This window comes from Tachysurus vachellii, chromosome 16 (genome assembly GCF_030014155.1).
Source record: "Tachysurus vachellii isolate PV-2020 chromosome 16, HZAU_Pvac_v1, whole genome shotgun sequence".
In the NCBI taxonomy this organism is placed as follows: Eukaryota; Metazoa; Chordata; class Actinopteri; order Siluriformes; family Bagridae; genus Tachysurus; species Tachysurus vachellii.
Window position 1 is genome coordinate 5,733,752 of NC_083475.1, and position 72,089 is coordinate 5,805,840.

General features: G+C 37.3%; 1 protein-coding gene, 1 long non-coding RNA gene and 1 pseudogene across 2 annotated transcripts in view; all 3 read left to right on the forward strand.

The window, feature by feature from the left end:
• Positions 1-6,704: 6,704 nt before the first annotated feature.
• Positions 6,705-22,124, forward strand: LOC132858826 (NACHT, LRR and PYD domains-containing protein 12-like). Its single transcript, XM_060889330.1, has 13 exons — positions 6,705-6,809; positions 8,234-8,338; positions 8,728-8,844; positions 10,010-10,060; positions 10,298-12,079; positions 15,670-15,864; positions 16,478-16,651; positions 17,458-17,631; positions 18,240-18,413; positions 18,705-18,878; positions 20,070-20,243; positions 20,576-20,749; positions 21,235-22,124. The coding sequence occupies exons 2-13, from the start codon at positions 8,286-8,288 to the stop codon at positions 21,239-21,241; spliced, it is 3,249 nt and encodes a 1,082-aa protein (XP_060745313.1). The 5' UTR covers positions 6,705-6,809; positions 8,234-8,285; the 3' UTR covers positions 21,242-22,124.
• Positions 22,125-33,858: 11,734 nt separating this feature from the next.
• Positions 33,859-55,555, forward strand: LOC132858831 (NLR family CARD domain-containing protein 3-like; annotated as a pseudogene).
• Positions 55,556-64,913: 9,358 nt separating this feature from the next.
• LOC132858973 (uncharacterized) overlaps positions 64,914-72,089 on the forward strand; it is a 10,928-nt gene continuing 3,752 nt past the window's right edge. Inside the window, exon 1 of the long non-coding RNA XR_009649683.1 lies at positions 64,914-65,128. This is a non-coding gene — a long non-coding RNA (uncharacterized LOC132858973). The remainder of the gene's footprint in view (positions 65,129-72,089) is intronic.

The window sequence follows — 72,089 nt, forward strand, 5'->3', positions numbered from 1 at the left end:
TAATGAGCAACTTTAGCTACTTTAGCTTTTAAAGTCACACAACACAAACAATTGTCATTTGACTGTTTAACTTACTTGCAGTTAGATAATGTTTATAAAACTATATTTCCATCAGTGACGCAAATTACTAGAAACTACTTCTAATTTGCATCACTGATGGGAATATAGTTTCATTTTTAAAAACGTGTTAACTTAAATGTTACCATATTATCTTGTTTCAATAACATAGAAATATAAACATTCAGACTGCCACCATTAACACCTAGGCAATAACACTATTAACTGGTACTGTACAACCTGCTGTTGTTTGTGTTTTGTAGCCTGTACTGTACTTGTGTTATTGTTTATCGCCCACTGCATGTACCTTAGAGTTAAACATTTGATTTTTACCGTTTTGGAATCCATTCAGCTGATCTCCGGGTCTGGCGCTACCATTTTCAGCATAGCTTAGCATAATCCATTGACTCTGATTAGACCATTAGCATTGTGCTCAAAAATAACCAAAGAGTTTCTATATTTTTGCGATTTAAAAATGGATTCCAAAACTGTAAAAATCAAATGTTTAACTCTAGGGGAGCTGGAAAATGAGCATATTTTTGGAAAAAGTGGAGTATCCCTTTAAGATAGCTGCTCTACTAAGAAAAAATCCGCCAACTCGTTGTGTGGCAATAAAAGCACTGTGACTTTGATCAACAATGCAAGCGTACATTCACAATTTATAACATTAGCCCAAAATTATCCTATAACCACTGAGTTTGAGTTAATTATCATAAAAGGAAATCTCAAGTTTGACAAAACGTATGATGCTTTTGAAGACGTGAATAGCCCTTAACACTTTCTTTCTAACCTGCCACTGATTAACATAGCAGTTTTTAAAAAATATTTCTTAATCTAACATTAGCCTACCTGAGGAAATATTCGGCCCGGCAGTTATGATATACCATAAACAGTTAAGAATGTTTCAGTATTATGGGCATGTCTTTGAGAGTTCTCGGTTGAATTAAATCCAGGGGAAAATCAGCGGTGTAACGTTAAAGTTGACGTTAATTAAACATGTGCGCCATGCTAATTAGCAACGTTAACAAGCAGACGTTAGTCTGGCTATCACGTTAGCCAGATATCTGATACGGCTTATGATAACTAATGTTGAATCACATTGACATTGTGGCTTTACTGAATAACTATTAATTTAACTTACCTCGATGTGCTTCTTCAGGTTGGACGGGGAGTTTTTGAATGCCAAAATTTCTGTGCTTTTCGGTAGGCATAAGAGGCACTTCATCCGGTAGGAAGAATCTTTTATACCATTGTACAGAAACATTTCTTGTAAATACGGCCACGGGTGTATAACTTCTTCACCCTGTTCACCGAGTTCACCGGTGGTCATCCTGGATAACGGGAGGTCCTCCAGTAGGTGCTTCCATGGCGGTTTCAGTTGTGCTTCCTCCCCCTTTGGCAACATTACGCTGAAATAGAGTGTGCGGAGCGTAATGCAATCTAGGAGCAGTGATTCACCAAACCTCCCTTATTGCAGTTGCACACATTTCTTCTGATTTTATTTTGTAGTAACGAGTAACAAAGATGCTTAGTGGAAATATATCGGAGTAAAAGTATACATTTTATCTAGGAAATGTAGTGGAGTAAAAGTGAAAGTTGACAAATTTAAATAGCGAAGTAAAGTACAGATACGTGAAATTTCTACTTAAGTACAGTAACGAAGTATTTGTACTCTGTTACAACACTGCTTATTACTGTATTAGATACACTAATTTAGGAGTGAGTGCCACCCCTTGTACGTTTATTGTTTTGGTTATTTAGAGTAGTTTAGGTAGGGCGTTTTTACGCTGAAGACCTTTTTATTCCACATTTTTATTTATTAGTCAGGTTAGAGGGTCAAACCAAATTAGTTAGTGTTGTGTTGTTTTGTTACTTCATTTCCTTTAGCACCACTCTCGTCCCTTCCCCCCGTACCTCTCCTTTCGTTAATTGTCCTGTAAATACTGTAAATAGTCTCACATTCTTTATTATTATATATTGTCACTTACTGTAATACTTTGATTAATAGTTCGTTTGAATATCTTTATTTGAGTAAAATCGTTTGAATTTGTGTGTTGTACAGTATTCACCCTTTCACACATATACTCCTGGAAATCTTCTGTTTTTTTGAGTGTTACTTCCCTAAATACCCCTAGACTATTATTGGGTCGTAACAGCCGGTCTACCTGCCAATTATTTTTTATTATATACCCCATTATTCACACTCATGTCCTGAGCTACAGTTCTATGTACTGACCTCATTTGCCACCCTCTCATGCCATGAACTGCAGTTTACCTCACTGACCCCAGGCTCAACACTCTCTTGAAAGTGTTACACCCTCTGATCTTCTTCTTCTTTCGGCTTTTCCCTTCAGGGGTCGCCACAGCGAATCATCTCTCTCCACCTATCCCTATCTTCTGCATCCTCAACACTTGCACCCACTAGCTTCAAATCCTCATTAATTACATCCATATACCTCCTCTTTGGCCTTCCTCTTTGCCTCCTGCCTGGCAGCTCCATGTCCAACATTCTCCTACCAATATACTCACTCTCCCTCCTCTGAACATGTCCAAACCATCTTAATCTTGCCTCCCTAACTTTGTCCCCCAAACATCCAACATGGGCTGTCCCTCTGATGTACTCGTTCCTAATCCTGTCCAATCTTGTCACTCAACATCTTCAGTTCGGCTACCTCTAGCTCTGACTCCTGTCTCTTCTTCAGTGACACTGTCTCTAAACCATACAGCATGGCCGGTCATACCACTGTCCTGTACACCTTCCCCTTGATTCTTGCTGATATTTTCCTATTACACAGAACTCCTGACACCTTTCTCCACCCACTCCAACCTGCCTGCACTCGCTTCTTTACTTCTTTCCCACTCTCTCCATTACTCTGGACTGTTGACCCCAAGTACTTAAACTCCTGTACCTTCTTCACCTCTTCACCCTGTAACCTTACTGTTCCACTTCCCTCCCTTTCATTCACACACATGTACTCAGTCTTACTACGACTGACTTTCATTCCTCTTCTCTCCAGCGCAAACCTCCACCTCTCCAGGTTTTCCTCCACCTGCTCCCTGCTCTCACTACAGATCACAATGTCATCTGCAAACATCATCGTCCAAGGAGACTCCTGTCTGACCTCCTCTGACAACTGGTCCATCACTATAGCAAACAGGAAGGGGCTCAGAGCCGATCCCTGATGCAGTCCCACCTCCACTGTGAATTCCTCTGTCTGACCTACAGCACACCTCACCACTGTCCTGCTCCTCTCATACATGTCCTGCACCACTCTGACATACTTCTCTGCTACTCCTGACTTCCTCATACAGTACCACAGCTCTTCTCTTGGCACCCTGTCATACGCTTTCTCTAAGTCTACAAACACACAATGCAACTCCCTCTGACCATCCCTATACTTCTCCATCAACATTCTCAGAGCAAAAATTGCATCAGTTGTGCTCTTTCTGGGCATGAAGCCATACTGCTGCTCACAAATTTCCACCACCTTCCTTAACGTAGCTTCCACTACTCTTTCCCACAACTTCATTGTATGGCTCATCAACTTTATCCCCCTATAGTTGCTGCAACTCTGCACGTCACCCTTATTCTTAAAGGTCGGCACTAACACACTCCTTCTCCATTCCTCAGACATCCTCTCACTTTCTAAAACCCTGTTGAACAAACTAGTTAAAAATTCCACTGCTGCCTCTCCTAGACACTTCCAGACCTCTACCGGGATGTCGTCAGGACCAACTGCCTTTCCACTTTTCATCCTCTTCAAAACCTTTCTGACTTCATCCTTTCTAATCTTATCTACTTCCTGTTCCACAGAGTTCACCCCTTCTACTCTTTTTTCCCTCTCATTTTCCTCATTCATCAGCTCCTCAAAGTATTCCTTCCATCTCCTCTGTACACTCTCCTCACTTGTGAGCACCCTTCCATCTCTATCCTTAATAATTCTAACTTGCTGCACATCCTTCCCATCTCGATCCCTCTGCCTAGCTAACCTGTACAAGTCCTTCTCTCCTTCTCTAGTGTCTAACCTAGTGTACAATTCGTCATATGCCTTCTGCTTGGCCTTAGACACCTCCCTCTTCACTCTGCACTGTAACTCCTTGTATTCCTGTCTATTATCTTCAGTCCTGTCCAAATCCCACTTCTTCTTGGCTAATCTCTTCCTCTGGATACTATCCTGAACTTCCTCATTCCACCACCAAGTCTCCTTATCTTCTTTCCTCCTTCCAGATGACACACCCAGCACCTTTCTCCCTGTCTCCCTGATCACTTCTGCTGTAGTTTCCCAGTCATCTGGCAGCACTACCTGACCACCCAGAGCCTGCCTCAACTTCTGTCTAAATTCCTCACAACATTCCTCCTTTTTCAGCTTCCACCACTTAGTTTTCTTCTCTATCTTTGACCTCTTCCTCTTACAGACCATCAGAGTCATCCTACACACCACCATCCTATGCTGTCTGGCTACACTCTCTCCCACTACTACTTTACAGTCACTAATATCTTTCAAATTGGCTCTTCTACAAAGGATGTAGTCTACCTGTGTTCTCCTACCTCCACTCTTGTAAGTCACTTTATGTTCCTCCCTCTTCTGAAAATAAGTGTTAACCACAGCCATGTCCATCCTCTTAGCAAAGTCTACTACCATCTGTCCTTCAAGGTTCCTTTCCTTAACTCCAAACTTGCCCATCATCTTCTCATCACCTGTGTTCCCCTCACCAACATGTCCATTAAAATCCGCTCCTATCACCACTCTCTCACCCTTGGGAATACTCTCCATCACCTCATCGAATTCACACCAGAATCTCTCTTTCTCCTCTAACTCACAACCTACCTGCGGGGCATAACCACTAACAACATTCAACATCACCCCTTCAATATCTAACTTATATCTAGACTCATCACCCTGTCTGACACTCTCTTCACCTCCAGAACATTCCTCACAAACTCCTCCTTCAGAACCACACCTACCCCATTTCTCTTACTATCCACACCATAATAAAACAGCTTGAATCCTGCTCCTATACTACGAGCCTTGCTACCCTTCCACTTGGTCTCCTGTACACACAGTATATCCACCTTCCTTCTCTGCATCATATCAGCCAGCTCTCTACCTTTCCCTGTCATAGTACCAACATTCAGAGTTCCTATTCTCAGTCCTACACTCTTACCTTTCCTCTTCTCTCTCTGTCTGTGCACTCTCCTCCCTCCTCTACTTCTTCGACCAACAGTAGCCCAATTTCCACCGGCGCCCTGTAGGTCAACTGCGCCGATGGCGGTCGTTGTTAACCCGGGCCTCGACCGATCCGGTATAAAAAACGTACTGACAATTCGCATGGTTAGATTTGGCAATGTTTTATGCCGGATGCCCTTCCTGACGCAACCCTCTCTATTTATCCGGGCTTGGGACCGGCACAGAAGTCACTGGACTGTGACCCCCATGGCAAGATTTGTTACACCCTCTGATAAAGGGAGAAAATAGACATTAATAAATGGGAACACGGGCTCGTGCTGTTGTCTCTGTGTCAGTCTGTATTAGCTGTGTGATTTCTCTTTCATCAACAGATATTACTGAATTAACAGAACTGTGAATAAATGAATACTCACAACATATCTTAATATGTATATTATACATACATAATATTATACATAATGTATATATTATGCATATCTTAAAATAATATATCTTAATGTACGTAACAGTACATTAAATCACATCAATGTGTCTGAAGCCAATAATACAAATACATCACTTCTTCTATAACATTCATAACGTAACACCCTTCGGTCTGTGTCATCTTGCGACTGCAAAATGAGTTATTTCCTCGTGATGATAATACAGTTATTTTGTGTTCAACATCAATTTGTTCTTCAGTAACCTTTTTCCACTTTTCATGAAAGAGAAAACAATTTACAGTCCCAACTCGATGAAACACTATTTCAACAGTCTATTATAAAAGCATTGAACTCGTTATGAAATACACAAAAAAATACATGAACCTCATTACACATAACATTCACTTTCAATTGACATTGTACAACTATACTCTTCTGTTCCACTGACACCACTGTGATACATTTAGTTTTCTCCACCCTAATGTTTAGCATGTTAAGCATACTGTACAGTAGGTAGCATTACAGTCTTTGTTTTTTGCATCAAACACCATGCTTTCGCATTTATTCACAGAAAAATCCAGTCTCATGACGACTATATAACTTTAACATTGCCCTGAGACTTAAAATCATGAGTGGTGTTATTTGGTAACTACCTGGTGTTATAGGTGTTTTCATGTATATATGCAAAATTGTTAGAAGATTGTTTAATTATGTTATAGTAACTTATTTAATAGTAACTGGTAACTATAATTAAGTATTATCTGCTAAATATAACCCCAGTGCTATAGGTGTTTGTTTATGACTGAAATTCTAAAGCGTTCAATTAATCTATGCAAAATCATTTCATTTTGTAATCTGAGTGCTTCTTTAATTTCATAAAATGAAAAAAAAAAAGATTAAAAAAGTAAGCCCTGTTACAAATATTATTTGTAATGGCTCAGCTCCACCTGTAAATAAACTGGTGTGCCCTCAGCACCTGAATTCATAGTTCTCTGGTGCCACCCCCATCTGTAAAGAATCAAAAGTGAAAGTATTTCTCCCTCAGCATTGACTCTATTTTGTGAAGCGGTGTGAAAAATTAAGCATATTTAAGGCAGAAACTGTGATATTAATATCACACAACAAGGACTGTTGACTAAAGGTGAGATATTTTGTTATTATAAATGACTTTATATAAGAGAAATCTGGATATATTGTATATAAAACTGTAAAATTAGCTGTAAGAAATCTTAGTCTTGTGAGGTACAGGTACAGCCTTACCTGTAAAACAGGTTCACTGTAAATGTCTATAGACTGTAAACAAGTGTTTTATGGAGTGAAATCAGTCAGCAGAACTGGAATGCTGTAATTCTTGGGGAAGGCAAGAGAAAACTTTATGACAATGACTTTATGGATGAGAAAATGTTATAACAGAACTCAATCTTGGCCAATAACAACAAACTTGTGAACTCATGAATGTGGGATTTTGTTCATTAGATATATTTTATGGTGAAGTATTGTGTCAGACACAGGAGCAGCCCCTTGATGCTTTTACAGTTTTAAGTTGTTTTTGCTGCTTTTGATTGCTATAAAATCATATAGACTTTCAGTGTTTAGTTTAGTTTAATGATTTGTTACCAGAGCAGCAGTAGCTTAAGTGTTTAATGCTCTGGCTTGTTGATTGGAAGATTGTGGTCTTTATTTATTAACAATCCCAAATCTTTGTGTTAGTCATTATTATAAATGAGTTCATAGAAGAGAAATGTGGATATATTCTACATAAATTCGTGTAAAATTGGCTGTAAGAAATCTGCATAAATGTAGGGGACAGGTGTACAAACAAACCTACCTGTACAGGTACAGCTTTACCTGTAATACAGGTTTTATCGGGTATTTACTACAAGTGCCTTAAATTAAACATTTAGGATGTTTGATGTATATAGTTTTCTTAGTGTGGAACAAATAATATGTTTTTAAAATATATTTTATGCTCAGAAGGAGAACTCTAGGTGTGTCTATAATACTATGGTGCATTGTGGGAAGTGGAGTCTGGTATGGTTGTGTTTGTAGGCAGGATTAGAACATTGTGAAGAAAAAATACACAGATTAAGGATAGATTAATGAATGCATTATAGTTTAATGAACCCTCAGAATGAATCGATGAAGGACAGATAACAAGATATCCAATCTGCTCTTAATGTTTAAAACGTTTCCCAATTCAAAGAATCGACTCATTCCTGAACAACACATCACCTGTAATGCTTTGACTCCATTTTGTGGCTCTGAGGAAAACATCTTTAAGACATACAGTAAACGGTGATATTAATGTCACACAAAAAAGCAGTGTTGACTAAATGTGATGTGTCGTGTGAGGTACAAGTACAACCTTACCTGTTAAACACTTGACACATTCCTCTTCTCATATTCTCAGATATATAGTTTTATCAGTATGCAACAAATTCAATGTGTATTTAAAACATCTTTTGTCACATTTCTCTCAGATGTCTCATATTTTTCTTACTGTCTATGTGTGCATGTCTGTGTGTGTGCATGTGTGTGCACGTGTGAAACGTGCACACTCTACAGGACTCTACAGGACTCAGCTGTGTGTTTGTGCATACTTTACTAACATTCAAAGATGGAGAATCCGGATCAGGACACCGATAATGAGTCCCCACCCGCAAAAATACGGTAGCCTACCATGCCTAATCAATGATTATTCACACCTTGATTATTTACTGAGTACAGAAATAAAGAAGTAATTTACCCAAAGTGTTTACTATTCATTTCAATTCTGTTAATTGTATGTAAAATCTAATCTTTATCACAATTATGAAGTTATAAACAAATGTATATAAAAGAGGGAAGTGGTAACTCAGTGGTTAAGGTGTTGGATTACTGATCAGAAGGTTGTGATTTCCAATCCCCGGGCCACCCCAGGGCCCCTGAGCATGGCCCTTAACCCTCAATTGCTCAGCTGTATAAATGAGATAAATGTAAGTCTCTGGATAAGGGTAATGTAAGTGTAAATCATTAAGGACCTTATAATCTCAATATTTTTGTTTATTAATGTTTTGCAGTAAACTCCAGGGCAAGAGATCAGAATCACCAGCACCTAGCTTTATGTCCATGAAGAGTCATGAGTCTATAAAGCATCCCTTGGATTTTAAAGATGGAGTGTCATCAACTAAACACATGTAATATCTCTTCACTTTTAATATCCGATGGCAAATTAAATACTAAATCTATGAAGCCAATATTAAATGTCTATATATTTTAGTTTAAGTATTTTTCTTTTTTAAAGTATATTTTGTGGGAAATGGTAAAAGTTGCTTGTGGAATCATTAAAATAAACGCCCCTTGGTTTAGCATGTTGTTTTATAATATATATATTTTCATATATGTTTCATGTACACCAAACAATAAAATGCTTCACAAAATTTACACCAGTGTTTAATTAGTACCCCGCTGTGTGATGACTGTTAGACAAGAGCATAGATGTTAAAAACGTTCATTTTAAATTTTAATGTCCCTTTAAAAGCAAAAATGTAGGGATAATACACAGTAAAATTGTTGGTACCCTAAATGTTCACTGAAATAACTTAAAACCTACAAAAGTAATAATAAAAAAACCTTTGCTGAAAATTGACTAATGAAAATTTTTTGAATAATGGCTCAAAAAAAAACATTAAAAAAACTAATGCAACTTGCCTGGACAAAAATGATGGTACCCTTAACTTAATATTTTGTTGCACAACCATTTGAAACAATCAGTACAATCAAGTGATTTCTGTAACTCCTCATGAGCAAACTGTTCCAGCTGACTCAGGTTTGAAGGGTACTGTACCTTCTTTAGTTATTTCCATGGATGTTCAGTAAGATTTAGATCAGGGCTCATAATAGGCCACTTCAGAATAGTCCACTGTTTTGTTCTTAGCCATTCTTGGGTGTTTTGTGGATTGTCACTTCTTTCTTTGATGGAATTGTACCAACAATTTTGTCCATGTCTGTAGAATACTTTAACTTCATACAGAATTATATGTAGTGTTAAAATACAGCACTGATTAAAAAATGACAAATTGTCCTATACTATACTGACTATAGTTGGGAATTTATAGTTGTTAACTTTTCTTACAATATTTCTTAAAAGATTATATCTGTATTTGTATCAGTTTATAACACATTATCTGTTCATTTAAAGTCATGTATTGAATAACATCCCAAATGACCATACAGGGAAAATTAAATAACTAGAATCTAGAATTAAAATCATTTTTGCTCCAGTTTCATAATGTTCTGTCACAATGTATTTAGTACTGTGCAAAATTAAGATTAATGTATAATTACAAATTTTATTCACAGTGTTCTACAGGAGGAAGGAGACATAAAAGAAAAGAGAATCACAGATACAGAGTAAGAACAAAACTAACATGATTGTAACACTGACATGCAGAAATTATATTATGTTGTTATTACAAAACCTGCTGGTATAAAATAGAGAGTGATTTGATTGTAGAAAACATACACTAGAATAAGACAAACACATTGTGAGAACAATATAAAAAAACTTTGTAACCAATCAGAAAAATCTTCAATGTAATAAGAGGACCACGTGTCTTACCACTTTTTTCTACTCTCACCATATCACAGGCATGGCCCAGAATCTGTGGCTGTAGATAAATTCCAGAAAAACTTAAAATTAAATCTGATGAAGAAGTTTCAGTGTTTGCATGGAGTGATGTTAAGCCCTGGGAACCAAACACTCCTGAGTGAGATCTACACAGAGCTCTACATCACAGAGGGAGACAGTGGAGAAGTTAATAATGAACATGAGGTGAGACAGATTGAGGCAGCATCGAGGAGAACAACAACAGAGGAAACACCAATCAAATGCAATGACATCTTTAAGCCTTTATCTGAACAAGATGAATCCATCAGAACTGTGCTGACAAAGGGAGTCTCTGGCATCGGAAAAACAGTCTCTGTGCAGAAGTTCATTCTGGACTGGGCTGAAGGGGAAGCAAATCAGGACATTCCCTTCATATTTCCACTTCCTTTCAGAGAGCTGAACTTGATGAAGGACCAGAAACTGAGTCTGATGGAGCTCCTTCATGTCATTTTTAAGGAAACAAAAGGAACAGAAAGGTTCAGTGTGGAAAAGGTTCTGTTCATTTTTGACGGATTGGACGAGTGTCGTTTTCCTCTAGATTTCCAGAACACAGTGAGAGTGTGTGATGTAACTGAATCAGCATCAGTGCAGGTGCTGCTGATAAACCTGATCAGAGGGAATCTGCTTCCCTCTGCTCTCATCTGGATCACCTCCCGACCAGCAGCAGCTGATCAAATCCCCTCTGAGTGTGTGGATCGTGTCACAGAGGTACAAGGGTTTAATGACCCACAGAAGGAGGAGTACTTCAGGAAGAGGATCAGTGATCAGAGCCTGGCCAATAACATTATCACACACCTGAAGTCATTAAGAAGCCTCTACATCATGTGCCACATCCCTGTCTTCTGCTGGATTTCAGCCACTGTTCTAAAGAGAATGTTGGGTGAAGCAGACAGTGGAGAGATCCCCAAAACTCTGACTCAAATGTACACACACTTCCTCATTATTCAGACAAACATAAGTGAAAAATACTCAAATAATCAGGAGAGTGATGAAGAAATGCTTCTTAGACTGGGACAACTGGCTTTTCAGCAGCTGATGAAAGGGAACCTGATCTTCTATGAGGAAGACCTGAGAGAGTGTGGCATTGATGTGAGAGAAGCAGCAGTGTACTCAGGTGTGTGTACACAGATCTTCAGAGAAGAGTTTGGGCTTCACCAGAGTAAAGTGTACTGCTTTGTACATCTGAGCGTTCAGGAGCACCTCGCAGCTCTGTATGTGCACCTGACATTCATGATGAAAAAGAGGAATGTTCTTATACAAAATCAGGTCTCTGAACAAGAGATAAAAGAAAATACAATCTCAAATTTACACAAGAGTGCTGTAGATCAGGCTTTAGAAAGTCAGACTGGACAACTTGACCTTTTCCTTCGCTTTCTTCTGGGTCTCTCATTGGAGTCCAATCAGAAACTTGTACAAACCTTGATAACACAGAGAGGCTGTAGATCCCAGAGCATAAAACGTACAGTTCAGTATATCAAGAAGAAGATAAGTGAAGATCTTCCTACAGAGAAATCCATCAATCTGTTCCACTGTCTAAATGAACTGGGTGATAATTCTCTAGTGGAGGAAATCCAACGCTACCTGAAATCTGGAAAACAAAGTGAACTCTCTTCTTCACAGTGGTCTGCTCTGGTGTTTGTGTTACTGACATCAGCACAGGAGCTGGAAGAGTTTGACCTGAGTAAATATACAAGTACAGATAAGATAACAGAAGCTGTTCTTCTGAAATTGATGTCTGTGATTGCAGCATCCAGAAAAGCAACGTAAGTAAAGCTGAATATAACTATTTCGCTCTTACAGTTTTAGAAAGGAAGAAGGTAAAACTCTCTGACAAGTTTGTTCTTTGGTATGTTTTGACCTAAATGTGATACAGGGTCGATACATACAGTATCTCACAGAAGTGAGTACACGTCTCACATTTTTTGTAAATATTTTATTATATAATTTTATGTGACAACACTGAAGAAATGACACTTTGCCACAATGTAAAGTAGTGAGTGTACAGCTTGTATAACAGTGTAAATTTGCTGTCCCCTCAAAATAACTCAACACACAGCCATTAATGTCTAAACCGCTGGCCACAAAAGTGAGTACACCCCTAAGTGAAAATGTCTAAATTGGCCCCAAAGTGTCAATATTTTGTGTGGCCACCATTATTTTCCAACACTGCCTTAACCCTCTTGGGAATGGAGTTCACCAGAGCATCACAGGTTGTCATCCTCCACCTTCTGTTTGAGGATGCCCCACAGATCCTCAATAGGGTTTAGGTCTGGAGACATGCTTTGCCAGTCCATCACTTTTACCCTCAGCTTCTTAAGCAAGGCAGTCATCTTCTTGGAGGTGTGTTTGTGGTTGTTATCATGTTGGAATTCTGCCCTGTGGCCCAGTCTCCAAAGATAGAGGATCATGCTCTGCATCAGTATGTCTCAGTACATTTTAGCATTCATGGTAAACTGTATGTCAATAAACTGTAGCTCCCCAGTGCTGGCAACACTCATGCAGTTCCAAACCATGACACTTCCTTTGTAACTTGTCTTTGTACTCCTCACCTGGTTGCTGCCACACACGCTTGACACCATCTGAACTAAATAAATTTAACTTGGTCTCATCAGACCACAGGACATGATTCCAGTATTCCATGTCCTTAGTTTGCTTCTCTTCAGCAAACTGTTTGCGGGCTTTCTTGTGCATCATCTTTAGAAGAGGCTTCCTTTTAGGACGACAGTCATGCAGACCAATTTGATGCAGTGTGCGGTGTATGGTCTGAGCACTGACATGCCGACCCCCCACCCCTTCAACCTGCAGTAATACTGGCAGCATTCATATGTCTATTTCCCAAACACAACCTCTGGATATGACGCTGACCACATGCACTCAACTTCTTTGTTCAACCATGACAAGGCCTGTTCTGAGCGGAACCTGTCTTGTTAAACCGCTGTATGGTCTTGGCCACTGTGCTGCAGCTCAGTTTCAGGGTCTTGGTAATTTTCTTATATCCTACGCCATCTTTGTTCTAATTCTTTTTTTTTCAGATCCTGAGAGTTTCCTTTGCCATGAGGTGCCAGGTTGAACTTCCAGTGACCAGTATGAGAGAGTGAGAGCGATAACACCAAATTTAACACACCTGAGACCTTGTAACACTAATGAGTCACATAACACAGAGAAAATTGGGCCCAATTTGGACATTTTCACTTAGGGGTGTACTCACTTTTGTGGCCAGCGGTTTAGACATTAATTGCTGTGTATTGAATTATTTTGAGGTTACAACAAATTTACCAAAGTGTCATTTCTTCAGTGTTGTCACATGAAAAAATAAAATAAAACATTTACAAAAATGTGAGGGGTGTACTCACTTCTGTGAGATACTGTATATTAAATTAGGAATATAAAATGCATGAGCAAATGAATAAGACTGAAGGGTAGGAATTAAACATGTGGAAGTGTGTTATTCGTTTGAAGAGAAAAACTTTGAAGTTTTGAAGTATGAGCTAGTATCTTGAAATACTTAGTTTCTTAAATTTATAATTTGATACTTGATAGATAATAATACTGGCTTTATGTTGGATATTTGGTGCATATTCTCACCTATGATAGCATTTAGAACCACATTTATTGCAGTAACCTCATCTCCAAAAGGTTTTCTTTATTATACTTTTATAACAATTTTCTTGTTCTTATAACTTAATAGTTAATTAATTAATAGATAATAGTTTTTATTTGTCTTTCAAAGAAAACTGACTTTGAAAAGCTTTATAGTATTTTATATTAGTATTTTATTTTATTAGTATTATATATATATATATATATATATATATGCTAATATAAAATGCTTTATAGTATTTTATATATATATGCTAATAAAACAGTGACAATATCTAGCTTGATATATATTTTTTACTAAATATTTTGCTGTACTGTTGTATTCATTGTCGGTGACAGCACTGTATCTAGTTTCACACATGAACCTCAACAGCCTTGTGTGTTTCACAAGAAATTTGTGTTAGAAGAAAGTTTTTGAGAGCTGCATTGCTGAGTCTTTGTAACCATGACAACAATGACTGACATGCAAGCTCACACGTTTTAATTTTCAATACTAGAAAATCCCATATTTCACAGGACTGGCAACAACCGTACAGTTAGCTGTAATTAAAAATTTACTATATCCATTTTAATTACTTCAACAAGTGCAAGCAAAAAAATGTGGAAGTTTTGAGAAAATGGCACACTGGTAGGCATTGGCAAGAATAAATAGGTTTACAATTTATTTGTTGCTGCTGTGCAACAGGACCCAAGGCCTTGTGATGCATGAGAAAGGAAGGGCCCCGGTCATTTGTTACACTGAGTTTTTATACACATGACTCAAACACAGAGACTTAAGAAAGGAAAACATTGTCAGTCATCGGCTAGATTATCATGCCTGATCATCTGATCAGGATGACCTTACCAAGCTACGCTGTTTCTCCAGCTCGTCTCCAGCTTGTTCTGAGCCTCTATTATTTCACACAATCAATCTCTAGTAACAACAACTCTCACTCACAGAAGGTTCAAACTTCACAAACAACTTCTTAGTAAAATTTTCCATCACAATTGAAAGTACACAAATTGGATTAAAACTAATTCATGAACGTAACATTTGTTAATAGTGTTAGGTCTGTTTTGCGTCTTCTGCTTCTTTTTTGCATTTTTACACTCCAACTTCATTGTCATTTTGTGATCTTCCACATTAGTTACACTCATTACTTAACCTAGTTTCATAAATTGCAGTTTCTATTACTACAGGAGTCCTGTGGCTTTACATAAATCTTTAACCAAATGATAAAATAGTGTGTTTTTATTTTTTATTTTATCTATTTACACACATTTACATTTACATTTACAGCATTTGGCAGACGCCCTTATCCAGAGCGACGTACATAAGTGCTTAAATCTCTAACATTGAATACATTAATGCTGGCTCACTAAGTTACATACTTAAGATACCATGAGTTTAAAACATTTGTTCAAAGTTACAATGAAAAAGTGTCAAAGGTGTTTTTTTTTTTTGTTTTTTTTTTTTTTTTTAAAAATGCGAAAGATAAGGAAAGAAGTGCTAGTTGAAGTAGTGTCCCTTATGAGCCCGACGTGACCTCTTATACCAGAAATGTCCCTGGGGATGTTTATAACATAAGTATTGATGGTTACATTTGAGATGTTTGCAGAAATATCACTTTAAGCATATTGTTTTTATTAGTGCTTGTACTTTTCGCACTTGTGAAAATGAGACAGATTTTCTCATGAGACACCATAGACAGTTTGAAGACTTGTTTGATAACCTGCATTAGGATTAATCCATTATGTATTTTATTTTCTTTAGTATCAGGTGTGATACACTTGGAGTGAAAAGTTGGTCAGCTCTGACTTCAGCGCTCAACTCAGAAACCTCCAATCTGAGAGAACTGCATCTGACTGTGAAAACACTGGATCTGACTGGGAATAACCTAGGAGAATCAGGAGTGAAATGTCTCTCTGCTGGACTGGAGAATCCTCACTGTAAACTGGAGACACTGAGGTAAGAACATCTCTCTTCGTGTCACAATAACTCACTAAAGCAGCAGTTGTGTACATTGTTGTTTTGATATTCTGATATTTCCTGTAACAGTACAACATGCAAAACATATAGATTAGTCATAAAGTGATAATGATTTCTCTCAAAAGACCTGTAAATGTTATGCACACTATGTTTAGTGTCAATGCACAAGAATGTTAGATTTCAGAATGTTGGCATAAAGCCTATATTTTTGTCATGAATTTATTAATTGGGGAAAGCTGCTTGAAATGTGATTTTATTTTATTTAAACTAAATTCTATTTGGAATAATATCATAAGCACCAGTAAAACACAGCAGTACAGATGTCTAACTTTATTTTCTGTTGTGTGTGTGTGTATATGCACTACATAAATGGGCAATGGGCAAACCTCTTTTAACTACCAGGTCAATTTTTTTCTGTCATTTGACTGCTGACTTTTGAGTTTTCTTTTAAAACTTGTGTCCACCCTGTTTTACCCAGACTCACTCACTAATAAAAGTTTGACTAAAAGTAATGTTTTGTTAATTATACCTCGTGATTAGTCAAGAGGTGGAACGAAAAAAATATATCCTATGTCATTGTGTCTCCCTACAGGTTGTTTATGTGTGGTGTATCAGGTGAACACTGTGCTGCTCTGAATTCAGCTCTGACATCAAACCCCTCACACCTGAGAGACCTGGATTTGTCCCGGAATAAACTAGGGGACTCAGGAGTGAAGTGTCTCTCTGCTGTACTGGAGAATCCACAGTGTAAACTGGAGAAACTGTGGTAAGATCATCTCTCTGACAGTCAGTAAGACACTATCTCTATCAGTGAGATTGGCACGGTAGCTTTAGGTTTATCATTATGTCCTGAGTGGGAAGATTGTTTCTTTTCACGACACACTGATGATTTGTCTTTGGGTCAGATGTACAAACTACATGTTAGTTTGTACATCTGGTCTAATTAATACATCAAATTACATGTTTAAATGAAAGCTAAACTGGAATCAAAGCGGTTGAACAATTTTTAAAATTCTTCTTAAATCTTTAAGAACTGCTGTCAGTGAATGTTCAGTACATATTTGTGTAGCTGCTATTTACAGAGTTGCCAGATTTGTGTTACAGAAGCAGCTCAGTGAACAAATACATAACCATGCAGTATTCACAGAGATCTTTTCACTGATTACAGGATCAATAGGTGTGTGTATGAGAGCAGATCACAGTGCATGGTCACTATGTAGGTGAAAAAATATCTGAATTCTTCCACATTCAAAGAAATCTTTTTTTTTTTTTTTTTTTTTAATCCTTCCTCAAATACACTAAAAGCTCAGCTCATCTGCTTCTCTGTGTTCATATCATTTTTCTGTTGAAGTTTTATTTACAGTGTATCCTGAAGCCATAGAACCTGTTGAACCCAATTTGTCAGCTTTCAGGTTCTTCTTTTCAAACCTGTGACCACCTTGTTTTACCCAGGCAAACCTACTGTTTAAAATCTGGCAGTAATGTTTTGGTCAGTGTTAATAATACCTTGTGATGGGTCAAGAAATAGAAAAGATCTGTTGATAAAGAATGTGTCATTGTGTCTCTTTACAGGTTACGTGAGTGTGATATATCAGATGAAGGCTGTGCTGCTTTGACTTCAGCTCTGAGTTCAAATCCCTCACACCTGAGAGAACTGTATCTGCCTGAGAATAAACTCGGAGACTCCGGAGTGAAGTTTCTGTCTGCTGTTCTGAAGAATCCTCACTTTAAACTGAAGAAACTGGGGTAAGATCATCTGTCTGAGAGTCATGTGACCTGCACCTCAATAAGACACATTCTCTAATAGTGAGACCAAAGCATGTTTTAGGCTCAGGATTAATTTTCTGGAGGAAGACTTTTTCTGTTCAATGCATATTGATGAATTTCAAAGATTCTGATGTGACTGTAGTGGGGGTAGATCATAATGACTGTAACTTGGGTAGATTATTTGGCATTCTTTCCACCATTTTACTGAATCCACCTCACTACCCAGCTTATGTGTTTGTAGGTAGGTTGCTAGATGGACATGATCATACATGATATATGATCATGTGCAGTTTGTATACCTGTTGATATGTGCATATTTATTTTTGTCCTTGATTCTATTTTTTTATATTTGTTTGTTGAATTCATTGGACAATGTTTTAGTCACTTTCTCTTTCTCTGATTATAATTAATGGTCAGTCTGTTGTTGTCTGTTCAGCTTTAGCTGCTAAAAGTTTAATATCATTCACAACAGATATTACACTCAGTATGTTCAATTTTGTATTCATTTACAAACACATTATTTCATAAGTAACCCAAGATTTTAAAAATTAAAATGGTGATGAGCATATCATTGTGTCTCTCTTCAGGTTATGTGATTGTGGTATATCAGATGAAGGATGTTCTGCTCTAAAATCAGCAATTAGCTCAAACCCTTCACACCTGCAAGAACTGAATATATCCTTTAATAAAATCGGAGACTCAGGAGTGAAGTGTTTGTCTGCTGTTCTGGAGAATCCTCACTGTAAACTGCAGGCACTGTGGTAAGATCTTCTAATTGTAAGATCCTCATATAATGTCTTAATATAATATAATGTCGTATAATATAAAAACATAGAGATCTACCACTTTCTAAAGAGCCCTTTATAATGGCTATAATATATTATTTTGGAAATTGTGCACATGCATTATTAAAGGTCATGTGATCAGGGCTCTCTCTCTCTCTCTCTCTCTCTCTCTCTCTCTCTCTCTCTCTCTCTCTCTCTGATGCCCCTTGTAAAGAGGAAACAAGTAAACCAAGATTTTTTTGAGTGTGACATTGTGTCTTTTTATAGGATACGTAAGTGTGGTGTCTCAGTTGAAGGCTGTGCTGCTCTGACCTCAGCTCTGAAATCAAACCCTTCACACATAAGAGACCTGAAAATGTCTTTGAATAAACTAGGAGACTCAGGAGTGAAGTGTCTCTCTGCTATACTGGAGAATCCTCACTGTAAACTGCAGAAACTGTGGTAAGATCCACCTCAGTTTTGTCAAAGTATCTTTGAGTCAGATGTACATAATGTGAGAAGCTGTAGTGCAAAATGTAACTTGAGGTGACTGGAATGTCTCTGAAATTAATTAATGTAAAAAAAAAAAGTCCAAACTCCAGTCCATATTTAAACAAATCAATCAACGCTGACAAGTCAAAAGTTGATTAAAACTTCATTATACCGCTCCCAATAACACATTAATTTACACCTGGTTTTGAGAAAAAAAAAAGTGTAAAATGTATATACTGTGTGTGTATATATATATATATATATATATATATATATATATATATATATATATTATATATATATATATATATATATATATATATATATATATAATTTAAACCAAAAAGTTTTATTTTGTTCTCCTTCATCCACAAATCCAATAATCCTCTGGCTTGTCCACATGATCTTTAGCAAACTTCATGGGTAGTAATGTTCTTTCTGGAGAGTAGTGGCTTTCTGCTTGCAACTCTGTCTTGCACACCAAGGTTTTTTAGTGTTTACCTGATGGCAGACTCATGAATATTAACATAAGCCATAAGTAAACATAAGTAAAAGAGGTTTTTATTTACTTAGAAGTTACGCTGTAGTCCTTTCTGACCAAACTGGCACGTCTTGCTTTTTTTTTAGTGATCGTTGTAGGTTGACCACTACTAGGAAGGGTACCAGTGGCCTTAAATTTCCTCCATTTATACAGAATCTGGCTGACTATAGATTTGTGGAGTCCAAACTCTTTCAAGATGATTTGGTAACCTTTTTCATTCTAATGCGCAAAATGAATCTTTTTCTGATGTCCTCGGAAATCTCCTTTGTTTTTGCCATGACCCACTTCCTAAACCATGCACATCAGACTTTGATATATCTCTGTTCTTTAAATAAAAACAGACACTCCTTTAGTTTCACATACTTTTGCCTCTCACAGATACATAATATTGGAACACTTTGGTTCACTTTGTCTGCTTTTGGGACTTATGTGAAAGTTTGATGATGTTTTGGCTCATATATTTACAGTATGTAGAAATATAACAGTTTCAAAAGGGTTTACAAACTTTTAAGCATGTGTGTATGAATGTACATATACGGTGATGTTTTTCTAAAGTGATTTGAAGTCTTAAACCAAGATAAAAAGTAGTTGACAGAGTTCATCATTGTGTTTTTCTACAGGTTGTGGGATTGTGGTATATCAGATGAAGGCTGTGCTGCTCTGACTTCAGCTCTAAAATCAAACCCTTCACACCTAAGAAAACTTGATCTGTCCTATAATAATCTCGGAGACTCAGGAATGAAATGTCTTTCTTCTGTACTGGAGAATCCTCGGTGTAGTCTGGAGATACTGGGGTATTACTGTATTTTAAAACGTGTAAAACTTAAAAACACAGTCACAGATCTTGTAAATACCAAATTAAACCATTTACACGTTGAGATTAAAAAAGATACAGCAACCACTGAGCTAACAACCTTTCCAAAAACTAGAGACTGAACCTGTTTTAGGACTGAGTAGTCACAGTATGATCTTCTTAAATGATTGGTTCGCTTATAAAAGAGATTTTTTTATACATCCATAAAGCAGGGAAAAGATAGTAAAATATTTCTAAAGACATATTGTATGTTACTCAAGAAGACAAACTGTCTACAACCAGTGAAGAGTGTGTCCTTGTGTCTTTCTGCAGGTTGTGTAAGTGTGGTGTGTCAGATGAAGGCTGTGCTGCTCTGACTTCAGCTCTAAGATCAAACCCCTCACACTTGAAAGAATTGGATCTGTCTGATAATAAAATAAGATATTCAGTAAAGAAGCAGCTCTCTGCTCTTAAGGAAGACAAACATTACAAACTACAGACTCTGAAGTAAGTTTTTTTTTTTAATATAAAAAGACTAATAATTTAACTTTATCATCATTAGTTTATATATTTCATTTAGTTCTAATAAATGTCAAATTGCCAGGTTAGAAAATACAACAACTTTTAGAAATGTTATTTAATTTATTCGATTTAATCTAATTTTTTTTCTGAACGTTACCTTTTAATGCTGTTTTGTGTTCAGAGTGTTGATTTAAAATTCATGTCTGAAGTCAGGTAGTGAGACAAAGTCTACAGAATATGCCTGCATGATAATGATTATAAATGAACAACATGTCTTCTGTTACGCCTGTAAAATTTAACTCAGCTGTCCTGTTTCAACTCATGGATGTTTTCATTTTGTAACACAGACGTTGCTAAGACTGGAAAAAAATGTTGACTGGTTAACTATTAGACGGAAGATGACAATGTTTCTCTAGGAGCATCATGGTCATTTTTGTGCTTATTAATTCACATTTATCTTTTATATTCAGGTTGTAGTGAACATGTTTGTGTAATATGAACCGGAACTGTTTGAAGTCGAGTCGCCCGAGTCGTGTATCTGGTGAAGCCCAGAGGAAACAAGTCACATTTAACACTTCATCTTTTGGTTAATTAATCTTTTGGTGACTAGAAGTAACTGTTAAAAAGTTTTGTTGGTCTGAGTATATGATTAAACACAAATACAGTGCTGTATTATTTATGTTGTATAAAGTTAATATTGTTAAATATATTTCTCAGGAACTGTTGCAATATTATGTCCAAACACAATATATTTTTACAATAGATGTTTTTGAAGGGAAGATTGCTTTTGTTATTTAAATCACCCAAGATTGTTGGGTCAGCATCATCACCTATCCTTGGTGAGATCACACAACCCAGACTGGGTCAGTTCACACTGCACTCAGTACTGGAACACAGAAGTGATTCAAACTGTTATGTTTAACTCAGCAATTTTAGATGCACCTTTTTTGTTGAGAATTAACTGGGAATGAAGGAATATTAGCACAAAAATCTTTTTTTCTGTAATAATGATGTCATAAAAAATCCTTCTATTGGTCATTCACGTGGACAATTATTATTTAGGTTTAGTTCACTATTTATGATGGTGACATGGCTTTTGTGTAGTAGTATTACATAGGGGTTAGTCTTCATGTTAAAACCTGTTATGCCTGTCTTTTTACATGCTTTCTCCTTTAGGCATGTTGGCAGTGGAATCTTTTTTGTGTAAAATGCCTTGTATGCCCTAACCATGTATATAGTCATTTTTAATAGTAAGATTTTTTTATTTTCTCTCTCAAGGGCTCATTAGTTCAACTAAATAATGACTGTATTTGAACAAGAACCCCTGTTATGTATGTAATAAAAGTAGTCTTCAACATGATTGTTGTATTCAAATACAAACTCAAATACTTTCTCAAATAAACTTTGTCTAGGATATTCTTGTCTAGAGTCCCACAGCAACATTTAGCACAATAAAATAAAGGAATGTTTAAGAAAAGTAAGCCAAACTTGGTGTTTTATGGTAACGAAAAACAACACAAACAAACCAGTGCCCCAGGGTAATTTGTCATGCAGGTAAAAAAAAAAAAAAATTCCTTTCAACCCCATCACTTTCTGTTTCAAATGGCTACCTAAAGGAAATGTCAGAGTATATGCAAGTAATCCCGTTTACCATAGGAGGTATAAAGCCAATAAATACAAATTAGTTTGCGACTAAACCCTGACAGCATTATTCTTTCTTTATGGCTCCAACATATGTCCACTGTCATCTCTCCAAAAAGTGTTCATAATATCTTTAGGAAATATATTAAGTTCACTCTCTCTCTGTCTTCGAACTGCTTTTGTGGCAGTCAGCTTTGTGCTCTGGCCTTCATCAGTGAACATTCCTTTGGCAGAAATGAATTAGCATTAAGCTCTCGGTTGCACAATTCCACATGACTACAAACAGATGTAGAACAAGTTGTAGGATATTATTTACATTTATATTATTTAATTTCCAGTGTTATCCAAATGCTAAGACTACCTTCTACATGGAAAAGCATGAAGCTTATGCACAAAATCCACATCATCGTCTCTTCATTACTCAACCCCTCGCTTCTCCTACTTTGTCTTTCCTGACTCTGAGGACATTACTTTCATGTTACACAGCCAGGACTCCCTAACTCCTGCACAGTCACATTTATTAACCCTATCAACAGGATATTGAATGCACTGATTACAATCAGCTGTCAATCTTTCACAGAACAACCTCCAAGATTCCAACAAGTCTGGCTTCAAACCTGCACATTCCATAGAAACTGCTTTTTGGCTGTCATTCAAACTACATACTGCTAGATCAGATAAGCTGCCATCTGTCCTCATTCTCTTTGACCTTTTTGGTAGCGTTTGAGAGTCAACCGCAAGACTCTTTTTTTCACCCTAAGAGTCTTGGAATCACTGGAGCACAAGGTGTGCATCCTACTCGGTAAAATAGAGGGGATTAAAATTTGCTCCATGCAGACTCTCCACTGGTGTCCCACAGGGATTAGTGCTTGGTCCTTTTCTTTTCTCCCTCTATACTCAATTTATTAGTCAATTCATTTTATTTTGGGTATGTGACACAAAAATTTGAATTTGAACGATCTGTGTACTTTTTAGACAATCTGCTGATCTCTCCCTTCAGCCAGTGCTCAGAGCCTTGGGGCAACCTTGGATAATCATTTGTCCTTTTCTTTGCACACTGCAAATCTGCCATGCTTATGACAGTTTATCATTTACAACATGACAAATGTTTCCACACAGGTAACTCAGGTGCTTGATCAGGTGCTCTCTTTTGTCATTTTGAGATCGCCACTCTCTGCTTGTAGTTCTAACTCTGTGTGTAATTTGGCCTCTGGAAATGATCCAAAATCAAGCTGCATGTGTTTTCACTGGCTGAGTCACTGGCTGTTTTCAAACAAACACCTTCACCTTCCTGAAATACTTAAAATAATGCTTATTTTCTGTGTTTGTTTACCAAAAAGGTTTGTGATTTATTTTCTCCCAACAGAGATTTAGAATCATGGTAACTGGTTTAGATGCATTTAGATGCATTGATTTAAAAAGTTTCAAAGACTTTTTTATATCAGTCTAGGTGCTTCTACCAAATACTCTATATGTGTTTGTAATACAGTGTAAATGTATACAAGTCTGGAAAAATAGCTTGTTTCAAAATATTAATTTTCATAAAATGGGTCAAAAACTAGAATTATTGTTGTCTTTATTAGTCAGAGACAATACACAATTGACCTGAATTACTATCAGTATTACCTTTTCTTAGGCAAATCTTCTTTATTCAGAATCCACCCATTTCAACAAATCACCCATTTGTTTGACAAGCTTTGCAATCTGTTTTACATTTAAAATTATCCAGAAAATTCCCGGTAAAAATTGTAATGACTAGCTGTAATCCTACAACTAAATAGAATCATATAGGGCCTTTTTACACCTGGTCACTTCATGTGTTTTCTCTGATCTGATAGCTGTCTGATTTGTTAAAACTGTGCTATTTACATTAGGCCACATAAATGCGTCTTGGCGAATCGGATATCAACCCGATCTTTTTAGTCCCGTCCAAAATGCAAATATATTTTACCTCATTTCCGGGGTAATTGAAATGGAACACATTTTGGTGTATGCGGTTGCTACAAAAACAGCATTTATGGTTTGCTGCATTTTCGCTGGCGGCAGCAGTGCATTTTAAGACCAAATGAGACACCTGGGTGAAAGATCGGAGCCAGAACTGATGGGAAAACATATTTGTTTCTTTCGCGATGCATGACTCACGAGTCACCTGCGAGTGACGTACTGTTTGGGAAGAGTATAGCGCTGACGTATGTGGCTTGAACAACCACATGCATTTACACCTGTCCAGTTTCATCTGAAATGCGTCCCAGCCTACCTCCTGAAGTGGTTTGAACGATCAGATTTATATCCGTCTCAAAACTGCTTCGGAGGGCATTTACACCTGGTCTTTTTACGATCGGATAGTTATCCGATCACAGAAAACGCATGAGGTGACCAGGTGTAAAAACCCCCTCAGATGCCTTTTATAAATATTTGTGCTTTAACTCTACATTTGTGTAGCACTCCTATCCCACCCTTTATGATAAGAGCACTCTGGGTTCGTTAACTAGATCCAAAAACAACTTAGGCAAGTCACAAATCACAGTATATATTTAGGAATTTAAACAAAGAAAATTAGCAGTGTAACTAAGAGGGTAACATAATACTTAAATAGTCATTTAGTAAAGTGCATGACAGAAGACGAATAAAACAATAATTATTACTATATTATTTAACAAACAAGTTAACTAACCTTACTAATATCTTTCACTGAAACATGTTATGGTCATAACCAACTTAGTAAAACAAAGAGAAAAAAATGCTGCAGTCCTGGATGATGCTTGTGAGTGTTGTGGCGATAAGCTACTTTGCCCCTTCTTCTTTTTAATCGGCAAAAACCACAAAGAAAAAACTTAGACTCACAGTTCGCAGTCTCGAATCCAGGGTCAGAGAAAGTATAATCCACGTAGTTTACTCGGACATAGCCTTGGTGATCCACGAACACGAGCACGTTTTCCCTCACCGGGAACACCACCTATAATCCGTAGCGAACTTTCGATATTTGCTCCAAGAAACAAAGAAAAATAACTCCACGAAAATCACTATTTGTTTTAAAGTGTCTACGGAACACTGTATCCTGTCACCTTGACGGGAGTATAAAGCGAACAGAAACTATTTATAATGAGCGACACCTCTGCGTGTCTCTCCAGCACAAAAAAAAACAAAAACGGTCTGACTCTCTCTTTTTGTCGTCAATCCCCTCACGACAAAGACCCGCCCCCATCCAATTACACACATCAAAATTAACAGACCCGGCCCTGAACCAATGGGCTTAAGACATTCATTAACTATATTTGAGGATAGGGTGCAACTTACAGGACTATAACAATACATTCATCCATCAAAAACATATATATATATCACATACAAACAATGTTGTTTTCTAAAACATAATATCCAAGCAGGCTACATTTGAATATATTGTCTTCTGGTAAAGTAGGTTCCTGACTTTTGTGTACTATCTGCTTAAGTCACTTTGTTCTAGAGTAGTGTGATTTTGAATTTTGTTATTCTATACCATTGTTGAGTTTATAGTGTTGGTCTTTGTTGTTCTCTCAGCTGATTAATCAGGAGTAGTTTCAGTCTCCCTTAAGGTGTGAATTGTGGGCAGGGTTTACCCATTTAAATTGAATGTTCTCTTAGCGATTTGTAAGTATCTCTCTCTCACGTTGTAACATAAGTGTCTAATACTGTTTTGATATATTCTACCATACTTTAATTCTAACTCTTGGTTGACTGCAAATATGTAAACCCATCTCTGTACTTAATTTCTACTGTCGCAGACGGTCTCGTCCACAGAGCAGAGGTCACAATCCCAGTAACCTCATCTACCCTCCTCTGTTGTGTAAGTCTCAAACAGTGATGGTAGGTGGGCTCTGGAATTGCCAGTTTGCTGTAAAGAAAGCTGATTTTATCTCTGCTTTAACTTCCCATTACTCCTTTGATTTTCTTGCGCTAACAGAAACCTGGATATCCCCACAGAACACTGCTACACCAGCTGCTTTATCCTCTGCCTATGCTTTCTCTCACTCACCACGAGAAACAGGCAGGGGTGGTGGTACAGGTTTATTGTTGTCAAAGAAATGGCGCTTTACACCTCTCCTCTTGTCTCATTTAACCAAATCTCCTCTTTTGAATTCCATGCCATTTCAGTTACCTCTCCAATCAACCTTGTTATCATTGTTGTTTACCGCCCTCCTGGTCCCCTAGGAGACTTCCTGGAAGAAATGGACACACTGCTTAGTGCCTTCCCTTCCGAAAGCTCCCCTCTGACAGTGCTTGGTGACTTCAACCTCCCCTCTGACAAGCTTCAATCTTCTTCCCTCCTGACTCTTCTCGACTCATTCGCCCTGACACTCAACAGCTACATCCCCACACACAAAGGAGGCAATTTCCTGGACCTGGTTTTCACCCGTCCTTCTCCAGCTACCAACGTGACTGCTTCCCCACTACACATCTCTGATCATCACCTGGTATCCTTCACCATCAATTCAATTCAATTCAATTCAAGTTTATTTGTATAGTGCTTTTTACAATGGTCATTGTCACAAAGCAGCTTTACAGAACATAAACATAAAACAAAAGATAAACATAAGGAGAAGTATAAAGAATTAATATAATAAAAATTCAAGATATATACAGTTCACAGTGTGTATGTATGTATGTATGTGTGTATGTGTATTTGTCCCCAATGAGCAAGTCTGAGGGCTCAGGCAACAGTGGCAAGGAAAAACTCCCTTAGATTGGTAAAGGAAGAAACCTTGAGAGGAACCAGACTCAAGGGGAACCCATCCTCATATGGGTGACACTAGATGGTGTGGTTACAAATATACAAGTATCACAGAGTCCAACTGGAGCCGGTAGATCTGTAGATGTCTCAGGGTTCTCACAGAGTCAGCCTTGTCTCAGTGGAGGTCCAGAAATTTCAACGCACGGAAGACGATCTTAGCATGGGTGTCTCAGCATGGGTAGAAAAAGAGAAGAGAAGAGCAGTGCATAGGGATTAACATATCTGCTGTTCATAAGAATGTGCAAGTCTAGTGTGATAGTGCACAATATTTATGGGATGTATTATGTGTACGCCTGACTAAAGAGATGAGTTTTCAATCTACATTTAAACTGTGAAAGTGTGTCTGAACCCCGAACACTATCAGGAAGACTATTCCAAAGTTTGGGAGCTAAATAAGAGAACGCTCTTCCGCCTTTAGTAGACTTAGATATTCTGGGGACTTCCAGGAGTCCTGAGTTTTGTGATCTCAGAGAGCGTGAAGGATTGTAACGTGTTAGAAGACTAGTTAGATACATGGGAGCTAAACCATTAAGAGCCTTGTACGTAAGTAGCAGCAGTTTGTAATCAATTCTAAACTTAACAGGTAGCCAGTGTAGAGATGAAAAAATTGGGGTTATATGGTCATACTTTCTTGTCCTAGTGAGAACTCTGGCCGCTGCATTTTGGACTAACTGTAGCCTATTTATTAAAGATGCAGGACAACCACCTAGTAATGCATTACAATAGTCCAGTCTAGAGGTCATGAAAGCGTGAACTAGCTTCTCAGCATCAGATACAGACAGGATGTTTCTCAGCTTGGCAATATTTCTGAGGTGGAAGAAGGCTGTTTTTGTGGTTTGGGCGACGTGATTTTCAAAAGACAAGTTACTGTCTAATAAACACCAGGTCTTTCACTGTCGAGCTACTAGTAACAGTACATCCCTCTAATTGGAAATTAAGTTGTGAGAGTTTCTGTGTACTAGTTTTTGGGCCTATAAGTAGTGTTTCTGTCTTATCAGAGTTTAACAACAGAAAGTTACAGCTCATCCAGTCTTTTATCTCTCTAAGGCATTGAGTTAATTTCGACAATTTAGTTATTTCATCTGGTTTTGAGGAGATGTATAACTGTGTGTCGTCGGCATAGCAATGGAAGCTAATCCCATGTCTTCTAATAATGTTCCCTAATGGAAGCATGTATATCGAGAAGAGCAGAGGTCCTAGAACTGATCCTTGAGGGACCCCATAATTAACTGGTAATAAGCTGGAGGATTCACCATTTAATTCTACAAAATGGTATCGATCAGACAGGTAGGAGATAAACCAACTTAAAGCCTGTCCATGAATGCCTGTGTAATTTTGTAAGCGATCTAGGAAAATGTTGTGATCTATAGTGTCGAATGTAGCACTAAGGTCAAGTAGAACTAATATGGACATGCAGTCCCGGTCCGAAGCTAAGAACAAGTCGTTTGTAATTTTTACAAGTGCAGTTTCTTTGCTATGATGGGGCCTGAAACCTGTCTAAAACTCTTCAAATATATTGTTCTCCTGTAAGAAGGAGCTCAGTTGAACAGACAACCTTTTCTAGTATTTTAAACATAAACGGAAGGTGTGAAATCGGTCTGTAATTTGAAAGTCCATTAGGATCTAGATTAGGTTTCTTAATGAGTGGCCTAATAACTGCCAACTTGAAGGATTTAGGGACGTGACCTAAAGATAACGAGGAGTTAATAATATTAAGAAGAGGCTCACCGGCTTTATGTAACACTTCTTTCAGTAGTTTAGTTGGAATGGGGTCTAGTGAACAAGTTGTTGATTTAGCTGTAGTAATAAGTTTAACTAACTCTTCCTGACCTGTACTTGTAAAGCAATGTAGTTGTGTGTTTAGAACCTTAGGTGAGTCCGGGATGCTAGTTGCTCTTATGTGTTGAGCGTCACCTATTTTATTCCTGATACTTTCGATTTTATCAGTGATGAATCTCATAAAATCGTCACTACTGAACTGTGATGGAATTGTGTGTTCAGATTTTTGTTTTTTTGTTAGTCTAGCCACTGTGCTAAATAAAAACCTGGGATTTAGTAAAGTGCATGACAGAAGACGAATAAAACAATAATTATTACTAACAACAACTTACTAACTTGTTTTTACTAACAAACAAGTTAAATAACCTTACTAATATCTTTCACTGAAACATGTTATGGTCATGACCAACTTAGTAAAACAAAGAGAAAAAAATGCTGCAGGCCTGGATGATGCTTGTGAGCGTTGTGGCGATAAGCTACTTTGCCACTTCTTCTTTTTAATCGGCAAAAACCACAAAGAAAAAAACTTAGACTCACAGTTCACAGTCTCGAATCCAGGGTCAGAGAAAGTATAATCCACGTAGTTTACTCGGACATAGCCTTGGTGATCCACGAACACATGAGCACGTTTTCCTTCACCGGGAACACCACCTATAATCCTTAGCGAACTTTCGATATTTGCTCCAAGAATCAAAGAAAAATAACTCCACGAAAGTCACTATTTGTTTTAAATTGTCTACGGAACACTGTATCCTGTCACCTTGACGGGAGTATAAAGCGAACAGAAACTATTTACTGTATAATGAGCGACACCTCTGCGTGTCTCTCCAGCACAAAAAAAAACAAAAACGGTCTGACTCTCTCTTTTTGTCGTCAATCCCCTCACGACAAAGACCCGCCCCCATCCAATCACACATATCAAAATTAACAGACCCGGCCCTGAACCAATGGGCTTAAGACATTCATTAACTATATTTGAGGATAGGGTGCAACTTACAGGACTACAACAATACATTCATCCATCAAAAACATATATATATATCACATACAATGTTGTTTTCTAAAACATAATATCCAAGCAGGCTACATTTGAATATATTGTCTTCTAGTAAAGTAGGTTCCTGACTTTTGTGTACTATCTGCTTAAGTCACTTTATTCTAGAGTAGTGTGATTTTGAATTTTGTTATTCTATACCATTGTTGATTTTATAGTGTTGGTCTTTGTTGTTCTCTCAGCTGATTAATCAGGAGTAGTTTCAGTCTCCCTTAAGGTGTGAATTGTGGGCAGGGTTTACCCATTTAAACTGAAGGTTCTCGTAGCGATTTGTAAGTATCTCTCTCTCACATTGTAACATAAGTGTCTAATACTGTTTTGATATATTCTACCATACTTTAATTCTAACTCTTGGTTGACTGCAAATATGTAAACCCATCTCTGTACTTAATTTCTACTGTCGCAGACGGTCTCGTCCACAGAGCAGAGGTCACAATCCCAGTAACCTCATCTACCCTCCTCTGTTGTGTAAGTCTCAAACAGTGGTGGTAGGTGGGCTCTGGAATTGCCAGTCTGCTGTAAAGAAAGCTGATTTTATCTCTGCTTTAACTTCCCATTACTCCTTTGATTTTCTTGCACTAACAGAAACCTGGATATCCCCACAGAACACTGCTACACCAGCTGCTTTATCCTCTGCCTATGCTTTCTCTCACTCACCACGAGAAACAGGCGGGGGGGGGGTGGTGGTACAGGTTTATTGTTGTCAAAGAAATGGCGCTTTACACCTCTCCTCTTGTCTCATTTAACCAAATCTCCTCTTTTGAATTCCATGCCATTTCAGTTACCTCTCCAATCAACCTTGTTATCATTGTTGTTTACCGCCCTCCTGGTCCCCTAGGAGACTTCCTGGAAGAAATGGACACACTGCTTAGTGCCTTCCCTTCCGACAGCTCCCCTCTGACGGTGCTTGGTGACTTCAACCTCCCCTCTGACAAGCTTCAATCTTCTTCCCTCCTGACTCTTCTCGACTCATTCGCCCTGACACTCAACAGCTACATCCCCACACACAAAGGAGGCAATTTCCTGGACCTGGTTTTCACCCGTCCTTCTCCAGCTACAGATGTGACTGCTTCCCCACTACACGTCTCTGATCATCACCTGGTATCCTTCACCATCACTCTCCCTACCCTACCTAAAACTACCTCTCACCCCCTCACTCTTACCCGCTGCAACCTTCACTCTGTCTCCCCTTCTTCTGTAACTTCTGGCACCCTTTCGTCTCTTCCTGATCCTGAGTCTTTTTCCTCACTACCTTTGGACTCGGCCACAGATACTTTTCTCTCATCTCTTTCCTCTACTATGGACTTCCTCTGCCCTATGTTCACTAAGCCCAAGAAAACTTCCTGTTCTGCTCCTTGTCTTTCAGATGTGCTGTGTAACAATCGAAAAGACCTAAGATAATCAGAGAGAAAGTGGAAGAAATCACAACTTGATGCAGATCTTGATTTTTACCGAACACTCCTGGCCAAGTTCTCCTCAGATGTGACTTCTGCCAAGACTTCCTTCTACAAGGAAAAGCTTGAAGCTTCCTCACATGACCCTCCAAATTCCACAACATCATCTCTTCTCTGATCAACCCCCAGGCACCTCCTTCTTCATCCTTCCTGACTGCAGAAGACTTTACTTCTTTCTACCAGGAGAAGATTGAGGAAATCTGCCGGACCTTCACTTCAGCCCGGACTGCACTTACATCCCAGGGTATGGATTCCCCTACACATTCGTTGTCTCATTTCTCAACTTTAGCAGCTAAAGAAGCTAAGAAGGGATTTTACAACTCATCCAGTCTTGAAATCCTACCACCTGCCCATTGGATCCACTCCCTTCCACTATGCTCCAAACCATCTCGCAAGACCTGAGAAACTACATGCTGCTAGATCAGCCAAACTGTCATCCGTCCTTATCCTCCTTGACCTTTCAGCAGCGTTTGATACGGTCAACCAAAAAGACTCTGTTGTCCACCCTCAGGAGTCTTGGGATTTGCAGATTAGCTTGGGAATGGTTCGCTTCCTACCTGGAAGGACGCTCATATAAGGTAACATGGAGAGGAGTGACATCTGTTCCATGCAGACTCTCCACTGGTGTCCCACAGGGCTCAGTACATGGTCTTCTTCTTTTCTCCCTGTATACTCACTCTCTTTGTGAAGTTATTTCCTCACATGGGTTTTCTTACCACTGCTATGCTGATGATAAACTTATCTTCTCTTTCTCACCCTCAGATACCACAGCTTCTGATCGGATCTCAGCGTGTCTGGCAGAAATTTCATCATGGATGACTGCTCATCAGTTAAAGCTCAATCCCCTTCAGCCACAGCTCACAACCTTGGGGTAACCATGGACAATCAACTGTCCTTTTCCTCTCATGTTGCTAATGTGACTCGCTCATGTCGGTTTCTTCTTTACAACATTAGAAGGATTCAGCCATTTTTGTCCACACGGGCTGCTCAGGTACTTGTTCAGTCTCTTGTCATTTCTAGACTGGACTACTGCAATGTACTGCTGGCAGGTCTACCTATGAACACAATCCGTCCTCTGCAAATGATCCAAAATGCAGCTGCCCGGCTTGTTTTCAACCTGCCAAAGTTCTCGCATACCACCTTGCTGCTGCGATCCCTCCACTGGCTTCCGGTAGCTGCACGCATCAGATTCAAAACACTGATGCTGGCCTACAAAGCCAAAAATGGACCAGCACCCTCTTACCTCAAAGCCCTCATCACTCCTCGCACTGCACCCCGCACCCTCCGATCTACCAGCACAAACTTACCAGCAAGTTTACTATAAGACTCTTCTCTGTTCTGGCACCAAGGTGGTGGAAAGAACTTCCCCTAGAGGTCCGGACAGCTGAGTGACTGGCTATTTTCAAGCTTATTCAGGAAACACTTCAACTAGCACTTCACAACCTTTGACACTTTTTTGTTGTAACTTTGAACAAATGTTTTAAACTCATGGTATCTTAAGTATGTAACCTAGTGAGCCAGCATTAATGTAGTCAATGTTAGAGATTTAAGCACTTACGTATGTCGCTCTGGATAAGGGCATCTGCCAAATGCTGTAAATGTAAATAGTGATGTATGAGAATGGACAGAGAAGATGAAAACCCAACATTATGTCTTAAATCCTGGCTATGGTATGGTAACATATTGCAATAATAATTATCACAATCACCCTTACTGGTTTCTTGATTCTGTGCTTGCTACTATGTACATGTTTTTATATTCAATTCCAGTTGTATAAGCTGGCAGTGTATGTAGGGAAATATACGGTGAGAATATAAACATATCTCAGCCTGAGGTACAGAACGGTTCAAATGCTGAATGTTTGAACTTATACTCGAATAAATACTCAAAGAGTGAAGGCACTGGATGCTGAATGCATCATTGGAAAATTTGCCATCAACCACAACAACCATGGCATTGCCCTGAGACTTCAAATCATAAGTGGTGTTATTTGGTAACTACCTGGTGTTATAGGTGTTTTCATGTATATATGCAAAATTGTTAGAAGATTGTTTAATTATGTTATAGTAAATTCAATTTAATAGTAATTGGTAACTATTATTAAGTAGTATCTGGTAAATATAACCCCAGTGCTATACTGTAGGTGCTTTGTTATGACTGAAATTCTAAAGCGTTCAATTAATCTATGCAAAATCATTTCATTTTGTAATCTGAGTGCTTCTTTAATTTCATAAAATGAAAAAAAAAAAAAAGATTAAAAAAGTAAGCCCTGTTACAAATATTATTTGTAATGGCTCAGCTCCACCTGTAAATAAACTGGTGTGCCCTCAGCACCTGAATTCATAATTCTCTGGTGCCACCTCCATCTGTAAAGAATCAAAAGTGAAAGTATTTCTCCCTCAGCACTGACTGTATTTTGTGAAGCGGTATGAAAAGTTAAGCATCTTTAAGGCAGAAACTGTGATATTAATATCACACAACAAGGACTGTTGACTAAAGGTGAGATATTTTGTTATTATAAATGACTTTATATAAGAAGAATCCAGATATATTGTATATAAAACTGTAAAATTAGCTGTAAGAAATCTTAGTCTTGTGAGGTTCAGGTACAGCCTTACCTGTAAAACAGGTTCACTGTAAATGTCTATAGACTGTAAACAAGAGTTTTATGGAGTGAAATCAGTCAGCAGAACTGGAATGCTGTAATTCTTGGGGAAGGCAAGTGAAAACTTTATGACAATGACTTTATGGATGAGAAAATGTTATAACAGAACTCAATCTTGGCCAATAACAACAAACTTGTGAACACATGAATGTGGGATTTTGTTCATTAGTTATATTTTATGGTGAAGTATTGTGTCAGACACAGGAGCAGCCCCTTGATGCTTTTACAGTTTTAAGTTGCTTTTGCTGCTTTTGATTGCTATAAAATCAAATAAAAAGTTACCAGAGCAGCAGTAGCTTAAGTGTTTAATGCTCTGTCTTGTTGATTGGAAGATTGTGGTACAAGCTCCAGCACTGCCAAGTGTGGCATGTGGGCACTTGGCACAAGGCCCTTAACCCTTGTATTATTGTATGAGGTACTCAGGATACTTATGCAGCACTCAGGCAAACTTTATTTATTAACAATCCCAAAACTTTGTGTTAGCCATCCAGAACTGAAAACTGACTATTTAAAATACTACACTTCTTTTGATTACAATACTTTTAATTTTTTGTTGAAGTTTACCTTCTTGTACTGCTATAATTAAGTATATTAGTATAAGTATATAATTCTAACTTAATAAGAATGAGCATTGGTAAGAACTTCACAGTTGCACAGAATGCAATACTGTGTTATCTAGTTTAAGTTATCTTTCAAGCACTTCTGTTTTATGTATATATATTTATTTGTTTATTTTCCATGTAACTGAAAGAGAAATTTGTAGACTCTATGCAATATATTTAAGATATGCATATGTGGATTGCTTGAATACAATTCAGTAAAAGTTTGTTGACTGTACAGTATGTAGCATTTATATTTCAATGAGATTGGATTTGTTCACTTCTGTATGTTTTTGGTAAGCGTGTCTGACAAATGCTGTAAGTGAAAAATGTAAATACAAGCTCTGATGCATTTTTAATACATTTTGTAGCATCTAGAATGCACAAATTGTTGCAGATTTCTCTAACCTATTAAATGATCTGATCCCTTTTCCTAGCTTGGAGGAACAGTTTGCTCTGCTGTGTAATAATTGCATACTCACATTTTCTACATGGCTACTCTAAACTCGCTTAGACACTCTTATTCAGGGAATAGTCAATACCAATTCACTACTTAAACAGTTATACCTCTGTCATCTCTCAGATTAAAATGCAACTAATGATATGAGCAAGCATTTTTAGCCTAATCATGAAAGCCAAAACTGACAGAAAATGTAAACTAACAGTGTAAACATACAACATTATTATTATAAATTTACTTCCTCATGTACCCTATTTTTACCAAACCATTTACCAGATGATGAAGTTATTCTAAAGTCTTTGTCTTATGGCAGAACTGGTACATTATAACTTCTTCAGTTTCGACAATGCTATCACTGCAGAGTAAATAAATAACATCATAAAGTTGCATTTTGTCATATAAACTAATTAAATACTGTAGATGAAAGATGATGGTGATGAGAATTTAAAAGGTCAGTCATAATGTACAGGCTGGTACTCAATAGTGTAAAGACAGGATTTTTTACTAAAGCGGCAACATTTTGTTTTAGGAAAAAAATAGGAAAGTTTAACTGAAACTTGTTTTTGTGTTTTTTAGAAGTGTAATCCATTCCAGCAGGAGACGTGACTGTGAGTTTGTGCATAATTTACTAATACTTAATGATGGAGACTCCTGATCTTGACACAGACATGTCCCTGCTTTCAAAAAACTGGTAATCTTCCATGTCTTAGTATTTTAGTCATGAAATATTCATTTCTAAATGATTTATTGAATATGTATGAAAAAAATAACCTGTACATAACACATTAAAAACTTTATTTATTTAATGTTAGATTCTGATCATTGTAAAGTAAAATTAGTCCTTATCACATTAACAAGTATATTTAAAACTGTAAAATCAGTTTATGTAAATCAGTATTGGTCTCTCTATAACGTTGTGCAGTAATCGCCAGGAAAAAAGATCAGAATCACCAGCACCCAGCTGTATCTCCATGAAGAGTGATAGGTCTATGAATGCTCCGCTTTTATTCAAAGATGGAGAGCCTTCCCCACTGCACAGGTAACATCTCATTGTTAGTCACACTTTCTAAATTCTAGCATAAACTTAGAATTTAATATATTATTTATCATGGTATGTAGTATTCTGGTGCACAGATCTTTTTTATTTTATTATTTTATCATTACTACTAATTTTATGTCAGTTTCCTGTTTTCCCCTGAACTTTAGACTATTCCAAGGATGCATCACATTATTATATTACTTTGCCATTAATCTCTACTGTGATTGAGCAATCCAAACCCCTGAGTGAGTGACACTAATGAAAAAAGAAAAAATAATGGAAAACAGCACTATAACAGCACTATGTGGTGTGATATCATGGTGAAAAAAAAACATAAAGTGGGACTTTAGTGAATTTTAAATGCAGAAACAGAACTTAAATGTCGTATGTATTATCAAACCAGACCCATTTCTAAGCCAACAGAAGATGGCTGTGTTTGCAGAATATTTGGTGGGATAATTCCTGTCTGAGTTACAAAATGTGTAAGATATGGATACAGGCAATGACTGTTTATCAAAAATCATGGAATTGCCATTATATTGTACGTAATACTTTAATCATTAGCAATAGTACAGATCCTCATTTCCTAGACAGCAATGTTTATTAAATACTGTAATTGATATTTTGATCAAATATATGTTGCCACCTCAAAGCAGGGTCCCCTGTAGCTGTCTATGCAGTTTCATATATTCTCCCCTTGTCCATGTAGGTTTCCTTTTGAATCTCAGTTTTTCCCACTTCCCAAAAACATGCCAACAGGTGAATTAGCTAACATAAACAGTAATAATATCCTGCTGATGGGGATTTTTTTTTTTTTTTTTTTTTTTGCCATTTGGCAACATTTCTTTAAAATGTTTTAGTGATGAAAGTTAACATCTTTATTAACTACAACTTTTATTCACAGTGTTGAACAGAAGGCAAGCGTTATAATAGAAAACAACATCACTGATACAGGGTAAGATAAAATCCAACAGCATGACTGTGACACTGACAGGCTGGAATTATAAATCTCTCTACTAGTATTAACAACAGAGTGATTAGGTTATAGAAAACACACAGTAGAATAAGGCAAACACAGTGAGAACATCATAAAGAACTATCTGTGGTAACCAGTTAATAATAATAGAGACCCCTTGTCTTACCACTTCTTTCTACTCTCACCATATCATAGGCATGGCCCAGAATCTGTGGCTGTAAATGAATTCCAGAAAAAGTTCAAATTATATCTAATGAAGAAGTTTCAGTGGTTGATTGGAGTCATAATAGACCCAAACACTCCTGAGTGAGATCTACACAGAGCTCTACATCACAGAGGGAGACAGTGGAGAAGTTAATAATGAACATGAGGTGAGACAGATTGAGGCAGCATCCAGGAGAACAACAACAGAGGAAACAACAATCAAATGCAATGACATCTTTAAGCCTTTATCTGAACAGGATGAATCCATCAGAACTGTGCTGACAAAGGGAGTCTCTGGCATCGGAAAAACAGTCTCTGTGCAGAAGTTCATTCTGGACTGGGCTGAAGGGGAAGCAAATCAGGACATTCCCTTCATATTTCCACTTCCTTTCAGAGAGCTGAACTTGATGAAGGGCCAGAAACTGAGTCTGATGAAACTCCTTCATGACTTTTTTAAGGAAACAAAAGGAACAGAAAGGTTCAGTGTGGAAAAGGTTCTGTTCATTTTTGATGGGTTGGACGAGTGCTGTTTTCCTCTAGATTTCCAGAACACAGTTAAAGTGTGTGATGTAACTGAATCAGCATCAGTGCAGGTGCTGCTGATAAACCTGATCAGAGGGAATCTGCTTCCCTCTGCCCTCATCTGGATCACCTCCCGACCAGCAGCAGCTGATCAAATCCCCTCTGACTATGTGCATCGTGTCACAGAGGTGCGAGGGTTCAGTGACCCACAGAAGGAAGAGTACATCGGAAAGAGTATCAGTGATCAGAGCCTGGCCAATAACATTATCACACACCTGAAGTCATTAAGAAGCCTCTACATCATGTGCCACATCCCAGTCTTCTGCTGGATTTCAGCCACTGTTCTAGAGAGAATGTTGGGTGAAGCAGACAGTGGAGAGATCCCCAAAACTCTGACTCAAATGTACACACACTTCCTCATTATTCAGACAAACATCATAAGAGAAAAATATTCAAAGAAGAAGGACAGTAGTAATAAAATGCTTCTTAAACTGGGACAACTGGCTTTTCAGCAGCTGATGAAAGGGAACCTGATCTTCTATGAGGAAGAAATGAGAGAGTGTGGCATTGATGTGAGAGAAGCAGCAGTGTACTCAGGTGTGTGTACACAGATCTTCAGAGAAGAGTTTGGGCTTCACCAGAGTAAAGTTTACTGCTTTGTTCATCTGAGCATTCAGGAGCACCTCGCAGCTCTGTATGTGCACCTGACATTCATGATGGAAAAGAGGAATGTTCTTAAACAAAATCAGGTCTCTGAACAAGAGATAAAAGAAAATACAATCTCACATTTACACAAGAGTGCTGTAGATCAAGCTTTAGAAAGTCAGACTGGACAACTTGATCTTTTCCTTCGCTTTCTTCTGGGTCTCTCACTGGAGTCCAATCAGAAACTCATACATGTTTTAGTGACACAGCAAGGATGTAGCTCCACAAGCACAGAGGAAACAGTTCAGTACATTAAAAAGAAGATCAGTGAAGATCTTCCTACAGAGAAATCCATCAATCTGTTCCACTGTCTAAATGAACTGGGTAATAATTCTTTAGTGGAGGAAATCCAACGCTACCTGAAATCTGGAAAACAAATTGAACTCTCTTCTTCACAGTGGTCTGCTCTGGTGTTTGTGTTACTGACATCAGCACAGGAGCTGGAAGAGTTTGACCTGAGTAAATATACCTGTACAGATAAGATAACAGATGCTGTTCTTCTGAAGGTGATGCCTGTGATTGCAGCATCCAGAAAAGCAATGTAAGTACAAAGGATTTTGCACACACACACACACACACACACACACACACACACACACACACACACACACACACACACACACACACACACACACACACACACAGATTACAAGGGGATGCATATGCCCAGGATGAAATCACAGGCACAGGGAAGAAATAAAATGATCACACACTTCACAACAATTTTTTGCTCTCTGAAAAGTTTTTGCTGATGACAGGTGACAAGTACCTGTTGGGTATGCACAAATATAGTTTTGGTTTTGCTGAATCATGTAGAGAAATAGACAGTAAATGTCACGTTTATGTCTCTGATATGCTATAGTTCAACATAATTAAAAGTGTTCTGCTCCTGATTTTCATTTGTATTAAGTGTCCGATGCATCACATTGCAGTGTCCAACAGTAGTCAGCAAGCACTGACCGATTCCTGTTGCCCTGATTTCATTTTCAATTGTAGCAATGTCCTGGTGAAACTCTGTTTGTCACTGACAACACTGAGATTTGCAAGGAAGAAAATCTTAGCTATTAGTGTATTCAATTGACTTCTTGTTTTTGCCAGAGAAACCAGACTCTCACCATACTTTGCCGTTCGAGTGCCTTTGATCCGAGCTCTCAGACAGACAGCACATGTCACCCAACAAATGCAAGACACCCATTCCTTGTCTTGATCACCAAGTTGAAGTACAGATGATATGCTTTCTTCACAAGAGCAGTCATTGAGCATCTCTGATGAATAGGTGTATACTCGCCACAAATATAGCACCTGTTACAACATTGACAAGACATATTGACTGACACTAATCGTTCTGTAAAACGTCTATAACATCTAACTTACTTGTAACAGGTCTACTGAGGCAATACTATATTCTAAAACAATACAGTATGTACACATTATAAGTTCTATATTAATCCAATAAGCATCTGTGTATGCGAGTCACTTTTATAGCCTGCTGAGACAGTGTCAAGCTGGCTCCGGCCTGCCCAGGCATTCCCGGGCATCATACCTTCACAGAACAGCTTCCAACCCGGCCTCATTTCATGCCTGGACATGCCCAGACTGCATGCCCAGACTACAAAACATTGTACATAGTTCTCTTACAGAAACAAACAATTTTGGGCACAAATACAAGAAAAAACTTGACAAAACTGAAGATTTCAATGATATGGTATGTTATGGGCAAAATTTGGATGTGATTTTTGTGATCAGAAGGCAAAAGTCTATAAGGAACACCCAACAGTGTTCAAGAAGCAAAAACATTGTTGTGCAAACTGAAAGTGGTTAAGCCACTGGACCACTGATAGGAAGGCTGTCCACTAAGTTGCCACTGTTGGGCCCTTGGGCAAGCCCATTACCCCATGACTACTTAGTTGTATAAATGAGATAAATGCAAATTGTTCTGGATAAGGATGTCAAATGCTGTATTAAGATTACTTGAAAATGATACTTGATTACTACTGCAATATCCAGCCATAATATATTTATATTCTCTAATATTATTTCTAATGGAAATTGTTGTATTAAATTATAAAAGAAAATTAAAATAGGAGCATTTTCACTAGTAAGGGACCCCACTGTATATTGTAATAAAATACCTAACCTAAGGGCCTTATTGTTTTATGGATTTTTCAGTTAATGATTAACTGGAATTAAGGAAAACCATTCAGTCATCACTCAGTCAACTACAGTATATAAAATAAATCATATCTAAAAAATATCTAAATAGTAAGGAAATCTAAATAGTATCTAAAAATAACAATAACATGGCAACAATGCCATATCCACCCCAGGGAAAATCTAAGGTAAATGAAACTATATTATTTTGCTCTGAAAATTCATTAGTCACTTGGATATGATTATAACCTGCAAGATATGTACTGTTGTATTCATTGTCAGGGACAGGATTGCATCCAGTTTCACACCAAGTATATTGCTAACTGATGCTTACACTTTTAGCATTTATTAAAATAAGAATGTACAGTGAAGTGTCTTTTTATAATATACACTAGTGTTAGTTCATTATGTATTATTTTTAGGGTTGCAAAGGGGCCGAAAGTTTCCAGTAAATTTCCGGTAAATTTCCGGAAACTTTCCACGGGAACTTAATCCGGGAATTTACAGGAATTTATGGGAATTTATGGGAATTATTTGGAAATATAGGGAAATTTCTATAAACTATATCATATACAAAAATAAATAAACATTTTGTTTGGTCATAAGCAGACATGCATGCAAGGTAATACAAATTTTATAAATGACGTCTTGACTGATTTAATTGTCAGTAGAACTTTAATTGATTCTTTCACTGAGTAACACAAAAACATAATAAACATTATTATGCTTGTAATAAACATAATAAACTTAATAATTGTAATAAACCTATTTACCTATGATTGATGTAATCTATTCTAATTAGTAAGGTAGTTATTAAGTTTAGGTATTGGTACAATTAAGAATGTAGAATAAGATTTTGCAGAATAAGGCATTATGTGCTTAATAAGTACTAATAAATAGCCAATATTCTATTAATTTTCATGCTAATAAGCAACTAGTTAAATGACCCTAAAAGTGTTACTGTGCATGTCATGGAAGAATGCAAGTACATGCAGGGGGTTTGTACGGTGGCCGGGAAGTGCAAAACACATTAACAAATCCGAAAACACATTAACAAATCCGAAAACAAATTAACAAATCCCAAAACACATTAACAAATTAGAAAACAAATTAACAAATCCGAAAACACATTAACAAATCGAAAACAAATTACCAAATCCCAAAACACATTAACAAATCCCAAAACAAATTAACAAATCAAAAAACACATTAACACATTGTTTTCGGATTTGTTAATGTGTTTTGGGATTTGTTAATTTGTTTTCGGATTTGTTAATGTGTTTTGGGATTTGTTAATTTGTTTTCGGATTTGTTAATTTGTTTTGGGATTTGTTAATGTGTTTTGGGATTTGTTCATTTGTTTTGGGATTTGTTAATTTGTTTTCGGACTTGTTAATGTGTTTTGGGATTTGTTAATTTGTTTTCAGGTTTGTTAATGTGTTTTGCACTTCCCGGCCACCGTAGGTTTGGCCTCAATGGCCCTCCAGTAAGCAGTGTGCTGTGTGCAAGTGACCGAGGAACGCAGGGTACAAATTCAACTTAAATTGCATTAAATCTTATTGTTTTAAACAAACTTATGCTGCAATTTAAGCACATTTAAGTTCCTTGTTATTTGCAACTCTGCATTTTTTTAAATTCCCAGTTTATTTCCATATATTCCCGTTAATACCCATATATTCCGGTTAATTCCCATATATTCCCGTTAATTCCCATATATTCCAGTTAATTCCCATATAGTCTTTCAGTTTATATATAGTTTCCAGTCTTGAAAATTCCCAGAATTTTGCAACTCTAATTATTTTATTGCTTTTAGTATCACGTGTGATTCACTTGGAGTGAAAGGTTGGTCAGCTCTGGTCTCAGCGCTCGAATCCTCAAGTCTGACAGAAATGCATCTGACTGTGAAAACACTAGATCTGAATGGGATTGATCTAAGAGACTCAGGAGTAAATTGCCTCTCTGCTATACTGGAGAATCTTCACTATAACTTGGAGAAAGTGAGGTAAGATCATCTCTCAGAGTCATATTAACTCACAGCAGTTGGATACAGTGTTGCTTTTCAAATAAATTTTCTGTTTCAGTTCAACAGGCCATCATTCATCAATAAATGATGATGATTTCTCTCCAGAATTATTTATTAATTCAATAAATAAATATTTTTGATACATTTCTATTAAAAATAAAGATAAAAAGATACATTAAATACTTTTAAAGCTAGCTATACTTTTACACCACAAAAACTTTTGTATACTAAATATCATTAATTCTAAATAAGAACAGCAGTGGTGAATTGGGCCCACCCATTTGGATATCTGGTAAACCCAAAACACTGGTTTATTCACAAACATCAGTTCTCACTCTAGGAGCTGCTGCTTTAAGAAGCTGCATTGAGTAATATTTGTAGGGCCCTGTGGGAAGTGGAACATGGAAGAACAGCACAGAGACAGGGTTACTAATTAAAGGAAACACAGTTTAAATTGATTGATTGTGCAACCTGAAATAAAGGAGGTTCAGTAGACTTTGGAAGCTCTAGAAGTAAGAGACAGGCCTCAATTGGAAAAGCTTCCAGATCGGTGTGGGTCTGAGAGTCCAGCCAGCAGTGATGAAGAGAGAAAGGGGCTTTTACCTGGAGCATGGCACAGGCTCAGTAGGCAGCAGAAGAGTCATTAATCTGTATGAATCTGGAAAAAAACAGCAGAGGGAGACAGCATGTTTAATTCCATTGTTCAAACGTTCCTACCTTTACCTGCCTCTAGCTGCTGAGCCTGATTCTCCGCTGTGCTGGTGATCACACTTTCTGTAGGAGTTGCTCAGGATCTCAGTTGATATGTCATTTTTCCTCAACCTTCTTAAGAAGTAAAGTCACTGCTGGGATCTTCTCAGGAGCTGATGAGTATTGTGATACCAGGTGAAGTCCTCACTGATGTAGGTTCCGAGGAATTTGAGGGTTTTCACCCTTTCTACCTCAGTTTCATCGATGTAGAATGGGGTGTGCTGCTCTTTCCTCCTTCTTCTAGGATCAATAATCATCTCATTAGTTTTATCTGCATTTAAGGAGAGATTATTTTTCTGACATCAGACCTGCTGGGTAATGAGTCCTATGACTGTGGTATCATACTGTACGCAAACTTTATTATCTTGGTGTTGGTTTGGGAGGCCATGCAGTCATAGGTGAAGGGGGTGTACAGCAGTGGCCTCAGGACACATCCGTGGTGGGTCCCTGTGCTCACAGTTCTGTTGCCTGATGTCCGGTTTCCTACTCTGACTAACTGGGGTCTGTCTGTCAGTCCAAGGGTGAGGAGCTTTTTAGAGAGCCTGTGTGGAATTACAGTGTTGAATGCCAAGCTGTAGTCAATGAATAGCATTCTCACACCTTACCCTCCACGTGTGTGAGGACTGTGTTGGTGGCAGCAGTGACAGCATTTTCAGTGGACCGGTTTTGCAAACTGAAGTGGATCCAAGGTGGTTGTAATGTTCAATTTTATGTGGGACATGACTATCCATTCACAACACTTCATCACGATTGGGGTAAGTCTTCTTCGGGAAAGGTATGATGGTGGTGGGCGAGGGACACATTATAGATGTGAACATATTACAGATATGTGACATATTATAGATGTGAAGTCAGCATGTTCCATCGAATCCTGAATGCCCACCATGGGATGTTATCTTGGCTGGCTGCCTTCTGTGGGTTCTTTTTCCTCAGAGACATGCACACCTCTGCTGATAACCCGGTGAGTGGTGTGTTCAGTATGCCCTCTGACACAAGAGTCTTATGCTGCTGGCTGGTGTTCAGGGCCTTGCAGTGAGAAATGTGTTCTCTGATAACAAAGAGAACAACAACATGTCATACAAATCTGATGAACATAATCTGAAGTATGAAGTATAAGCACATTCCCATAACCTTTTGCACAGGTTTCTCTGCAGGACACATGGTGATGCACCAGTTGTCTGCAAAGGAAGCCTAGGCTTACTCAAAGGAATTGTTAGTGTTCCCATGTTTTTCCCAACAGCATTGATTCCACTAGGCTGGAGAAGTAAACCTCGAGAAGCTCCTTGTGGGTGGAGGGTGGTTGGGTGAGTGATTTGTGTGCTGATTAACGAGATTATCCAGTCTGATGACCATGGTGATATACTGTGACAATGTTTGGCTCTTCTTCTTACCAGCCACCTCTGCCTGTAACCTGGGATTAAGTTCACAAAAAAATCACTTGTAGTGCTATATTATTATAACTGCTCTGTGCTGCTAGTGTCCAGAATTTTACAGCATGGTCTGCAGCCAAGTCACTCACTCATGAGCTGAGAAAAGTGGGTGAAGGAGATGCTCACCTGTGGATTATTGTCCCCGACTGCTGTTGCCCAGACCAATGCCTGTCTATACTGTATATATACACTGCTCAAAAAAATAAAGGGAACACTTAAACAACACAGTGTAATTCCAAGTCATTTACACAACTGCCCACTTAGGAAGCAACACTGATTGACAATCAATTTCACATGTTGTTGTGCAAATGGAATAGACAACAGGTAGAAATTATAGGCAATTAGAAAGACACCCCCATTAATGGAGTGGTTCTGCAGGTGGTGACCACAGACTACTTCTCAGTTCCTATGCTTTCTGGATGAAGTTTTGGTCACTTTTGAATGCTGGTGGTGCTTTCACTCTAGTGGTAGCATGAGACGGAATCTACAACCCACACAAGTGGCTCAGGTAGTGCAGCTCATCCAGGATGGCACATCAATGTGAGCTGTGGCAAGAAGATTTGCTGTGTCTGTCAGCGTAGTGTCCAGATCATGGAGGCACTACCAGGAGACAGGCCAGTACATCAGGAGACGTGGAGGTGGCCGTAGGAGGTCAACAACCCAGCAGCAGCAACCCAGCAACCTCTGCCTTTGTGCAAGGAGGAACAGTAGGAGCACTGCCAGAAATGTAGGCCACAAATGTGCATGTGTCTGCTCAAACTGTCAGAAACAGACTCCATGAGGGTGGTATGAGGGCCCGACGTCCACAGGTTGGGGTTGTGCTTACAGCCCAACACCGGGCAGGACGTTTGGCATTTGACAGAGAACACCAAGATTGGCAAATTCGCCACTGGCACCCTGTGCTCTTCACAGATGAAAGCAGGTTCACACTGAGCACATGTGACAGACGTGACAGAGTCTGGAGACGCCGTGGAGAATGTTCTGCTGCCTGCAACATCCTCCAGCATGACCGGTTTGGCAGTGGGTCAGTAATGGTGTGGGGTGGCAGTTCTTTGGAGGGCTGCAGAGAGGTAGCCTGACTGCCATTAGGTACTGAGATGCGGTTGGCCCTGGGTTCCACCTAATGCAGGACAATGCTAGGCCTCATGTGGCTGGAGTCTGTCAGCACTTCCTGCAAGACGAAGGCATTGATGCTATGGACTGGCCCGCCCGTTCCCCAGACCTGAATCCAATTGAGCACATCTGGGACATCATGTCTCGCTACATCCACCAATGCCACGTTGCACCACAGACTGTCCAGGAGTTGGCGGATGCTTTAGTCCAGGTCTGGGAGGAGATCCCTCAGGAGACCATCTGCCACCTCATCAGGAGCATGCCCACGCGTTGTAGGGAGGTCATACAGGCACGTGGAGGCCACACAGACTACTGAGCCTCATTTTGATTTGTTTTAAGGACATTACATCAAAGTTGGATCAGCCTGTAGTGTGTTTTTCCACTTCAATTTTGAGACTGACTCCAAATCCAGACCTCCATGGGTTAATAAATTTGATTTTCATTGATAATTTTTGTGTGATTTTGTTGTCAGCACATTCAACTATGTAAAGAACAAAGTATTTAATAAGACTATTTCATTCATCATTCATTCAGATCTAGCATGTGTTGCTTAAGTGTTACCTTTATTTTTTTGAGCAGTGTATCTTATGACTGGACAAAAGAAGAAAAAATGTCTGTTGTTTCTTTGTCTCTCTCCACAGGTTGTATGATTATGGTGTATCAGATAAAGTCTGTGCTGCTCTGACCCCATCTCTGAGATCAAACCCTTCACACTTGAGAGAACTGAAAGTTGCCTATATCTATTTACAAGACTCAGGAGTAAAGAGTCTCTCTGCTATACTGGAGAATCCTGACTGTAAACTGGAGAAACTGAGGTAAGATCTTTCCTCTTTAAAAGTCACGACCTACTCATCAATAAGACACTTTCTCTAATAGTGAGACTAAAGCAGAGGTTTTGATATGTCTGAATTTAATGTGTGTGCTGCAGGATTTTAAAGCAGCAGTGAAATGACATGATCTCAGAAAATAAGAATTTAATGCCTCTGAACTTAAAAGGCCAGCAATTAAAGAAATGTGTGTAGGTGTGCAGCTTTAAACTACAGCATGAATAATTTTGTGGGTTTTTTTTCTGAAATAGTGTTTGTTCTGCCAGTGAATGTTTAATCCATCTCCATCTAGCTACTATGAACAGATATTTGTTACAAAAGCAGTTCATTATTAAAAAGCATAGCTTTATTACTGAAGAAAAAGCATTTAAATAGGGCGCCCTGTTTGAAAGGGCGCCCTATTTAAATGCTTTTTTCAGTCTGTCTGCTTGGCTGTTTCCTCTGCATTGCTGCAACCCACCTCCACTAGCTCCTCCTTGAAACTTTGTGTTTAACTTAATCAGTGTCATTCTGTTGTCACTGATGCAGGCTCTGTTCTAAATGGGGGATTTTGTCTTGCTGCTTTCCCAGTTAAATGGGAGATTATCCCCCCACGAAGCTGCTGCTGTTCCCTGATTAGCTTTCATGGAACTCATGAAAAGGATGGGGAATTCAGAACAGAGCCATACCGCCAAATGTAAATTTGATAAGCTTGCAAATAAAAAATTTAAATATGTCAAAGAATTGTCTTTATTTTGACTCAAGTGGTCCTGACTGAAATCCCTCTAACTCAACATAAATACAACTCAGTTAACCTGTCACAAAGTAAAGAAAAGAAAATACATGTCTTTCTACATGTCCCTATCTAACCAAACACGATAACAAACAGAATAAACAAAACTAGTACACAAAAATTGTGTATTTACAAGGTGTACACGAAAGCATATTCATATTTTTGTTGGTATATAGGGAGAAAAGCAGAGGAGAAAGAACACAGCCTTGGGGCGATATATATTATAGATGACAATATAAATGAAAGCATTTCATGCTTTTCTGAAATGAAAAAGACATTTTTTTGTTTATTGTACTAAAGAGTATATTTGATTGTTTTGATTAAACATTCTCACAAAAAATCTTTGGTTTTAAGTACAAATTAGAGCCTATTGAATTTTTGCTGGGTCAAGCTAAAATGGCAATTCATGATGCAATTATCATTTTCTACCGCTTATCCAAACTACCTCGGGTCACGGGGAGCCTGTGCCTATCTCGGGCATCATCGGGCATCAAGGCAGGATACACCCTGTACGGAGTGCCAACCCATCGCAGGGTACACACACACTCTCATTCACTCACACACACACACTACGGACAATTTTCCAGAGATGCCAATCAACCAACCATGCATGTCTTTGGACCGGGGGAGGAAACCGGAGTACCCGGAGGAAACCCCCGAGGCACGGGGAGAACATGCAAACTCCACACACACAAGGCGGAGTCGGGAATCGAACACCCAACCCTGGAGGTGTGAGGCGAACGTGCTAACCACTAAGCCACCGTGATGCAATTATTTTAATTTTTATTATCAAACAGCTATGAATGATTTCGTTTCTTTCTTCTGTTTTGTGTTACAAAAGGCTTTGTGTGATGTTTTTGATGAAAATGTACAGATTTACAGTTACTACTCCTCTTAGTATTTTTCAGATTGAAAATACAGAAATCAAAAGGCATAATCAATAAAGGCATAGTCAAACAATCACCAAAGTGCAAAACTGAACATGCAATTTATATATACAATCTGTTGATGAATGTGTCATTGTGTCTCTCTGCAGTTTGCGTGATTGTGGTGTCTCAGATGAAGGTTGTGCTGCTTTGACTTCAGCTCTGAGTTCAAACCCTTCAGATCTGAGAAATCTGAATCTGTCCTGTAATAATGTAGGAGACTCAGGAGTGAAATGTCTGTCTTCTGTACTGGAAAATCCTCACTGTAAAATAGTGGCACTGAGGTAAGATCAGCTCTTGGAGAGTCATATAGTTTACCGAAGAGCAGACTATATGACTCTCCGTAATATAAACCTAAGCATTTTAAGTTCATGTTAAGTTCATGTATCGACAAATAGCTTATTCATTTAAACACATACAGTTGGCTCATGAAATTCACTAGCCAGAAATGAGTGGTGTAATGAGGTCATGTGATATCCTCATTTGATTGAAGGTAACTGTCATTTAAAAACAAGTAAATATTTTGTTAAAATACTTTAAATACTGTATGCTAGTAAAAATTATTTAAAAGAATCTGCATTTTATTTTGTAAATTTTATTAAGGTACCAGTCATACACCAGGTCATAGGGCAGTGGTGTCCAATCTTATACGGAAAGGGCCGGTGTGGGTGCAGGTTTTCATTCCATCCAAGCAGAAGCCACCAAACCTGCACCCACACTGGCCTTTTGTGGAAAAGATTGGACACTGCTGTCATAGGGCATTGGGGGTTGGAAGTAGAGTGGGTGAGCTTGAAATGGTCAATGTACGATCTGTGTTTTGATAAATATCAGTTTGGTGTTCAATCTGAACACTCAGTGTACAGTAGTGTTAGTTTTTGATAGGGGTGAAAGGAAACATTGCAAAGACATTGACATTGCCTCTATCAAACAGAGACTTAAGTTGTTTACTGCACCATATGCTTGAACTTGCTGACGGACTGGCAGATAGCTACTGTAGCTTAACAAGCTGTAACTAAGTTTAGCCAAGGTGAACTTTATGAAGCATCATTTCATCTGTCTTCTCCCTTGAATCTTCTCTTGGAATGTTTACGATGTGCAACCAGCTTTTTGTTGTAATGTTGTGTGTAACTTAAAGTATATATAAAATGTGCTGCCTATGATAGAAAGTAATTTTGACTAACAGATCAAAACAATACAAACACAAAAAAAACACAAAACATTGTTGTTTGCCCATTAAAGTCCAACCCACCCTTCCAAATGATGCCCCTTGACAAGAGAGGGCAGACAACATGACATACAATATGAGTGTGAAATTGTGTCTGTCTACAGGTTGTGTAATTGTGGTGTATCAGATGAAGGCTGTGCTGCTCTGACCTCAGCTCTGAGATTGAATCCTTCACACCTGAGAGAACTGAATCTGTCCTGTAATAAAATAGGAGACTCAGGAGCGAAGTGTCTGTCTGCTGTTCTGGAGAATCCTCACTGTAAACTGGAGATGCTGTGGTAAGATCATCTCTGAGATTCACATGACCTGCTCCTCAGACACATTCGATTAACTAGTGAAACTGGAGCAGAGCAGACGATTTAGGTTCATCATCATGTCCTGAGTGAGAATATTTTCACATCTCACTGTTGATTTGTCACTGTTTGAGTCTTTTGGGTCAGATGTACATATATAAAAAGGTACAGTGCAAAATGTGACTGTAGTGTCAGAAATTGTACACAAACAACTAATCACAAATCACAACTGCACCTGGGACACAGACTTTTTTTTTTAATTATACTATAATAGTGTTTATTCTGTCAATGAAGGTTTCTTTTTCAAACACATCAGCTTTAAAGTAAGACTTCAACCAAAGATCTAAAAAAAATTTTGATAAAGAGTGTGTCATTGTGTCGCAGGTTGTGGGATTGTGGTGTATCAGCTGAAGGTTGTGCTGCTCTGACTTCAGCTCTGAGATCAAACCCCTCACACCTGAGAAACCTGAATCTATCCTTCAATAACATTGGAGACTCAGGAATGAAGTTTCTCTCTGCCGTACTGGAGAATCCTAACTGTAAAATGGAGATATTGAGGTAAGATCATGTTTATATGGCAAATTATTATATAATAATTATTAATCAACATCATAAAATAATTAATGCTCAAAACTCTGAAGTCATAATAATAGACAGTTATTTTTGTCATGATTAAATAAACCATTGACACATCATCTGTGTTTAAAAAAAAAAATACTTAGGGAACCAACAGTATAATTTCTAATTAGACTACTTAGAATCTAATTAGAGTCCAACCATGTCTTAGGTCTGATTATGGACTGTCTGATCTTCTCTAGGTAGATCTGTTCACTGTTTTTGAGCTGTCATTGTTTAGCTGTGTGAAGTATGTAAAAGCTACTAAAACTTTCAAAAGATCCAGTATGTGTTAGACTGTTGACATCGTTTAGATGAAAGTCAGTTCTCCTCGGACTTTCCTTTGACCAAGAGAACGAAGAGTGTTATTGTCTCTCTGCAGGTTGTGTGAATGTGGTGTCTCAGATGAAGGTTGTGCTGCTCTGACTTCAGCTCTGAGACCAAACTCCTCACACCTGGATCTGTCTAACAATAAAATAGGAATCTCAGGAAAGAAGGAACTCTCCGCTCTAATGGATGGTACAAATTACAACCTCTGAGGGGTGAGTAATGTACATAAATGTTGAAAAAATAAAAGACTAATCATTTAACTTTTGCATTCTGCTTTTCCCTGTTTCTGTTAAGAAGCAACCTTGAACACTCAAAAAGCCATTTGGACCCGTTTCCCATAGAAAAAAAAAACACAGGGAGCCACAAAACCCATTTTACATCTAAAATGAAGATCACACTGCATATATCGTTTTTTTTACCTTTATGGAAAGTATAGAAAAAACTGTACTGTGTTGCATTTATGAAATCAATGAACTGCTACCGAGTAAACAAAATTTTATTTCTGCAAGCAAACAAAAATATTTTGAAAGTTTGAACTAACCTTAACAAAAAAGATGCTGGGTTGAAGGTTACTTTCAAATAAAATGTTTAATGTCTAATTGAGTCCTCTTCGTATTCATGACATCAAAATTTTAACTTGCCGGCTGCAGCAAACCAAAACTGCGTCTGCTTCTTGCACAGCAAAAAGTCCAGTGTTAAATTAACTGGTGTTAAAAGTCCAGTGTTAAATCACAGTGTTGATTTCAACACTTTTTCAGAGTTTATGTAGCTCCACACTCTCTGGAGTTAAATTAACACTTTCTAAATAGTTAAATATTTAACACTATGCCAGAGATCCTAATTTGACTACAAAAAAGTGTTAAAATAACACTAAAAGGGATACAGAAAAACACTAAGCTGGAGTTACTAATCTGATTCCAAAAAAAGTGTTAAAATAACACTAAAAGGGATATCGAAAAACTGTTGTGAGATGCATGTTTTTGGTGGTTAAAATTAGTTTCCTTCTTAAAAGATCTACAAAATAATGTTAAATAAACTACAGCACAAAATAATTCCATTAACTTTTACAGCATTATTTCATTTTTAAAGTTCAATTAAAACATTACAAAAGAAGGTATGATATACAAACTTTCATCCACAAAACTATGAACTTTGAATATCAAATCGCTTATAAAATTCAATCTCTGACATTTTTATAATACACCTTTCATCACTTCGTAGTGCATGAAGATGCTCATCAAAATTCTCTGTGAATAGTTTGTTTGCCAACAGATAAATGTGATTGTCAACCAAAAGTACATCACTTATTTGACAGAAGACTGGCATTTCATCTTCTATTGCACTGCACACCACAAGTCCAGCTCTGTATTCTACACCATCAACTTTAACCCAACTGGTTGAGAAAACATCTTTCGATAGGAACATTTCAAGCAGTTGAGCATTCTCATCTTCTATGGAAAATGATTTAATTGGCCCAAACTCATTATGTTTGAGGGTAAAGGTTTCCCCAATGGTAAGCAATGGCCATCTGATGCTTTTTAGCTAAGGACTTCTAACTAAGCTAAGGACTAAGCTAAGCTTTAGCTAAGGACTTAAGGTTATGTTTTTGAAATTTTTAAAGAAATCTTTGAACATTTTATTTTTCGATTCAAATCTCCTTGACCACATATATAATAAGGGGCCAATTTTCCTTATAGAAGAGGGGTAATGAATCATGTAGTGATGCTTGGGAAGCAATTTTTTTTGTGGATACAAGTTCTTAAATAGTTTGTGGTGGTCAGCAATCAAGTGCTTCAAATACACTGTCAAGCCTGAAGTGAGACAAGGTGAAAACACTAGGTTAATTATTTGAAGTAACATAAGCAACAAACTCCAGTTCTTGTGTCCTGGAGGAACAATGTCTCCTAACAAAAGTGGCAGATTTTTCACAAGACATAATGTCTGGATGGAATTTAAACCAATGCTATTACCAGCACTCTCCAAAATAACCTTTGTGGGGCAATTTTTACGTTCTAAAAATCCATAATCAAAAGAATAAATCCTTGAAAGTTATATAAATCAGATATAAAGTTTTGTGTGAGATGACCAAAAAGCAATTTCATTTCGTATATAGAGCCACGCCTTCAAGGAGGTCATGCATTATATCGATTATATATATATATATATATATATATATATATATATATATATATATATATATATATATATATATATATATATATTCAAACCATACAGTGACCTCAATTGTGGGTTTTCCTGGAGAGACTTGCAATTAGGGATGAGCGAGTACAGCATTATCTGTATCTGTATCTGTTAACCATATGAATTATCTGTATCTGTATCTGTACTCGGAGTGGATGGGGCCTAACCCGGAAGTAGGCGGGGCTTGTCTTGAAATGAGCGGGGCTTTAACCGGTATGTTATTTTAAGCATGCAATTGATATGGGTTGATCAGAAATTGTTATATTTATTGCGGATTAGAAAAATATTTACAGGACAGCATCAGGATTGAGCTTCAGATCAATGGTTTTGATCACGATAGCAAACGAACTATATTACAGAACTATTAAGTTTTGCAACAATGAAAACAAAACAATGCAGTGCAATTATGAAGTAAAATGTAATGAACAACATAACGTTCTTTTTTAACTTTTAATTTTTTTTTTTTTTTTTTTTTTTATGTTCAGTGTGAGGGGGGCACGGTGGCTTAGTGGTTAGCACGTTCGCCTCACACCTCCAGGGTTGGGGGTTCGTTTCCTGCCTCCGCCTTGTGTGTGTGGAGTTTGCATGTTCTCCCCGTGCCTCGGGGGTTTCCTCCGGGTACTCCGGTTTCCTTCCCCGGTCCAAAGACATGCATGGTAGGTTGATTGGCATCTCTGGAAAATTGTCCGTAGTGTGTGATTGTGTGAGTGAATGAGAGTGTGTGTGTGTGCCCTGCGATGGGTTGGCACACCGTCCAGGGTGTATCCTGTCTTGATGCCCGATGACGCCCGATGACACAGGCTCCCCGTGACCCGAGGTAGTTCGGATAAGCGGTAGAAGATGAATGAATGAATGAATGAATGAATGTTCAGTGTGATTCTTTTTTATTTTTTTATTTCCACACCAGGTGTGTGTGTGTGTGTGTGTAGCTTATTAATTAATTTGTAATATTTATAACACTAGCTTACTACCTTTATGATTTTATGAAATACAGCAAAAACGTGTCAGACACTCAGTGTCTGTTTACTGGTTAGAGACAGCTGAAGGTTTAAAAAAGAAAAAAATCTTCGACAGGCAGAGACGCAATGACCAAAGACGCAAAGAGACGCATTCTACCAAGCAAGCACCACGTCTGAACGAACCCACGTTTACCAGAACTCTACTGGTTAGTAAGTACGTATTATTAACGTTACAACCCGAAGTAAAAAGCTGAAGAAACCCTAAACGTTAACGTAAAAGACCCGCGAACCCGAGTGACTGAGGGAGAGACAGAGAGCTGTTCTGTGTGTGACTGTGAGTGAGCAGAGCGAGACACAGCAACACAATACATCTGTATGTGTGTAGGGGAGGGGTGCTGTGACTAGCCTATCACAGAACACTGACACAATCAGCTACCCAATGATGATTTTCATTCAATCCGAGCACAGATATTGACTCGTATTACTCGTATAATACTCGTACTCAGCAGAAGTGCTTTATCTGTACCGGATACTCGTTTCAGCCGAGTATCCGGCTCATCTCTACTTGCAATGCATTTCAAAGATTTCTTTTACATGAAGGACTACCTTAGGATCATCTTCACTGTTTGATAATCATTCTTTTCAATTAAACAAAGGCGACAGAAATGATGGCTACTAAATGACTCATTAAAACCAAGAATCGAGTGCATCCCTAGATTATCACCAATGATTTGTGTGATGGTGCCATATATCTGCTCATCTGAGAATATATATTTTTTTTGTTATTGTGTCTTTTTACAGGTTGTAGGATTGTGGTGTATCAGATGAAGGCTGTGCTGCTCTGACTTCAGCTCTAAGATCAAACCCCTCACACCTGAGAGAACTGGATCTGTCTGATAATAAAATAAGAGACTCAGTAAAGAAGTGGCTCTCTGCTCTTAAGGCAGACAAACATAACAAACTACAGACTCTAAAGTAAATTTTGAAAAAAAGACTTTAACTTTATTATCATAAGTTTATATATTTAATTTAGTTCCAATAAATGTCAAATTGCCAGGTTAGGAAATACAACAACTAAAATGAACCGGGAACTGTTTGAAGACATTGGATGTATTATATCCCGACTGGATAGGCACCCGAGTCATTTATCTGGTGAAGCCCAGAGGAAACAAGTCACATTTAACACTTCGTCCTTTGGTTAATTAATCCTTTGGTGACTTCTTGTCCAATTAATGAACTAGAACTAACTGCTATATAGTTTTGATGGTTCGAGTATATGATTAAACATAAATACAGTGCTGTATTATTTATGTTGTGTAAAGTTCATTCATCTTCTACCGCTTATCCGAACTACCTCGGGTCACGGGGAGCCTGTGCCTATCTCAGGCGTCATCGGGCATCAAGGCAGGATACACCCTGGACAGAGTGCCAACCCATCGCAGGGCACACACACACTCTCATTCACTCACGCACTCACACACTAGGGACAATTTTCCAGAGATGCCAATCAACCTACCATGCATGTCTTTGGACCGAGGGGAGAACATGCAAACTCCACACACACAAGGTGGAGGCGGGAATCGAACCCCGACCCTGGAGGTGTGAGGCGAACTTGCTAACCACTAAGCCACCGTGCCCCCTTGTATAAAGTTAATATTGTTAAATATGTATTTCTGAGGAACTGTTACAATTATTAATGTATAAACACAATATATTTTTACTATAGATGCTTTTGAAGGGAAGATTGCATTTGTTATTTAAATCACCCAAGATTGTCAGCATCATCACCTATCCTTCATGAGTTCACACAACCCAGACTGGGTCAGTTCACACTGCACTCAGTACTAGAATACAGAAGTGATTCAAACTGTGTTATGTTTAACTCAGCAATTTTAGATGCACCTTTTTTGTTGAGACTTAACCGGGAATGAAGGAATATTAGCACAAACATTTTTTCTGTAATAATGATGTCATAAAGAAATCCTTCTATTGGTCATTCACATGGACAATTATTATTTAGGTTTAGTTCACTATTTATGATGTTTGACATGGCTTTTGCCTAGTAGTATTACATGTTAAAACCTGTTATGCCTGTCTTTTTACATGCTTTCTCTTTTAGGTGTGTTGGCAGTGGAATCTTTTGTGTGTGTAAAATGCCTTGTGCACCATAACCATATATATAATCATTTTTTATAGTAAGATTTTTTATTTTCTCTCACAAGGGCTTATTAGTTCAACTAAATAATGACTGTATTTGAACAAGAACACCTGTTATGTATGTAATAAAAATAGTCTTTAACATGATTTGTATTCCTTTCTCAAATAAACTTTGTCTAGGATATTCTTGTCTAGAGTCCCACAGCAAATTTTTACACAATATATTTAAGGAATGTTTAAGTAAACTTGGTAAAGCCAAACTTGGTATTTTATGCTAACAAAAAAACAACACAAAGAAACCAGTGCCCCAGGGTAATTTTGTCATGCAGGTAAAAAAAAAAAAAAAAAATCCCCCTTCAACCACATCACTTCTTGTTTAAAATGGCTACCCAAAGGAAATGCCAGAGCAGATGCAATTAATCCCATTTACCACAGGAGGTATAAAGCCAATACATACAAACAATGTTGTGACCAAACCAGTAAACACTGACAGCATTATTCTTTCTTTATGGCTCCTACAGATTGTCTACTCAATACTGCTCTCTCTCTCTCTCTCTCTCTCTCTCTCTCTCTCTCTCTCTCTCTCTCTCTCTCTCTTTGTCTTCAAACTGCTTTTGCAGCAGTCAGCTTTGTGCTCTGGCCTTCATCAGTGAACATTTCTTTGGCAGAATTGAATTAGTGTTAAGTTTATAATGAACTCAGAAATTACACTGACTTAGTTGCTCGGAGCTCTCGGTTGCACAATTTTACTTGACTACAAACAGTTGTAGAACATTACAAGTTTTAAGGATATTATTTACATTTATATTATATACTTTCCATACTTTGTCACCCAAATGCTAATACTACCTTCTACATAGAAAAGCATGAAGCTTATGCACAAAATCTACATCATCGACTCTTCATTACTCCCCCTCGCTTCTCCTGCTTTGTCTTTCTTGACTGCTGAGGACTTTCCCTCCTTCTTCAATAAGAAGTTCTGCCAGACCTTAACTTAACTTTCCTGTTACACAGCCAGGATTCCCTAACTCCTGCACAGTCACATTTATCAACCCTAGCAACTGGATATTGAATGCACTGTTTACAATCAACTGTCTATCTTTCACAGAACAACCTCCAAGATTCCAACAAGTCTGGCTTCAAACCTACACATTCCATCAAAACTGCTTTTTGGCTGTCATTGAAACTACATACTGCTAGATCAGATAAGCTGCCATCTGTCCTCATACTCTTTGACCTTTTTGGTAGCGTTTGACAGTCAACCGCAAGACTCTCTCTTTCACCCTAAGAGTCTTGGAATCAGTGGAGCACAAGGTGTGCATCCTACTGGGTAAAATAGAGGGGATTAACATTTGCTCCATGCAGACTCTACACATGGGATCCCATAGGGATTAGTGCTTGGTCCTTTTCTTTTCTCCCTCTATACTCAATTCATTAGTCAATTCATTTTCTTTTGGGTATGTGACACAAAAATTTTAATTTGAATGATCTGTGTTCTTTTTAGACAATCTGCTGATCTCTTCCTTCGGCCAGTGCTCAGAGCCTTGGGGGAACCCTGGATAATCATTTGTCCTTTTCTTTGCACATTGCAAATTTGACATGCTCATGATGATTTATCATTTACAACATAACAAATATTTCCACACAGGTAAGTCAGGTGCTTGATCAGGTGCTCTCTCTTGTCATTTTGAGATCGACTACTGCCACTCTCTGCTTGCAGCTCTACCTCTGTGTGTAATTTGGCCTCTGGAAATGATCCAAAATACAGCTGCAAAACTTGTTTTCACTGGCTGAGTCACTGGCTGTTTTCAAACTTCACCTTCCAGAAATACATAAACTAATGCTTATTTTCTGTGTTTGTTTACCAAAAAAGGTTTGTTATTTAATTTCTCCAAACAGTTTTAGAATCATGGTAACTGGTTTAGACATATTCATTGATTTCAAAAGTTTCAAAGACTTTTTTTATATCAGTCTAGGTGCTTCTACCAAATACTCTATATGTGTTTGTAATACAGCGTAAAAGTCTGGAAAAATAGCTTGTTTCAAAATATAAATTTTCATAAAATGGGACAAAAACTAGAATTATTGTTGTCTTTATTAGTCAGAGACAATACACAATTTACCTGAATTACTATCAGTATTACCTTTTCTTAGCCAAATCTTCTTTATTCAGAATCCACCCATTTCAACAAATCACCCATTTGTTTTACCAGTTGCTTTGCATTTAAAAATATCCAGAAAATTCCCTGTAAAAATTGTTATGTCTAGTTAAAATCCTACAACTAAATAGAATCATATAGATGCCTCTTATAAATAGTTATGTATGAGAAAGGAAAGAGAAGATGAAAACCCAACAGTATGTCTTGAATCCTGACTATGGTATGGTACCATATTGCAATAATAATCACAATCACCCTTACTGGTTTCTTGATTCTGTGCTTGCTACTATGTACATGTTCTTATATTCAATTCCAGTTGTATGTAGGGAAATATACGGTGAGAATATAAACATATCTCAGCCCGATGTTGAATGTTCAAACTTAGCACTTTTGGAAATAAATACTCAAAGAGTAATGGCTCAGCTCCACCTGTAAATAAACTGGTGTGCCCTCAGCACCTGCGTTCATAATTCTCTGGGGCCACCCCCCTCCCCCCACCCCCTCTCTGTAAAGAATCAAAAGTGAAAGTATTTTTGTGCCTTTACTCTATTTTTGAAGCGGTGTGGAAAGTTAAACATCTTTAAGGCAGTGTCGGAACTTAGAGCCCGTCTCCAAGTCGGCACATATCAGGGTGAATTATACTGATATACTTTATAATACTTTTATACTATATAATTGTTACTTAAACTTACTTTACTGATAGCACTAACATTAATACGAATTAAAACAATGGGAAAGCTCCTCAGACCTGGATGAGAACGAGCAAACTTCTTTATTGTGGTCAATCAGCTAACAATTCTCTAAGAGAAATTGCCAATTTGAAAGTAACAAAAGAAATCCCAAAAACCCAAAAAGAAAAGAAAAAGCATCTTCATGAAGAGCATCGGCATGCAAAAACAAAAACCCTCAGGACGGTCCTGCAAAGTAACGGGATTTTTTACGCATACACCTTTGGTCCCAAACATTCTCCTCTATATATACGCTTCCAAGCGCCTCCTTATCGGTTCCCCTCCTCACAGACCCATTTCCATATCACCTTATCATTATGTCACCTTATTTACCAGAATCATCTCATATGTTTTTGTAACGTCCTGTTCCTTACAATCCCCTTGTTTTTCCTTCACCTTTTGCCCATATGCCCATTTATGGATTTTCCTCCCCTTAGTTCCCCGGGGCCCAGGTCCGGAAGCCCAGGCCTGTGACCCTGGGTCTTCTTCGTTCGACATAACAATTATATCTAAACAACAATTTTGTTATTAAAAGTGTGCTCAAAAAAGAGCCTCACTCCCTGGTCGAAGTTACATTTGCCTCTAAGTTTTTTTTTCCATTTTTTCCATTTTTCCATTTTCATATCACCCATGAGCTCATTACGTGTCTGGAACAGTTCTATTCTATGGCCCTGAGTCCCCTGTTTACACTCTTTCTTCTCCTGTCTGCTGAGTTACTATAATAAAGAGTGCCTCTTTTATTCACCCTCTGACTTCTGGTTAATAATATATAATATAATAATAATATAATATAATAGTATAAATATATTCTCTTAAGGCTCCAGGATTTTTCACAACAGCAGAAACTGTGATATTAATATCACACAACAAGGATTGTTGACTAAAGGTGAGATATTCTGTTATTATAAATGACCATATAAGAGAAATCTGGATATAATGTATATAAAACTGTAAAATTAGCTGTAAGAAATTGTCATGGTTGAAGCACCTCATCCTCGTCCTCCGACCGCCACCAGAGGGAACCTTTCCCTGAGTATTAGTAGCTTCCGGACTACACTTCCCATAACCCTCTTACCGGGACTGATTACACCGCCACCTGCTTTCAATCACCCATTTCCTACATAAGCGAACTTGAACGAGACTTCGCACAGAAGTCAAGTTCAAGTTCGCTTATGTAGGAAATTGGAAACAGGTGGCGGTGTAATCAGTCCCGGCTATCACGCCACGGCTCTCAGTCTGAGCGGTTTCCTGTCTAGTGTTTTCCCCGGTTTGTTACTCTGTTTTGTATTTCTGCCTGACGATTGTTTGCCGCCTGTCTTGACCCTCTGCCTGTTATTTTGACCACGATTTCTGCCTTCTCTACCTTGTTGTGTTTGCCGACGTCGACCCTTGCCTCTTGTATTACGAGTACTCTAATAAAGCTTGCAAATGGATCCTCAGCCTTATGACGCTTCATTACAGAAATCTTAGTCTCGTGAAGTATAGGTACCTGTAAAACAGGTTTTTCTGTTATGGACTATATAGACCTTTTCAAATAGAATTTGTTTTTTTTTTTTTTTTTAAAGTTTGTATTTTATTTCTCAGCCAGGTCTGGGAGCATAAATGTCTATAGACTGTAAACAAGTGTTTAATGGAGTTAAATCAGTCAGAACTGGAATGCTGTAATTCTTGGGGAAGGCAGGAGAAAACTTTGATTTTATGCATGAGAAAATGTTATAACTGAACTCAATCCTGGACAATAACAACACACTTGTGAACTTATGAATGTGGGATTTTGTTTGTTTAGTTATATTTTATGGTGAAGTATTGTCAGACACAGGAGCAGCCCCTTGATGCTTTTACAGTTTTAAGTTGTTTTTGCTGCTTTTGATTGCTATAAAATTTCAGTGTTTAGTTTAATGATTTGCTACCAGAGCAGCAGTAGCTTAAGTGTTTGGTGCTCTGGCTTGTTGATTGGAAGATTGTGGTCCAAGCTCCAGCACTGCCTAGCTGTGGCATGTGGGCACTTGGCACAAGGCCCTTCACCCTTGTATTATTGTATGAGGTACTCAGGATACTTATGAAGTGCTCAAGACAAACTTTATGTATTAACAGTCCCAAAACTTTGTGTTAGCCATCCAGAACAGGAAACTGACCACATAAAATACTACACTTCTTTTGATTACAATACTTTTAATTTTTTTTTATCAGTTTACCTTCTTGTGCTGCTATACTGTAATTAAGTATATTAGTATAAGTATATAATTCTAACTTAAGTGAGCATTGTTAAGAACTTCACAGTTGCACAGAATGCAATACCTTGTTATCTAGTTTCTTTCAAGCACTTCTTTTATATATATTTTTTTTTATTGGATTATTTTCCATGTAACTGAAAGTGGAATTTGCAGACTCTATGCAATATATTTAAGATATGCATATGCGGATTGCTTGAATACAATTCAGTAAAAGTCTTTTGACTGTATGTAGCATTTCCATTTTGACGAGAATGGATTTGTTCACTTCTGTAAGCTTTTCGTACGCATGTCTGACAAATGCTGTAAGTGAAAAATGTAAATACAAGCTCTGATGCATTTTTAATACATTTTGTGGCATCTAGAATGCACAAATTGTTGCAGATTTCTCTAACATACTAAATGATCTGATCCCTTTTCCTGGCTTGGAGGAACAGTTTGCTCTGCTGTGTAATAGTTGCACACTCACATTTTCTACATGGCTACTCTAACCTCGCTTAGAGACACTTCACTATTCAGGGAATAGTCAATACCAATTCACTACTTAAACAGTTATGCCTCTGTCATCTCTCATTCAGATTAACATGCAATTAATGATATGAGCAAACATTTCTAGCCTAATCATGAAAGCCAAAACTGACAGAAGAGCTGAAAGAAAATGTAATCTAACAGTATAAACATACAACATTATTATAAAGGTGTCCAAAAAGAGATTTTACTTCCTCATGTACCCTATTTTTACCAAACTATTTACCAGATTATGAAGTTATTCTGAAGACTTTCTTATGCCAGAACTGGTATATTATAACTTCTTCAGTTTTGACAATGTGCTGTCATTCATTCATTCATTCATTCGATTTCTACCACTAATCCGAACTTCTCGGGTCATGGGGAGCCTGTGCCTATCTTGGGCATCAAGGCAGGTTACACCCTGGGTGGGGTGCCAATCCACACTCTCACACACACACTATGGACAATTTTCCAGAGATGCCAATCAACCTACCATGCATGTCTTTGGACTGGGGGAGGAAACCGGAGTACCCGGAGGAAACCCCCGAGGCACGGGGAGAACATGCAAATATTCTAATTTAATATTTTATGTATCATTGTATTGCCATAGGCAATTCTTCCCATGTAGGTTCAACTAGCAAGGAACCTAAAACCAAAAACCTCCAATTGGCTAAGACTAATTTTTCTTACTCACACTAAAATACAAACATTAAAATGATACTTAACAAGTCAGAATTTGTTTTATAAAATGTCACATTGTACAAACTATAGAAGTTGACATGTTTCAATGTCAACAGAAGTTTCCTCACAAGTTGGTGGATTGGCGAATATAACTTGCCCCATGTTTGATGGACTGGTGCCAAATCCAAGATGTAGTATTATACTGGCACTATATTATACTATAGTTTTAGGGATGGGGATTTACACATGTGAACCTTTCTGTCAAGAATCTTAAAAACTTCACACACATACATACACACATACATATACTGTGTGTGTATATATATATATATATGTATGTGTGTATGTGTGTGTGTATGTATGTATTTATATATATGTATATATATATATATATATATATATATATATATATATATATATATATATATATATATGTATGTACAGTATATATATATATATATATACATATATATATATATATATATATATATATATATATATATATATATATATATATGTATATATTAGGGCTGGGCCGAAAATATCAGGTGTTCACGATATCAGTGTTTCATGTCGGTCGATATCGATAATTATTGATATTTTTATGACCCATTTAAGATAAGGACCAGGAGAAAAATATATTACATTTAAACATTTTTATTTTAAACTTAACCTTTCTCTGATCATAATCCCCTCAGTTATTAAGACAGAAATGTCAACAACCAGGAAACCTCAAATAATTATATTATATATTATATTATATTATATTATATATTATATTATATTATATTATATTAGAATAAGTCTAAAGTCACAATGAACACTTAACAATTATCTCTTAACATTTAAGGTGCAAATTGAAATAAAATGTAAGAAATGCTTAATAAAGTGTAATAAAATAGTGCAAATGTTAAATATAAACAGACAAACCTGAGAATTTAGTGCAAGGAAGTTCACTAGCTGTTCACCTTCTGGTGAATAAAGTGTTTTAAAATATGTGCAGTGTTTTGTAAACATAAATAAAACTGAGGTAGACTGAGATACATCTGTAATATAAAAAACAACCCTGATACACTACAGTAACATTGTTTGAAATATAAAAACCTGCAGAAATATGAAAAAGTAACAAGTTATTCTTACTCTAATCATACTTGAAGTTGAACTAGTTCAAGTATATTTTCGTAGACTTATAATTAGGGCTGTAGCTATCGAATATTTTAGTAATCGAGTATTTTACCAAAAATTTCAGTGATTAATTGAGTAATCAAATAAAATGTATTTTTGCTTAATTAAGGAGCAATATTAAATATACACGAGAAAATAAGATGGGTCTCTTAAAATGAACAACTAATTGGTTTCTGTTGGCTAAAATTTTAATTGGCTAAAATTAACTTTTATTTTTTTAAATGCATAGTACTGTATGCAGTGCATACAACAATAATTTCTATAAAAAATAAACATTTAGATATTTTACCCATTGTTTCTCTGTCTGTACTTGTACTTGTGAACAATGACAAAGTGGACTGAGAAGAATTAAATACATTTAAGTGCCAAACATTCTGGGTTTTAAATGAACCCTTTTCTGAGATGCAAAAACAAAAAAATTAATTACTTTCAAATTACTTTTTTAAAGTATCAAAACTAAGGCATACTTTAAAATAAATAGAATTAATAATAATAGAAAATACTGCCTTTAAGTCATGTAACTTAACTTTCAGAACTAAAAGATTCATAATCTACAGCTCAGGCATAACATAAGCCTTTACTGTCTTCTTGGAATGCTTTGTGGTAATTAAGAGGCAAAAACATGGACAGGAACTTGGACTTAGAGGACATGCATGGTTTCACACCGAGTGCTTTAAGTATATATATAAATCAGTATATAAAAGTCTCTCTCAACGTGTGTGTGCTTTAAAAGTCTTTAAAGAAGCATGTGATTGCAATGAAGAAAGGTAAGCATATCAGCATGCTCAGAACTGAGGCTTGCCATGCACTTTGAAGCAATGTTTCCTGCTGCTGAAAACAGACGCTCTGATGGTGTCCCAAACCTTGGACATTTTCTGTTGTTTTCTCCTGTTTGTTTCTTCTCTTTGCTCATTGCCATTGTAATCGCGCCTTTACATTTTGCAGCCCACACTAACACGCGCCCGTGCCCTCAAATCAAAAGACCGCTAACTCCTCACGTCTCTAACGTAAAAAGTTATAAACTGTAAAGTCTGTATATAAATCTTAAAAATCTTAAAAAGATGAATAGATCCCCAACCCTCGTAGTTTCCTGAACTTGGAGGATGTGCACCAGATGTTGGGATGACTGTTGGACATATAGTATAATACTAGGAGCCTGATCTTTGTGTATTTTATTTCTGTCAGGCATGTTGGACATGTAGGCTGGGATCCTAACACAGGATTTGATGTAAGTTTTTATAAATCTTTATTTTTTTTTGTTGTCCATGAGTCATTATATTAATGTTCTACTTTCTGCAGTAAACTTTTATACTGACTGGGTAGCTGTTCAGGAGATTTGAAGTTCCATAAACACATACTGTAATCAGACACATAAAACAGTTCAACTTTAGCTAACATGTTAACAAAATAGATGAATAAACTACATGGAAATGAATTCCTAGCTTTAAAGGTCATGATCAAATTCATTTTGATGTTTTAAAATGTCTTTTGCTTATAAAGGTGACATAACTGTTTACTTTGATCCATAGTCAGCTCATGAATTGGCTAAAATGTCAATCGATATTGTAGTCACATTGAAAGGGGGTTTAAAATCCAGTTGCTTAAATTACTTCAGGAGATCTGAGGCTTTATTGATGAATAATCACAATCACAATACCTTCTTCTGAGGTAAAGACATGCAAACATAATGACACAAGGTAGAACCCAGGGAAGTAGTGAGCAGTTATAACGAGCTGAATTTACTTGCTGATTTCAAGGTTTTTGAAACAAACATTCTCGTTTCTTTTTTTTAACGTGACTGAGAGCTGATGTTACTCTAACTATGATCAAATTTTTAGCATTGGATGTTCAGACTTCTATTCACATATCTGAAAGGTAACTATTTACACACTTGATGTCCTGCAGTGTGTGTGTGTTATTCCTGTAATTTTACTACATATATAAAATATATGGATGTCATACACTGTAAAAAAAAAAAAAAAAAACCTTTGTTTTTACAAAGAAAATTGGCAGCTATGGTTGCCAGAATAATTCAGTTAAAATTACACTAAAAATGTAAACTTTAAAACAGTTTAAAATTGTACACTCTCCAGAATATTTATGTATAAAATACAAAGATGTCCCGTAAAAATTTACACGTATTTACAGTTTAAAACTGTGCACTCTCCTGAATATTTATGTACTAAATACAAAAATGTCCCGTAAAATTTACTTGTGAATTATGTAAGAAATAGGGAAAACCTTTTTCATTTAAACAAATCCCTCTTTTCACAGAAAAAAATTGCCAGCTGTGGTTGGCAAAATAATTCTGTAAAAAATAAATTACAATTTAAAAGTTATAAATTATAAAATTTTGCAAGCACTTTTAAACTGCACCACCTTATAGACCATTGACTTTGACCCGAAATGTGAAAAACTGCAACCCAGTGTACACAGATTAGGGATTTAAAAAATAAAACACCAAAGTAGATAAAGATAAAGTAATGAAAGCCAAAAAAAAAAAAAAAAAACAGCATTAAAGTGCCTTGAAGGATTTATTAAGCACAAAGCAGCAAACATACATCTCTAATTTCTTAACATAAATTCGTAATGTGTACTACTGTCTATACACCATACAATAAAGAGAATGCGACAGATTAATGATTCTCTCATTGGAGCTGGAACAGGGTATACAAACAAGTGGTTAAAATTTAGATACAGGAATGCTACTCAAAAATCACAAAAGCAATAAAGTTCTGTAACAGCTGTATACATATACTTGTATCTTTAAAAATATCATTTGAAACATTTACTTGCCTCTTAATCTGGAACAACTGGGCATAAAAGGTGAAACTGTCCTTCAAGTTGAGTGTTTCTCAAGTCAGGAATCTGACTGACATTAGTCCATATTCACACATCACGCCACTCATGATCTGAAAGTTCCTGAATCAGTGTAAGAACTCTTGGGTTGACGAGAAGATGGGCGGTGTTTGTCTGTTTGTTTGTTTGTTGGTGCCCTTCTCCGGGTTGATGGAGAAAAAACACCTTGGTAAAGCAGAAAAAGGTGACTATTAATAATCATAAAGCTTCAATATAATCAAAAACAACTTCACAATCTTTAATTTATTTGCTGATTAATCTTTTAACAAAGGTCAAAAAATTATGTAAAATTTACTACTCATAGTTTGTATACGTTAACTAATGACACATTAGTTGTTAATGCATTAACCTAAACAAATTATGAATATTAATTCTATTACAATTGAATTAGAAATGCAATTGTTCATTGTTCAATTTAGTTCATAGTGCATTGACTAATGTTAACAGATACAACATTATGAAACATAAGTACATTTAGAAATAAATATTAAGATTTATTATTTACCATATACCTCTGCAAAAACTCCAGAGTTGATGCCAGTTCTGATGGGTAATGAATGTTAAAGCAATAATAGCTAGCAAACATCATGCAGAGGGCAGTGATGAAAGAGGTGATGTTTTCAAGTACAATATTCCGATCCACACACAACATAAACCTCTTCGAAGAAAAGCAGGACTGACCTAAGAAGAATTTTTTTTTAATTAACTTATAAAAATAAATTACAGATAAAAAGAAATACCAGATAAACTGAAAAGGTGAAAGGGTGAAAGTGTGAAAAAAATATAACTTACCACACATAACAATGGTGGGAGTCAGATAAACGTGGTTCATCTCTACTTCCCCTGCCAGGCATGTGTCCTCCAGGTAGCAGAACATTGCATCTTCTTTCTCATTAAAGTAAGACAGCAAAAGCAGCAACATTTGTTTCACATCTTCAGAGCAACCAATTAGCTCCCCTCATCACTGCAAACTTTGCCGCTGCCTGTAAGAACTTTTTTTCACACCAACAGTATTTCAGTAGTTTAAGAGTCGTTTGCCCTTCAAATCCAGATTTCGTGTGAAAGTTTCTTGAAGACCAATTCCAGTAAGTTCCTTGAAGTGAACTGCCATGCCAAGGTCATTAAACCAAAACGGCCACTCTTCCAAAAGACTTTTTATATTTTGCCCCTGGTTGACTTGTTTACGCTGTGTAGAAAGTCATTAGACGTTTGACTTCTTGTAGATTTACAGTAGGTTGCTAAGACATCATCTTCAGGTTTTCTTTCTTTTCCTGATGGCTCTCAGGGGTCTCTCTAAGGGGCATGAATTTTACATCCCAGTTAATGCACCTGTAAGTATCCTGGATTGTTGGTCTCTGCTCTGGAGGTATTTCGTCTGTGTCAGACTCATTGACATGATGCTTTCGTTTTCTTGATTTAGGGGTTGTAGATCGCTTCGCATTTTCAATCCTATATTGCAACTGCTTAACTAAAGAATGGTACCCTGGCCAAACCACATCTCCATCTATTACATCTTGCAGAGATATAGGATATTTTGACACCATCTTTTTGGCAACTTCAGTAGAATGCCTTCTACTTTGGGCAGAACCTTTTCGCATCATCTCAGTCACCACAATCCGGACCATTTCTCTTCTCAATCTTGGACTTGGTCGTTTTTCTCTCTCCAATACCTGCATCAGTTCCTCTGGGAACTTCTCGCATGGTATCAGAAAGGTATCCACCCAGTCAATATCAGGGCTATGGGAGCTGCTGGAAGAGAATGATTGTGAACTACTGGGTGAAAAAGACTGCAAGGTTGTGGGATATCCTAGTGATGAACCAACAGATGAGCTGCTGGTTTCAAGAGTCTGGCCTGCAAAAAACACACAAAAAGGAATCATCAATAACACAATGTAAATGTTTTTATATTGATTACCTTTTAAATGTTTTAGGCAAGCAAGTTTGGGCACTAGTAGTATTCTGTTCTGCAAAACATAACTTACATCTCAGTTTCCAAGCAGCAATGACTTTTCGGGCTTGAACTGGCCACAACGCTGACAGCAAATCATCTTCCTATATAAACTTAAAATCATCATAGGTCTCCACGCCTAGAGAATGCAAAGTTCTTCTAAAATATCTTTAGTCACCTCTGAAAGGTCAGGCAAGACCTCATTGATGGCAGAGCGTAGAAATATTCTCTCCGAGTCAGTCATTTCTGGATTCAAGTTAGAAGTGAATATAAGAGATAAGTAATACTACACTTACTGTAAGACAAGTCTTCAATTTTGAGAATAAAATATGTTTGTGGATTTATCTGCCTGCACATCTAAAAGTACAAAAAGACGTGTTCATATTTTCAATATGCAATAGTGCAAAAGTTTAAGGCACCTTAGTATTTTCACCAAAATAAATGTTTTTAAGCCAGTTATTTATATATTTTGCTGTAGTGTGTCAGTAGGAAATCAGTTTAAATTTCCAAACATTTCTTTTGACATTAATAATCTAGAAAGATTTTTGTATGCACAAAAAGTCACAGAATCTTACACTCCACAAAGAGATCTGATCGTACATAATTGAGTCCATCTGCGATTGCACGAAGAAACAGAAAAAGAGACATACTAAATAGAAAATAAAAATCGGGAAGCTGCTTGAAGAAACGCACCTGCAAAGCTACAGTACTGTGAAAACTTTTAGGCACTTGTGAAAAATGCTGTAAAGTGAGGATGCCTTTAAAATGAATATAATAAATAGATTTTATTTATCAATGAACTTCTATTAATTAACTAAAATCAATATCTGTGTCCACCTTTTGCAGCAAAACAGCTGTTCTCCCATGTACACTTGCACATCGATTTTCAGGGAGTTTTGCAGGTGGGTTAAAGCATATTTCAGTTAGCAGTTTTTATCTGTTTCTTCATATAATTGCAGATGAACTAGCTGATGGTGAGTTCACATCTTTTTGTGGAGCACCTGATGCCATGCTTTTGTTCATACAAAAGTTTCACTGGATTATTATAATTTGTTCAGAGAAATGTTTGGAAATGTAAACTGATATTTCCTACCGACACACTGCAGCAAAATATATTAATAACTGGCTCAAAACTATTTTTGGCAAGTAGTATGGTGCCTAAGACTTTTGCACAGTCCTGCATACGTTCACATTTTATTAAGCATACATTAGCATTTTAGTATTGTTTTTTTTTTACCACTTTGCCCAAAACATTTTTTATTCCAACAGCACACTGTGTTTCAGTGGAATGAATTGGTGCCCATTAACAATGTATGATGATAATGGATAAAAATCCACCAAGTCATTACTTCTAAGACATTGCACCCTGGTACTTTGTTTTGTCACAGAGTACAGGTGGTATTCAGAAGGATAGTCAACTTTATGCATTCCCATCACAAAATACACAGCTGCATTATTTTGAATTAAAATAATAAGTAGTTCTCCAAACTCAGTGGACTCACCATTTTTCAACACAAGGAAAAGACCCTTTTTATGTCTTTTTTTATGTATGTTTTTATGTCTGTGGATACACAAGTATTAACTTCTGAAAAGCTAAACTCTCGCACTGCATGTTTAATTGATTCACTGTAAAGGTTGGGGTAAAAAGTACACATCATCATCTGGATTTTGCACTTTGTCACCAATTAAAACAGGAAGCAACCTTAAGAAATTCCAATTCTGAACAGCTTGTCTGGAAAGCATGGACACCTCTGAGTTGACAGCACATGGCTTTGTGAGAGCATCAGTTCTTTTGTATTTAAACTGCTTGATGCATCTGTTCAAAATTGAATATGTAAGCCATCGCCTATTTTTAATGAAATACTTCAAGAACATTGCAATGTCATAGGCTAAGACACCCTCAAATATGTCATGGCCTAAACAAGGTGGGAGACCAGGCTGGCAAACATGATTTCAGAGTATTAAAAATAGAATTTACCTTTATTCCTTTGCTGCCTTGACAGTCTTTAGTTTGTTGATCACAAACAGCAGAATCGTAACTTTCAGGGGTGTGCTGTGGACCACAAACACTTGGGTCATCACTTTGAAATTCACTTCGTGTGATTTCACAGTATCGGCAAAAGTATTGAGAATGACCGAAATTTTCAGTAAACCCACCAAAGCTGTGTGAACCCAAATTATCACCAGCGATACAATACAGAGCACCTTTCACCGTTTCACTGCCTACAGTTATTCCGTTTTCCTCCAAATCTTGTAAATCCACGAATAGCTCTAAGAAAACCTTCACACTTCCAAACTGTTTAAGATCATTCTCTGCACATAACAAGACAAGTGACACGTGATCAGTATTGGACCGTACATGAGGAGGAAAATTAACTACAGAAAGATACACTGTAACTACTTTGTGCTTTTTCTTAGCAGAACCAAGTGAATTGACCATTTCAAAAGCATCCTGGTGAAGAATTACTTTTAGGCATTTTGGATTTTCACGGAAGAAATGGTTGCACTTAAAGTTTTTGCCATCACTTATGTCACCAAAATAATCTGAGTCTGTTTTACAAGATGTTTGTGACACTGAATACTTCCATAATTCTGATTTCAATAGATTGCTTAAAACTTGTATCACAGGTATGTAGTATGCAAACCTTATTTTCATCATTACCTAATGGCTCTATGTATTGGAACATTTTTTTAAATGTTTGAGTCCTTGAATATGTTGTTCTCAGTGGTCCCTGATGACAGAAAGAGAACAGGTCTGAATTCTTTACACATTCACAGACTTTCCTAACAATATTAGATTAGATTAGATTAGATTAGATTAGATTAGATTAGATTAGATTCAACTTTATTGTCATTGTGCAAGATACATGTACAGAGCCAATGAAATGCAGTTAGCATCTAACCAGAAGTGCATAGATAGCTTATTTACAAGTGGCAGTGTAAATGTAAAAGTGTAATAAATAAGGGTATGAGGTTATACAGAAGGTGTAGTAATATGCACATATAACTGAATAAGGGTATATATAGTGTGGTTTTTATATAAGTATGATACAGTATGAAGTGGTTTGACAGATATAGCTGTACAAAAGGAATGTCATTATGAATATATATATATATATATATATATATATATATATATACATATATATATATATATATATATATATATACACACACACACACACAGAATAAACAGAATAAATATGGATGGACATACAGAAGTGTAATGATAGTTTTTGGGTGGTGCAAGGATGCATGATTTTAAAGTGGTGCAGCTGCTGTACCACACTGAGATGCAGTTTGTGAGGATACTCTCAATGGTACAGCGGTAAAAGTTCTCCAGTATCCTGTAGCACAGACGGGACATTTTAAGTCTCCTCAG

Excerpts from the sequence above, each read along its gene's own strand:
- LOC132858826 (XM_060889330.1), top strand. The coding sequence starts at position 8,286 with ATGGAGAATCCGGATCAGGACACCGATAATGAGTCCCCACCCGCAAAA. Across the intron at positions 8,845-10,009 it reads GTGTCATCAACTAAACACAT|TGTTCTACAGGAGGAAGGAG; the intron begins GTAATATCTCTT and ends TTTTATTCACAG. Across the intron at positions 20,244-20,575 it reads TGTAGTCTGGAGATACTGGG|GTTGTGTAAGTGTGGTGTGT; the intron begins GTATTACTGTAT and ends GTCTTTCTGCAG.